We start from the raw sequence: 72,089 nt of genomic DNA, 5'->3' as shown, positions 1-72,089 counted from the left end.
AAAAATACATAAAAGGCAACAAAAAGAAAAGGAGCCCCTTAAACCATTTTCGGAGTTTTATTTGGAAACAATGCTTTTGTGGTATAGATAAAACTCGCAATGTTGAATTGAGCCACTGACCGTTAGTGACAAGCTTACAGCAGAAAAACAATGGTTGAAGTATAGAGATGGGACACAAATGTGTCCTGATTCTAAGGCCTGTGTCACATTGGCAGGGCTGGCTCAAGAAACGTAAGTCCCCATGATACTGCGCATATCTGTAACCTTCCCAACTCTCCCTTCCTCTTAAGTCATGGCTCAGTTCCTATATTTTTAGGAAGTCCTATGTTTGAAGTCAAACTCTTTCCTGGTGGAGGAGAGTTATCATTGCAACAATGGTATATCTACACGCCCTTTCTACTAAGGAACTTTCAGTTGCATTTTTTGTTTTCACCAGTCGGTCTGGCTCTACCATTAGGCAGAGTGAGGGGGCTGCCTCGAGTAGTGGGTGCCTGATCGGGGGGGGGGGGGAGGATGGATGTAACAAGTTTTGGAGGACAGCTATTGGTGCCAGAGCTGTGGCTTTTCTGAAAATAACTTAATTGGATTTTTTCTATGCAAATTAGGGTAATTTGCATAGTATATTTTACACAGGAAATTATTCTGATAACCTAAAGAGGGATCATTTGGTATGTTTATTTTATTTGTATTTAGTAAAGAACAAAGCTTTAAAAAAAAGAGAGCATGTGATGTTAATTTTTGTATCCAAAACACCAAATCGTATATGAAATATTTGAGGGGGGGAATTAAAGCACACCTAATGTAATTTAAATGTTATATTATGTAGAAATTTTTAATGGAATAGTTATAAAAATTTAAAAAACAATAGCATGTACTTATTTTCCATTGTTTAAATTTAAGAGAACCCCCCGCCCCAAAGTTACTGAATATTCTTGACTAGGGATAGACGAACAAGCAAAATCACCCTTTACTCAGATTATCCAAAACAAGCTTTGCCCAGATTCTCAACTTGACGTACATTTCTCCTTGTTTACCATGTTCATTTGTGAACTCTGTCCGTTTTGTGTGAATGGGAAAATTGTGCAATATGAACAGGAAAAATGGGCAAATTTTTTGCAGTTTACCAAAGATCACACTCTTCTTCACAGACTCCAGTGTGGAAATGCCCCCCCCCCCCCTTTTAAGTGCACTTTTAAAAATGCATTTTTTAAAAATGTGCATTTTTCAAATGTGAACACGTTTGAGAATTTTGGATAACACATTCTTCAGCTCGCATCCATGTTCATGGTTGCAAACTGGGATGTTCAAAGGATTTGTGAGCATACTGTTTTTTTTAACAGCACTACTGTTGACACACTAATACATTTTAGCAACCCAAAGTTCTGTGCATGCTACACTGACAACCATTCATTTATAACCTGAAAATACTAGTTGCCTAATATTGCACTTGCAATTGACACCTATTCATAATTACTAATGAAGTCATGAAATTGAAAAATTTCTATGGAACAATGAAATGCTGGGAAAGTTTACAGGTTGGAAAAATTTCCACCTCACACCACGGGCTCCATAACTTGTCCTGCACCCCCTGAACTATACTCGTCCTTCATGTGCAGTGGAGGATTTTGTTCTCTTGCCACTGTTGAAGATTCAACTGCCAGTCCAGTTTCGTCCCGTATATGGAATTTCCCTTCCTTTCATTGCAGCAGGTGTCTTGGGCAGGCCCTGCTTACTAGGGCAGCTGTGGTAACAGTACCAGATGTGTTTTCCAGTTCCCTTGATTGGAAGGTGTGTGGGGATAGAAATGTGTGTGTGTGGGGAGATTATTCCCTGGCTATTAGGGTGGCCACTTATGAATCAAGAAAAAAAGAGGAAATGTATCACCCCAAAATAGGTGAAATTTGCATATGCTAATTGATATGTATAGATGCCAATTTGGAAATGATTATTGGAATTTAAATAGAAATATAGTAATCCCACCCTAGTGTGGAAGACTGGGGCCAGGTGATCTGTGTGCCTTGCTCAGTTTGCTGCCCAGGTGCTCTTGATGGGCAGCTTCAAGGCCCAGCTCTTCCTTCTGATGGTTCTCTATCTCAGTGGACTTCAACTGGTCCAGATCCGAGACCCACCTTGAACTCCCAACCTGCAACATGGAACCCACTTTCACAATTTCAGAATTGCCCAACATGGCTGTAACAGTTTTGCCGCAACCCATCTGGACTGATCTCAGTTGAAGACCACTGCCCTATCTTATACTGGACTTTATACTGGTCTTGTGTCCACAATTATCCTTTCCTTTATGAGTTCTTCATAGTGACAGTACTAAGCAATGCAGTAGTGATTAAAACTTTTGCTGTTTCTCCTTGCACATGGAACCCCCTATTAAATGTTCTTCCTTCATATAAATAACATTTTGTCTCCATGTGAAATGGATATTAAAAGTTAGTTTCATAGTTTCTATATTGTCTGGCACATCTCTCATGGTTAAAAAAAAATTGAAGAAGCAGCATTTACCAGGTATTGTGTATTAGATGAGAAGTCATCGTTAGACTGCAGTCATATACATTGTCCTATCCCAACCTAGTGTTCTACACATGTTTTGGGCTTCAAGTCCCAACAACCCCAGCCAGCAAGGCCAAAAGTCAGGAATGCCGAGAGTTACAGTTTAAAATATGTGGAGGACACTAAGTAGGACTACTATACTCGTGTTCTTGGGAATTAGCCCAATGAACTTTTTCCACATCACTTTCCTTGGAGTTTTATTTTATTGTGTAAGCAGAATGTGAAACTGATTGGACAATAGGTGGCATAACAGTTATGTGTAAGCATAATGCATAACTGCTTGCACAACTGCACTTGGGCAGATGTAACTTCAGTTCAGAATCTAGTTTCTACTAGCACAACATCATTCACGCTAATGGAATAGCACAGTTGGATACTTCCCCCAAATTTATACAGCTAAATTTTGCTAGTTTGTGGCTTTCAATGATCCCTTTTCCCTCACTAACTTAATTTCCTTTCATCCAGTCTGAGGCTTGCTTTCCCCTTTCTCCTCAGCTTCCACCTCATTTTCTGTAGTCTGTGTCCCCATTCCTTCATCATTCTGGCAGCCTAGTAATCTTTCAACCAAGCTGGTACCCTGCAGATGTTTTGGTGTACAACTCCCACCAGCCCCTTCAAACATGAAGGCACCAGGTTGGGGAAGGTTATTTTATATTAGCTATTCTGCACTTTAAGTTGATGATTCAGCCAGTTCTAACACCATGAATTGTGAAGGAAAGACCAGCACCAGCAGCCATTTTAGAGTAGACATGTGAACTGACCTTCACAGGAAGTCCCTCCTTTATTCCTTGCCCCCACTTCCTGGTTCTCTCTCTAAAAATCAACAACTACAACCAGGAAGAATCAGACCATTGGCCATTCAATGGGGTATTGCACAATAAGGGTGCAATCCTATGCATGTTTAAACAGAAAAAATATTCCTACACCTCCCAGCATTCTCCAGCCAGCATAGGTGACTGGGACATGCTAGGAGTTGTAGGACCTTTTTCTGTTTAAACACGCATAGGATTGTGTCCTAAATGATGTGAGTATTGCTTTATAAATACAGAGTGCTGAACCCATGCGCTTTGCACAAGGGGATAAAACGTCATGAATACAGATATATTTTAAAGGTGGCATTTAGACATCAAATAGCACCTGTGCTTGGAAGATGAAAAGAGTGAGATGTTATGTGTATTATATTCTTTCTGTATTTGTCTTTTGGAAAATTGAGGGAAAAGAAGTATAGTGGATGAAGAAAAGTTATCTTTCAAACTTTTTTTTGACAGCCTTAGGAGTACAGTTGGCACTTGGCTCGCAAACAAAGCAGGCATGTAAATCGTGAACCCACCTATGTTCGTCAAACATAGTGCTGACTTGGTAGTCCTGTCACATGTAAGCTAACATATATTGTTGCTTTAATGTATTCTCTCACTACTTTGATAAAAGTCTTAAGATGTTGTGACAGGTCCTTTGATATTTTCTTCAGATGTTACCGTGTTCCTTTCGTCTTCGTCTTCTTCTTCCTCCAAAATTTCTATTTTGCATAAACATGAGCTGGCGAGACAGTTCTAGTTAAGAGTAAAATCATCATGTTTTATCAGTAAAAAGGGAAAGAGCAAGGACTCCACTCCTCTTTCTCTTTTATAGCTAAACCCATATAAATTCAAGGAAATCTGTCCTGTAACTGTTTGCATTTGATAAACAGAAAATGTCATCCTATTTATAATAATGGTGGATCCTACCTGAACAATTGACAGAATTGTTGAAATGGTTAGGGTATGTCCATTAGAGATAGAAATCTGAAATTTGGTACAAATATAGTTCCAAACATTTTAATTATTAGAAAAGACTGAAAATGAAACTTCTTAATATCTACCATTTGAATCATGGGACATGAAGCCAACACTAGCCTATATACAGTGATACTGTATCTAGAAGGTGTGCCTGTCACATTACAAAAAAGCAGCTCACACAAGAAAAATTGAACAAGGAGAATGGGAAATATGAGAATATGGCTTGGGGCACAACCCTAGCAATTGTGCCATCAATGATCAGAAGCCCCCAAACTTGGAAGCTTCTGATCACCCAGTGCACAGGAGGGGGAGCAGTGGAGGCAATCTTTGCCTCCCTGTCCTCCCACCCTGCTTTTCCCCTCTTTTGCTCGATGGGCTTTTTTTGCCCATCTAGCTATAATGCTTCAGAGGGGGAGGGAAAGAGGTTGGAGAGGCTTCAGGATAGCTTGTATCCCCTCTGATCTCCTCTCCTCCCCACTGAAATTTCCCCTTTTCCCCATCTCGAGGTTACTTGTCTGACCTTGGAGGCTGACTGGTGCAGTTCTTTCCATGTTGGCAAAGAGGGGGAAAATGGGTCACATCTCTAATTCCCCCTTCTGAGGTTGGAGCACTGTCTCAAACAACATCCAGGGGCCATAGCATTGTTCCCTCCTTTTATTAGGCAGGGTGTGGGAGTTGTTTCTTCAAACACACTAAGCATCCTACAAAAAGAAGGGTTTTTCTTAGTGACATGTAAGAGTATCAGCTGAATGGTGGTGGGGGTGAATTATAAGATTTGGAGTATCACCCAGGAGTGAGGAGTGTTCACTGGATCTAGTCTAAATTTTGCCCTGATTTCTTTACACATTCAACTTGTAATTTAGGCCACTCCCAAGGGTGTACCTTGAACTAGTCAGTCTTTAATTTAATTTCTTTTGTTACAAATGAGTAGATTTCCCCCTTTACATTACATTGTTGTTCTTTGAGTTGACTTTGGCCTATATTTCTAAACTTCATTCAGGTTCATTTTACAGCTTTCATTTGCTTCTCTTCACTCACAACTCCCCCAATCCAAATTCCCCATGCGCACTGATGAAACGCTGCAAAAAAGGGCATCTTGATGTGATCATGTGTATCTTGGAATAAAGATTCCTTTTTTCACTGTGTTTCATCAATGCGCCCAAACACATGCGTACATTGATAACCTGGATAGAACTAAAAGATGCACATGAACAGGAGGAATAGAAAGCTGCTGGCAAACTGTGCATGCTCAAGTCTTGACAAATTCTGAAAAATCAATATGGAAAACAAATGGATTTTTAATGCATCAGTCCAGTTCCCCGAACAAGACCAGTAATTTGGAATCCTAAAAGCCCAGGAGAAATTCAGATGTGGGAATACTTCCCTAGTTTTATCCATACATTTTTTTCTTTTAAAATAGCATGAATCTCTAAGTCAAGTTCATGCATACTTATTATTATTATTATTATTATTATTATTATTATTATTGTTTATTTATATAGCACCATCAATGCACATGGTGCTGTACAGAGAGAATCAATGAAATGTAAGTGCACTTAACTGTTCAGGATTGTAGCTTAAATATTCCTATTTACTATGAGTCAAACCTTGCTACTGTTATTTTTTCAAAATGGGTGATCAGGAAAGATTTTCTAGGAGATATGATAATGACAGCTTCACATCTAAGGTGGCGCTGGCATTTCCCATTTATATTGCTCTCCCTTTTTGTTCAAGGTTTATGAAGGTTTTCTCCAGGCAGAAGGTGAAGTGTTTTGGTGTGAGAGTTCATCTTGATCTATTCACTCTCTTGTCAAACACAAATGTCAAATCAGCAGCACTAAAATGGTTTTTTTAAAGAAAAAAGAAAGAAAGAATATCTACTGTAATGTGAATGGAACCTTCGGAAGTGAAAATGAAACTTCAGTAGTTAACATGAAAGTCATGCTTCAGGAATTGGAAATGTAGGTTAAATTTAGCAAGCTTGGAGACTGAAGTGTTAATGTGTAACATGTGAAGGTCTCAATTTCTAACACAGAAGAACCAGACCTGCAACTAACAGCTCATAGTAGTGAGCTTTCTTTATCTTTTGGGATGCATAGCTTTGTACCATATTTCAGAGTACTATGTATTCTTTATCTATCATTTATATCTCATCCTAACTCCAAGGACCCCAGGATGATATTGGGGTTATATTCTTTTGTCCTCAGCTAGGTTGTGTTGAGACCCAGTGATTTGACCCCAGTGATCTGGTGAATTTTGCAGGTGAGGAAAGACTTGAAGCCAGGTCTTCCTGGTTCAACAACATTCTATCCAGGATCCTTACTCCCTGCTATACTATCTCTTTTGGTAGGGAGTAATTTTACACAGGGAGCTTTTAAAATGGCATTTCCTACCTGCACTGAACACTGGAACAGCCCAACCTTCCACCATATTTACCATCTCATTCTGTTGCTTGCATAAACCTGACCCAAGTAGGCTCTGGACTACTTTGATCTTGGGAATTGATGGTGATCACCAAAAACTGAATAATTTGTCTGTCAAACTATTATATGTATTTTCAGGAAGTGGACATGTATATGTTCTCTAATTATTACCTAGAAGTCCCCAAAACTGGTGAAGCTAAAACTAGACCACAGCAAACAAAAATATGCCAGAAATGGATCTGTTTAGAATCTATTTAAACCGTAGATATATTAACTGAATTTTGCAGGTAATTTTCAGAGTATATCCAGGAAGTTAATTCAGTACAGATAACAATATTGTTACAGAAAAGTTGCGTACATTCTTCTGCTATGCACATGTACGAAGTCAGCGATGATGGTGCAATTTAGAAACCAAAGGGTACACCATCACCTTTAGGTGTGCAGATGCTAGGCCATGGATGAGTACTTGTGAGATAAAAAGATGGAGAGAAGGGAAGGAATTATGAGAGATTTAAGTGTGGGAGAGGGTAGCGGAGCATTTGTAATTGCTAGTCTGTGAATCAAGGGTAATTCTGTAAGGAATTAATAAATCTATAAACAGATAATGAAAATAACATGAGTATCACCACCATTATATTCTTCACTTTGGGGTTCACTTCAGTTAGTAACGTGAGACGATTCCCCCCTTGAAAGTGCTTTGTCACTTCTTCTTCTTTATCCAAAATTCCAGCTAGACTTCAGGAAGTACCCAAATGCACCACTTCTGCTTTCTCTCTCTCTCTTTCTCTAGATTTACACAAACTAATTAGCCATACATTATTCATTGTCAAATATTTAATACCCTGTTCCTTGCTCACTTGTCATTAGCAAGCTGCTTTCACTCCAGTAACAGGGGTCCGTGAGATGGTGCTGTTTTATAGGGGTGATTATTTAAATTTCCAAAATCCAATCAATGCTGGTAGGTAACCAAGCTGTCAAGATAATATTTCTTCTGGCTGTCAGTTAACTGAAGTGACCAAACTCTGTTTATGCAATCCCTCTTTATATGGCACGTGTATCTCATTCTGTTGCCCTCTTATTTGAGAAATAATGTTTTGCATGTATCTTTAATGTTCGTGGCTCATAAGGCTGATAAATTCTAATGAATGTATACTAAGTTCATTTTACAATTTACTTGCTTTTATTTGTATTGTGCTTTCCGGCATTTCTCACCGTTTTTGTCTGTAATAGGAAAATTTCATAATATGATGTTTTGCAGTTTATGTACATACAAGTAACAACTATCTATCTATATCTCGGCTATGTAAATGCAGCTACTTGCTCATTTATAGCTAGTTTCATGATATTCATCAACAAAGCTAGCTTTTTCTCAGCAGAATAATTTTTTGTTCCTTTAAAAAAATGTCCTAAAATGTTTAACCAGAGCTTTAGGCAATAATATTGTAATCTTATGCATGTCATGCATTTTTCCCTTACTGAAAACTAACACAAACTTTCCTGTTAGTTTAAGATTTCAGATGCTCTTAATTGTAAGCTCCCAGTCAAGGAATTTGTAGCACCAGCGGTATTGAGACCAAACTGTTCAAACAGGAAATACACTTTAAAGTGTTTCTGCAGTATATATCTATGCTGTGATCCAACAAGAGGATTAATACATGGAATCAGAATTTCCCATTTAGACTTTCTTTCTACCTGTGCACATAGTAGTAGTGTCACTAGGTGGTGGCGGTGGTAAAATTGTCTGGATTCATTTCTATCTGGTTCTATGTCTGGGTTTGACCCTGGAACTGCCTTGGTTATCCTTGGATGACTCATGCTAGGACAACATCAGGCAGGGTGTAATTCTACCAATTCTTCTCGGTAGCTTTTGATACCATCAGCTATGTGGCTGGCTGGGGATGCTAGGAGCTGTAGTCCAACACATCTGGAGGGCACCAGGTTATGGAAGCCTGCCACCCAAAGAAATGTGCATGACATTCTGATAACTCACTCATCTATTTTAACAGAATTGAACTCTCTTCCACTAAGGTTGTCGGGCACCCTCAGTTTTGTTTTCACTACTTATTAGTTCAGCTTGAATAACATCATAAATGCATTGTTTTACATATAAGCTAGGGATAATCACCTGAAAAACATTAATTACAGCTTAGAAATTGTCAAGCTTGCCTAGTATTGTATTTGGGACTGGCATCCATTCCTTGTTACTAATGAATTTATGAAATGGTATATTTCCTCCAAATAAATAAAGTACTGGATTCGCCCCCAGAAAAATTACCACCCCACATCACTGATTAATGGTGGGAAGTTTGTCTTACTTGGTATTCAGCATTGGTTCATAGTCTGGGGTAGTTCTTAGACCCAGTTTTCTTTTTTGAAGCCATGTGTCTTCCGTGGCATGAAGCATATCTCACTAGGTGAGGCTGGGGCACCAGCTACAACCCCACCTAGACCGAGATAACTTCTATACCATATGGGTGTAGAGGGAGGGGGCGACTTTGAAGACTACTAAGGATCTTCAGTTGGTCCAAAACACAACTGCAGGGTAACTGATTGGGACCATTCAAACAGAACACATCTTGCCTGTCTTGAATCAATTGTACCAGCTACAGCTCCATTTTCAATTCAAGTTGCCAGTGCTTATCCTTAAAGCCGACATGGTTTGGGATCTGGGTACTTGAAGAACTGCTCTATTCTGCATGAACCCATGCAAATATGAAAATCCTTCTCTGAGTCCCTCTGCCTTCAGAAGTAAAGCAAATGGTGACCAGTGATAGGCGTTTCCTGTGTCAGAGTGCCTCTCCCCAGGGAATTTTGCCTGGTGCTGATAGCCTTTTGATCTGCCCAGGTCCTTCAGATTTTTAGCCTTTTATTCTTTTGTTTTGTTGAGACACTTTGCTCTTCTGCCATTTTGTTGTTTGTTCAACAGCAACATCACCAGATTTCATTTCCCAAGATTCTTTGGAGGAAACCATGGCAGTTAAAAATGCAACTTATTTGTAGAGTAGGCATTCCCTAAATGTAGAGCTGCAGTCTATAAGCCTTCTATTCCAAAATGGTATAGGACAGGGGTGGGTAACTTGTGCCCTTCCCAATGTTTGGGCCTACAACTCCTATCTTCCTTCATCATAGGCTATGCTGGCTATGCCTGTTGGGAGTTGTAGGCCAAAACACCTGAAAGGCCACAAATTGCCCACCCTTGCTTTAAGAGGGATAATCTGTGGGAAATTAATGGGTGTGAAGTTTTTAATTTTGACAATAATTGCAATGTTTTGATACATCATGTCACTTCTGATAAAAGTTCTGCTTTCAAATCTTTTCTTTGTAACCTCTTGCAGAATGAAGTGATCAGAAGCAGAAATGAAACTTTAAATTGTTGCCGTTTTTTTTTAAACAACACTCTCTGAAAACAAACAGACAGATTCTTTACATTTTTCAGTTAGCTGACTTGCAGTTTAAGCGGACCTGTGGGAAACCACAATTCAAAAATGTATTTTTAACATTAAGATTCTTAGTGTTCCATTATGTGTTAATTCTTGTGGGTTTTCCAGCTGCAGGGAAACTACAGTAAGACAATTGCTGTGTCATTCCTCTGGCCTCTTTACCATAAATCCTATCTCTTCTTTGTCTCATTACCACATAGTTTAGCCTTCCCCAATCTGGTGCCCTACCAGATGTCTGGGACTACAATGCCCATCATCCCAGCCAGCAGGTTTATAGGAACTGTAGTTCAGATTGGGAAAGGCTCATATTGTTAGAAAAAGGCACAAAGTCTTATTGATTGCTTATTGATGCACTTTTGATCTTCAGTTTAGCTCAACAAAACACCTCAATATTTTGACAGAACATAGAAACTATAACCTGACCATTTATATTAGTGAATACCTATTTAAGAATTATTTACTGGCTGAACGTCCTTCAATAAGCCCAAGGTGGCATGCCTGGATCTTCCGTACCCACTTTACCCTCACAACATCCTGTGAGACATGCTAGGCTGAGAGGTAGTAGCTGGCTCATGGTTGCTCAGTGACCTTCACAACTAATTGGGTCTTTGAATCTGGGTCTCCTCAGTCCTAACCCAGCACTCTAACCACTGTACCAAACTGACTCTCAAGTCTTCTACTAGTCTTCTAATAATAGGTTTCCAACTAATTATTAGTATTCCAACATACATTGGGTTCCTTACCCATCAGTCCTAATGTACAGAACCTTTGGCATTATCATCACCATATCCTTCGGCATCCCCATGGCAAGTTTCTTACCTTCTGGCCATAATTTAGTACAACACACCCAGGTGTATTAGGAACATACGAAAATTTCCCTGCCCACCATCCCTATCAATGTTATACACCAGTTGGAATGTGGAAACATGGCCTTGACTCAGGGTTTGTTTGTCCCCATCCCCCCAAATTACCTCTGTGTCATGTGAAGCTCACCTGGATATGTAGAAATGAGTTTGAAGAGAAAGCAAGTACTTAGGTTCATTTGAAATGCACAGATGGCTGAGAGTACATACCTGTCTATGGCAAAGTAGATTTCTCAGAAATAAACAGTAGAGCACTGCTGGTGTACATGGGTGGCGATGTCAGAGTGATCCATTTTAAAGGCTGGAGTTTGATGAGTTTTCCTAGGCTTGCGTATTTTTCAGGAATTTTGCACATTTTTGGCAAGTCCTGTAATTTGCACAAATTATGGCTGAATCTGTGCAGTTTGTGCAAATTATGGCCAAATTTCTGCAAATTATGCAAAGTGCAGCCAAATTGCATAATTTGCACAAATTTGCCTGTGATTCATGCTAATTCAACATAATTCTGACAAATTGTTCAGAAAATGGTGCAAATTGCTGAACCTTCCCCCCTAAAAAATGCACAAAATAATTCCTGGCGTGCGGGAAACAGCCCACAGCTCAGCTCACAGTTGCAAAGCAAGTTGCACACACACACTGCAGAACTAACTCGTTGAGCCAAAAAAGAACCAGATTTCCCAGCAAAAGACATCCCTAGGGGGAAATTGTTAAATATGATCCCATATACCACAGATACATAAATACTTGCCTGTTTCTGGTGGTCATTTGTATGTATTTGTATAAACATTTGTCTGATTGTATAAAAATTTAAAATTAAATTAAAAATTTTAAAATACATATTTTAAAAAATATGTATTACTTTTTTAAAAAGCTCTCTTGCCCTGAAAGGACTAGGTGGCATAGTCAGGAGCAATTCCATTTTATCCTTATAACAATTCTGTGAGGTAGGGTACTCTAAAGGCTATCTGTCTCCATATGGGAATCTACACTGGTGTTATTCTAACGTTTTGAATGGGTTACTGTGATGCACAGCATCACATGACCCTGGGTCTCCAACACTGTAAATGAGTCGTACTTACAGGTTCTATTTCTTAGTTCCAGCGTGGCTAATGATTCATGTGCCTCATCCTACCTCCGCCCACTTCCTGTTCTCCTTCCTTTGCCCCGTTTGCTATCTTAGCAGATAAATCACACCAGCGTTATACTGTGCAATCACTGACAATTGCATGCAAAGGACTCAGAAGTTTTCCACCTTAGAATCTGCTTTTATTGTGAAGTACTCCCATGCATCCTGCCTTAAAATTTGAATCAAATTGGGTCATCGGTTGATTTTTTTATGATTTTTTAAAAACATTTTCCCCCTCTTTGCAAAGGAGCTGAGGAGCGCTCAAAGGATCGCTGTAGCTCCGTGCAGGAAAATTAACATGGGTCTCTTGCTCCCAGTCCAAAACTCATGACCAGCGGGGCTTAAATGCGGCTGCTGCTAAAACTTTTCAATTTGGCCTCCCATCCATACCCTCACCAGACCCAACCCTGCTTAGCATCAGCAAAGTGGCTGGCTCCTATGTACTCAGGCTATTCCCTGGGACCTGCATTAAGGTGTTTTGGGAGGGGGGTTGTGTGTGTGCTTATGACTATTGCCCTGCACTGCTGGCTAGGAATGAGGCAGGCAGTGGGCGGAGCAAACCCAGCAGCTCTCAGAGAAGAGGGAGGGAGAACAACGAAAGGATTTAACAATGTGCCCTGCAGTAACGTTACAGCTACAGAGAACCGATACAGAGAACCACGTTAGAAAGGGACACTAGCAACGGTATAAGACTAGTGTAGATCCGGCCCCAATGTACTTACCTGTACATTATAGTATTCAATGAAGGGTCTTCTTTGGGTGCCTGCTCCATCTGAATTAAGGGAGGTGGCTGACAGGGAGAGGGCTTTCTTGGTGGAGGCACCACAATTGTGCAATGCTCTCTACAGAGAGGTTTGGCTGGTGCCTTCATTGCCCTTTAGGTGTTTCGCCTTCCCCTTGTTATTTAGATACGATTTTAATGTTGCTGACAGTTTTATGTTGCTTTTTGCAGCCTTTTAGTTTATTCGATTTTGTTTGCATTTATCCTTGATTTGTTTTATTCTTTCTTGTAAACTATCCTGGGAATATGATGGAAGGGCAGTCTAAAAATGCCATAAAGAAATAAGTAAATAATGGGTTATGCTTAGAAGCAAAGGCAGGCCCAAGTTCTTCTACTGAATAACATTCTTACTCTGGGATTTGAACCCAGATTTCCTCAGTCCAAGTCCAACACTTCATCCAGCTTACCACCCTGGCTTTTGTACAGGCTTAATAGCTCCCTGTGCTGGAGCTGCAGCATTGTACAGATTTCGATGTCAAAAGATAGCTTCTCTTAAGCTACAATACAAGAAGGTTTAATAATGCCTGACAGCTCTGACAGAGAAAGAATCTCAATCTCTCTCTCTCTCTCTCTCTCTCTCTCTCTCTCTCTCTCTCTCTCTCTCTCTCTCTCTCTCTCACACACACACACACACACACACACACACACACACACTATTTTAGGATGTTGGCACTAAAATAGACAGCTCAATAATACATTTTGAGTGGCCTATGCAGTAAAGGGGGCGGATGGGCAGGGGTGGGGAGGGCAGGCAGAGATGAAAATAGTTATTTCTTGAGTCTGACCTTCATTCAAAATTTCTTGAAGAGTATGATGTCAAAAGGTTAACGTAAAAGTCTATATTTAATGTCATATGAGTGTTTTGTTTTAACTTCAAAGCTTCTACACACAGTAACATTTCTTCTGGACAAGACATATTCAATTGTAACGGCTCTTCAAATACAAAGGAAGTTCTATATTCAGCGTAAAATACAAGAACAAAGCATCAAGATTTTTTTTAAAAAAAATCAGCTATAATATTTACAGTCTGGTTGTGAAAGCATGTGATAAGGTAGCAGCTTCTAGCATTAGGTATACAATTCATTCTCATATTGGGCAGGGACAGATACAAAACCTTCAGCCATCAAGTAAAAGCTCCACCTTACTAGTGTAATCTAAGAAGGGATATTTAACCATTAATGAGCAAAGTGGTTGGAAGTGCCTTACAATCCACATTCAAAATCCAAATATGAACTAAGATATCAATAGCTACTAAGACTGCTCCTATGATTGACATTTACTGTGAAATTACCTCTCTTCATTTGCTCACTTTGTACAAGGCAGATATGCATATTTCAAGCAATGTCCTTCCCATGGTTCCCCCTTTAGATTCCATTTCTGAAAACCTGAAACATGGAGTTGCTCTACATTCGAAAGCATAAATCATCCTTAGTTTGGGGCCATGCAATGGCCCATATAGATCTCTGTAGCCATTTCCTGTCTCTCTAGTCTGTCCCTGTTCTCTAGGAATCAAGTAGCCCTTCCCTTTGAAAAGGCCATTGACTTTAGATCCATTTCTTTACATTTGTCCCTAAAGCCACCAGGTCCCTAGTCAGGATTGGGACTGCAGCAAGCGGTGTGTCTTAACCCATTCCTGGCCATACCATGGACCTGTTGAAAATCACCTCCACCATGTGATTATTTATTTATTTATTGGTTTCTAGTACGCCTCTGTCCTTAGAGTTTGGTCAGGAATACACCTCAAAGCTTTTGATTAGAAAACCAGATTTTTAATACAAGTTGAACAAGATACTGGAAAACAGCAAGACGGTAAATAAAGGAAGCACTAAAACAAAACAACCTATGAACTTACTGACCTACCATAACCTTGGAACAGACAACTCCCTTATAAGGATACCAACCTCTGAGTCTTATCTGGAGAGCTGGCCTTGATTTTAACCACCCCCACTCCATCTATTTAACCTGGGCCAAGGAGAAACAAAGCACTAGTTAATAGAAGGTCCATTGGCACATGGCACCAGTTGTCCTCTTGAATGAAGTTAGATATTTCTTAAAGGGGAATAATAACCAAAACCCACTCAAATGGCCAAGAAACTGCTCAATGTTTAATGATACAGATATCTGTCCAGGAGCTTTGGCTTCCTTGCAGGAGAAAAAAAAAGCTGTGATATAAATGTCATAAATAAATAACATAAATGATAAATAGTGGCTGAAAATAAACTCGGCATCACACCTCCCCATTTAAAAGTGGGATATTTTCTTCCCAGACTCACTTCTAGAAAAATAAACAAACATAAACCCAGCAAACACCCACTGAATTTAGCTCTAGTAAATTGAGCTAAAATGTACCAAATTATATAATGCTAGCTGACATAACAAATACAGACATATATAAAATACATTGACAAAAGAGCAGGAGAAATTACAAGAACCCGGCTTTTCCTAAGGTCTCATGCCAGGTTCTAATAAAAGAATAGCAAAACTCATTAGGGACTGGGGAAAGAAGTGATTACTTCTAATTTTCTTTTTCTTGTGGAAGGTTCACAAAATAAGGATTTCCTTATGTAGAACCCCAAAGGCATTTCAGATGCCAACAAGTTGACTTTGTCTATAGCAACTTTATTAATTTAACATTTAGTAATAATAACCTATAAGGGATGGCAACTGAAAGAACAGCAAAGTGGACAAAGTACAGGAGATACTGTAGTAACAGCAATGGCATCGCAGCTATGGATATCTGAATGGCTGGATATCTGAGCTGCCTTCCAGTTGAACTTGCTTGAAAAATCATTCCATTTCAATAACTTAGATTAACTTAGAATGGTGTGAAATCGTATACTGCAATTGATATTAAAACATTACATGTATCAAAATGTGGGTAAAGTAAGTACATATGTTTTGGTCCAACAGAGTGGAGTAGAATTAATAATAATAATAATAATAATAATAACAATCTAAGCAAAAGCTTCACTATTGTTTAAATCTTAATGACCATGTGAAGAAAACCTATTAAAAGAAATTTGTCATTAGTCATACTATTAGATTGCAGGGAAGCCAGAGGCTGAATGTGACAGTACATATTTGTGTACCCAGTATCCCTGTGGTGGATAAATTGAAGGAATGTGGCAAGGATCTGAGATGGGAGTTGTTTGAAGTAGTGGCGGTCAGTCTGTGCAATCAAAGGATGCTCCCAGTCTTACACAATTAGCTGTGTTGGGCATGACCACATAATTTATAAAGTCTTTGGCTGCTTGTGAGTTTTATCAGTCCTTCGCAGCAGCACCACGAATACTGCATTGCTTGAGTTCGGTTAGTAATAATCTAGCAACATTTCCTGGATCATTTGATTGTGCTGATTCTCAAAATGCGTCATTTGACAGATTGCTCTTACTATCAGGTGAGTTAACAAAAGCTAGTGTCAGTTTGGGTGCTGAATAAACATCCATTTCTTCTTTATCTATTTAAGGGCAATCATATCATTTTTATGTCAAGGATGTCTGTGTTGCTAGAAGAATATTTTATGTTGTGATGTTTATTGTCAGTACATATGTAGGTTTCGGATATAGGTTTTCGGCTCCCAGCAAGGTTTTAAAATGATGTTTAAAGATGCATGGAGACAACTTTATATTCTAGATAATGTATATGAATTGTATTCCTTCCCAAAATAGTTATTTCTATGGGTAGAAAATTAACTGCAAAACATCATTAATTAACTTGCAGACATGAGAAGGAGAAATGGTTTGGAATTCTAAAAGGCTGAGATTCTGTATTTGTTTATGAAAGTAGTGGCATTAATTTAGATAGAGCTAACAGTGATATTTACATTGGGCTGGTTTCCATAATTTCTGCAGCCCACCATGGGTTATTTAAACCATAGTGAGTTGTGGCATGTGCTGGTGCTCCTTTTGAATATTCAGGCCATGGCAGGCAGTGGCTGTCACTTATGATGTAATACAAACACAGTGAAGATGGCTTATGTAAGGGAAAAGCAACCCTTGCATAACCCTAAAACAGCCCATTGTTTAACCCTCATGTAAGCCACCCTTGGCAGGTTTGCATGACATGATACGCTATGGTGGCCACCTACTTGGGGTGTGCAGAGCATGTCTGCTCCTCACCGAAATTCAGAGGTGATTCCCTGACCTGATTTTCAGGTTGGCTCTGTCTCCCAGTGGAAAACTCCTCTGTTTTCAGACAACTGCTCTATTAGTGTCAATGGAAATGAGCAAAAATGGGAATTAACATCTCCATCATTTGTAAAGATAAATAGATGAAACTTAGCACCCTGGTAGCTCTTAAGTAGGGGTTTAGCTATGCCAAGTTTAAAACAGTTCCCTTCATCCCTTGATTTTTAGGAATGTTTAAGATTCCCCCCTCAACCCCCCCATATACATCCACACAACTGTGCAGGACCTTTTATCCTTTACTTTGCTGATGCACAGTTGTGCATCTTCAATTTATAAAAATAGAGATCTGCTTCAGTTTATAAAAATAGAGATCTGTTCCCTGACCATTTGCTCTAATGGGGTGAAATGGGGGAGGGGTGCTTTCCCTAAGAGAGGTCAGACAAGAACAAACATAAATTTAATACCTTTATTTTTAAAAAAAATATTTTTCAAAGCATATAAACTTGAGTCTTGTCTTCAAAACAGGAGATATACCAATACTAGCAAACTTTTCTCTCGCCGCCCCTTCTTCTCTTGACTTTATGCACAACCGAGTTGCGTCCATACTTGCAGAACAGAGATCAGCCTTTGGCACTAGATTCTTTTCTGTATCCTAATATTGGCTTGTATGGATCTACACTGCCTGCCAGTCACTTCCTGAGAGAACTCTTTTACATGGAATGGCTTTCATTATTTTCATAATGTGAGCCATTTTTCTGAAATCCTTCCTTTCAGCCAACATGGGGAATGGAACTTGGACTCTTTCTTGTTCCATGAGCTAGCAAACAAATGAGATACAAGGCAGGGGAAAATGGGTTATATCATTTGCAATCCCTCCCCCTAAATACTGTGATTGGAGAGGAGGGACAGGGAGGAGACTGTGACTATTGGTTAGCCACAGATGTCAATTTCAAAACTCCCCCCTTCACCCCTTGACATCTTCCTAATATGGAAGTGTGTTCAGTTAGCTGTCCATCAACATGAAACATGTGTTCAGTTAGCTGTCCATCAACATGAAATGCCGTCTAAAAAACCTTTAGACCTATGGATCCATTTGGGGCTCTGAACGATCTTCTAACTGCACTGTGGGCACTGTTTAACAGTTTTAAAACTGCCCCCTAACCACACCATGATTTTGGAGGTTTGTTGGAGGTCTGCCAGTCCCCTGGATTTTCGGTGTGAAGTGCACACCCCTACCACCCACCATGCCTTAAATATTCAAAATGGCTGCTGGCGTGCACCACAGCCCACCATGGCAATCATGTGAACTTGAACATTCAGTATCCAGTTGAACTAACTTGCTTGTATTTAAATAATGTCACACAGTGGGTATAGGTTTTAACTGGAAGTATAGGATGTGCGTCACACTGTAATCCATGCTCATATCAAAAAGCATCAAGTCCACCTAAGAGAAATAGCAGCTCATAATTTTTTTCTCTCATAGGTCCAGACTCACTTGGAAAATCCAACAAGGTATCACATCCAGCAAACTCAAAGGCATCAAGTCAAGCAGTTCCTGACACTGGATACCAAGTTGTCTAGCCAAACTCTGTCACTGTCTCACTCCCAGTCAATCCATTCTTCAGGAGCTGCACCCATATTAAGGAGTGGGCATATGCCTCCCACCAGTGATACCAGCACTTCTGGAAATCCAGTGACCAAACTACTAACACTTGGAGGAGAACATGAAAATGCGGTATGGCATATAGCTACGGGAAAAGCTAAGACCTTATGAATACTGGCTGCCAATTGGAATTGACCAGCTGGAGAAAAGCTCCTCACTTTGTTCAGCATCGTCTTGTGCTATATAAAAAATGCAGATGGGGTTAACTAAGGGCTACTTCAGAGGATAATTTTATTGAGTGGGATTTTGAGGCTTGGGCATGAAAATCCATGTTGTAATTGTTCATTTTGATCATCACAACACATTAATCATTGTTAACAGGGTTTTTTGGTGACTGGATAATCATAGAGCACCGCTGTGTTTTCTATATGTTGTCTTAAGGAGTGATTATTACATATAGACAGGCATAAGGTCTATTTTTGATGAGAGGCCTCTGTGGAAGAAAAAGGCAGTGAAATACTTTTATTGGACTTTAGTGATAGGAACCTCTTGTTCCAACAAAATAAGAACTGTACAGTGGATATTATATAACAGTAAAAGAGTGTGTATTCTGCAAGCATAGATACATTCTGGCTGCCACTAGAAACCCTCCCTTTCTCAGTCTAAGGCCTTAGCTAGACCTAAGGTTTATTCCGGGATCGTCCCAGGGTCATCCCTGTTCATGTAAATGATACACAGGATATCCCGGGAGCAGGCAGGGACGACCCCAGGACGACCCCGGGATAAACCTTAGGTCTAGCTAAGGCCTCTGTATAATTACAGAACATAAAGGGAAAGTGTGTTCTTCGCCATTTTCTGACTTACATCCCTGTCCATCATTGAAAATTTCCGTTGTGCCAATTTGAGACTGCTTCAGTTGTAGGGGTGAAATAAATATTCTCATGTTTCAGTTCCTGAGTCAAAAATACTACTTTTGAAGAGAGATAAATATTTTCCCCAAATGCTTTGATCATTGGGATATTCAGTTTTCAATATTGTTCAAAGCTATTGTTTCTCTTATCTGCTTCTACACCATTTTTCTCATAGTTCCCATTTCTTTCCTGAGTTAGTCACATGGATGATCCCAGCCCATCAAAGATCTTATAGTAAATGAGATGTTGTTTTGGTGCTATGTAGCCAGAGAGTTATGGCTATGTGATGTCTGTAAGGGCAAACAAAGCCAATTGAGAGAGAGGGAAATAATTTCTGGATTAGTCGTGTGGACGAGCCCAGCTAATCAAGCATCACCAGTGATAGGATAAAGTCACAACACTACCGAACCAATCAGTTTTGGCTGATAACTAATTAAATTAACTGAGAGAGGGAGCAAGAGAGGGTAATATTAACTAGTTTTCACAAGCATTCCCCCAAAACTATCAAAGAGGGGGCATTTTTGTCATCTGAACACAGTCCCCCAAATCACTAGGTGTTGTTTTTTTTAGCTCAACTCTATTCAAGTGTTATATAACAAGTACATACTATTCTTCCTCCAAAGAACTTGGAGTGGCTTACATATAGCTGACAGGTGCTCTTCTATATAAGTAGATTCAAGGACCCGTTCCACTTGGCTTCAAGAAGATAACTACATCTTGTGCATTCAGACCATCCTCTGAAAGCGACTCTCTTTGGAAAGTATTAGTGGCTTGTTTCTGATTTAATGTTGTTGACAAGTCATTAGTTTGAGGTTGCAATCCTATTCCAAATATCTGGGAGTATCCTCCATTGGACTCCATTAGGCTTACTTTTGAGTGGACGTGTAAAGGATTGCTCTGTAAGCTCCTATGTTAGTATCCATCTGCATTCATCAACAACTCTTGTTTTACTAGATGGAGGAAGTTATTGATGACATAATCAACATGGAATCAAGTTTTAATGATGAAGGGATAGGTTGCTCTGAAGCACCACTACTCATGCAAAGAACTGTAAGTAATTATTAGTATTGACTTTTATAAACTGTGATACAGTATTGCAAACAGGCAAAATTTGTCCCTACTTTCTTCTCTAATATGAAACTAACAGAGAAAATTGTACTTTGCACTGGCAAATTACAGGACGATGGAATGAGCTATGGAAATCTGTATTGTTTCAAAGTTGTGTATATCTCTCTGTTAACTGAAGATGATCAGCTCTGAAATTATGAATTCATCTTCTCTTGTTACAGTGTACAGTTTTTATACCATTAAGTATCTTGATTTCCTTGCCAATTTGTAATCACATTTTTAGTACTCAACAAACTCAGAGAAATCATGTCTAACTTTTGTCAGGATGTAGAGTGGCATGACCCAAATTCTGCATTAAAAAAGAATTGCCCACATTCTTTTTTATTTTCATGAATAGTGGGCGATGACAACCTTTTGTCTAAATAAGAATCTAAACAAGGGGTGGGCAACCTCCACCCCTCGGCTTGATTTCATGTGGCCCTCAGACGAATTTCAAAAACCTTCAGCGTGCAATCAGTTCTGACATCTGGCAGGAGTGATCTGCCCTCTCCCTTGCAGCCCACTGAGTGGAAAGGAAGAGGGAGAGGGAGAGAGACAGAGAAAGGGAGCTTGAAGAATGGGGGAAAGGGGTGTGTGCAAGAAAAAGTAAAATAAAAGAGATCAGCCACCTAATTTGGGTTTTGGCCCTACCTATTGTGGGCTTGGGCCTTGTCCACTGCCAACATACGGCTCTCAGTAGTTTACCCACAAGGGAATGTGGTCCCTGACTGAAAAAAATTGCCCAATCCCAATCTAAATCCATTTATACAACATGCCAAATTAATAAATGCCTTACAATTGTGATAACCAGCAATTGATTTAAATTGTCATTTTTTCTGCAAGCGTGGAAAAACATTTTGAGGTCAGATGAAATAGGCTGTGTCTATGCATTTAAAGAACAAAGTCTGGTTTCAAAGTTACCTGTTGTCAAACATAAAAATAATGGAATGCATTTGTGTGTGTGTGTGTGTGTGTGTTACCATTTTAATTTATTATTTTCTATTAAAACTTTGACATACCCCTCCCATAGTTCTTAGGGCCTTGTAAAAACAGATCCAACATACAGAAGGTATCAATTGATAAAATTATAAAATATCTGTAATCAATCAACTTCATAAACAATAACAATTAATAAAACCAATGTCACAATTGTCTCTCCTTCCCATGTAGATATACTGAGATCTAAACAATTGTCCTCCTAGGCGCAAGCATCTTCTCATGACACCTTAGCTAGTGTTATTTGTACAAGCAATTTCTAGTCAGTAATAATTACCATGACCATCAAAGTTTAGTACATCTTTGCTGGGAAAGGACCAGACTAAATATTAACAATCCTTTTTGCTTATCTTTGGTAACTGGAAAAGGCTGTGCAAGACAACATCAAGGTAAATGTCTTTGTCAAGCACATTTTACACTAAATAAGACTCAAAGTCCAAGGAAGACTCAAAGGTCACCTTGATATACGAGATTCAGCACTGCATTACTAGGTTCTGTTTACAAGGCTTGCAAAAAAAGAAGAAGAGAGAAATGGACAAGAAAAGAAAAGCATGTTTCTGTTGTGGAAAGTATGCCTTCTTAAAAATGGGAGCCAATCTTCTATATGACTATGCATATCCATATCTCTCTCTCTCTCTATATAGGGAATGTTTCTCTTTAATGTAAAACCTGTGGCTAACATCGTAATCCTCTACATATCTTGTCAGAGGGAAGTCCTATTCAGTGGAGCCTGGTGGCTCCGATTTCAGTGGGTCTGTGAATCCATTCTCAATTTTAGACAGGACTCTAAAGGAGATATCCAAGGTGCTGAAGCCGATCCCTAAAATAAGTTCAGTACCTTGGACAATTCCTTTAGTGTTCTGACTGGTTCTGACTAAAATGGATTCCCATCCCCATCAAAATCGAAGCCACCAGCCTCCACCGGTCCTATTAAATCAACCGGGCTTACTTCCAGGTAAACGTGTATACAATTGCAGCCAAAATCACCCAGGATCTAAAGTATAGCTGGCAATCCATGGCAGCAGGACTTTGTGACACTCCTACATGGCCGTAGGGAGGATGGAAGACCTGACCACAGCATTGCATCAAGTGTGCTCCTGGGTTCATTATGCTCAAGGCAAACCTCCTCAAGCATAATGAACTCGGGAGGGGAGCTGCATACACACCCTATGCAATGCTCATTAGTCAGGAACAATCTCATACTTTGGACTTGACTTGTGGCATGTTTGCCACAAAAACAAATAAATAGATAAATAAAAGTGGCTGCAAATACTATAATGCGCTATACTGGAAATCGTAGCGCATTTGGAGCCACCCCGCTTTCTTCAGTAGGTTGGGTGATGTTCTGTGCACTCAGGGGATCTGACTGCTGGCACAGGGCTGCACAACCTCTTTCAGCCCAAGGGCTAGAGTTCATTTTGGAGAAGGTCTTGGGGACTGCATTCCAGCAATGGGCGGGGTCAAAGGAAAAAGAGGAGGGGCCAAAATCCCAGCATATTTGAGCTTAAGACTCTTATTGCCAGTAGCTAAACCTATGGCAGGAACTACACTACTGCTTTATAGTTGTACTGAAATACACTGACAACTGTTGAGGACCATGAAACATCTACACCAAGCAGGATATAACACTATGAAAGTGGTATGAAAGCAGTATATGTTATGCATCATGGGCCCCAACAGTTGTCATTACATTTCAATACTGCTATAAAGCAGGCGTGTAAATCCATATACCGTTTTCATGCCACTTTCATAGTGCTTTATCCTGCTTTGTGTAGATCTGGTCTTAGAGAGTGATTTCAACTTTTGAGAATGGGGTGAAAAACTGCACCCGGTCCTAGAGGCATAGTGCACCCTGTGTATCACTGTGCCAGTTTCCTTGTCAGCCAGCAGTGCACAGCAAGACTTTTAGACCAGTTCTGCTTCTAGTTGCACATGACTGTTCGAGGCAAAATGTGCACGGGGATTGTGTTTCGATTCTGCCCCCAACGAGTCAACTAGGCATGATTGCATTTGGAGGGGGGCAACTGGGCATGTGATTTGTCTTCCACAACACTCTCCAACTTGCAAACAGTTACTCACTTTTACAAAGGGCTGCCATCTCTTTTCTACATCAGCATTAATGTACACATTGAACTAAATGTGGACGGCGACTGCAAACATGCCACTATCCACTGTTAATCCGTGATATGAGAAGTAGTTCTAACTAAATTCTATTATTTAACTTTATGTAAACTACTTAAACATTGATTGATATCAAAAGGTCTCTAAACGGTTTATATCAGAAATACATAAATGCAATCCAAAAGTCAATGTAAAAGCCAATATAAAATAATAAATGTGATACAAACTTTACAGAAACAATCAAACAGAACAGTGCAGTTCATGTCAGGGAAAGACAGCTTCAAGAGGCATCTAAGGTTTGCCAGTTTCTGCTCCTCAGACCACACATGGAAGAGTGTTTCAGTAGGTGGGAGCCACTACCGAGAAGGTCAGCTTTTATGCCATTAATTGACAACTTATAGTGGGTCATGCGAAAACCAATGAGGAATGGACCAAATCGCCAGAATTTTGGTTGCCACCAGGAATGTAATTCCTAATGAGTGCCACAAGCAAACAGGCCATAGCAGGGGATCTTTTAAGTATCCTGGTCCTGACTTTTTTTATTGTGAATATCAACAAACAGAACAGAAAATACATCATGAGAATGCAGGAGGGGGGAAGCGGGAACCCATACATTGTGTATCCTGGTCCTGACTTGTATATGAAAGAGAGAGTCCAAGGACTAACCACACACACACACACACGCACACGAACGTTCTGCAGGTATTTTTGTGTTGTAAAATTTAGTCTACTCTTAAGTTTCATAAAACTCAGATCAAACCATCAACAGTATTGATGTTTTAATGCACTACCTGGTGAGTTACTGATGAGTAGTGAATTGTTAATTTCCCCATTTGTTTGTCTGGGGGATGATTCTACAGCACTCACAGGTGCCGTTGTAAGCCGTACATTCCACATTTGTCCTTGAGTTGGCCCATTTCCCTAGCTCCTGTGTAAATGCCATCTGAAGTGTCTGGTGAATATATGCAGTTGAAGTGTATTCCATGGTAATTTAGAAGGAACTGAAGGAAGGCTGTTCCTTTCCTTCCTGTTGAGCTTTCTGCCTTTGAAAGGTAGGTGAAAGCTGTGAAGGGAAGCATTCCTCGCTAAAGTGCTCAGGTTTTATTCTGGAGCTGCCAGTCACTTATAAATAGAAATGTGATGGGACTAACCAATTCACACTCTACATTAAAAAAAGAAGAAGAAGGACAGTGGATAGAGAAGAGAGGAAAGGAGTTTGTTAATCTTTTAAAAGAGGAGAATATATTCCTCACAAAATACTCCACATATTAAGTGTGCGCTGCTAACTCACTGTCATGTTATGCCATACCTCCTTAAGGCATTTCTTTTGCTATCCCAAAGAGGTGGTCAGCAATTTGAGAACTTTGAATGTTGAGTTATCTCCATAAAGGTCTTTGTAAAGAAGAGTCTTTACCACTGTAGCTGAATGCTTCTCCTTTAACCTGCTTTATGAAATAACCACCCCCTTCTGAAGGACAGGAGTAGCAGACAGTTCCCTCAGATTCCTTGTTGGAAGGGGCTTTTCCCCATATAACACAGAAGGTTGCCCCCTTTCGTCTTTGGCCTCACCCACACTGGAATGAGAGTTTCTCCAAGATTGAATTCAGCTCTTGGATTGAAAGAGGTTTGACAGCCTTGCTCTATATCCAGCCATGGAATCAGCCAAAAATTAACCACAAAATGCAGCTTGTTGAGAAGCTACCCTGAAGAACTGGCTTATGAGAAAGTGTCTGTATTATGCACCAAGAAGGCCAGTCCTGCCTGCAAGATGAATTATGCTGGAAATGAGATGCATATACGTCAATAGACACCTAGCATTAAGATGCCACACTCCAGTCTGGATTCTATGGAGAGGAGTGAAGCACATGGTGAACCAAGCTGCTGACCTATATAAATCATTATGGGTTTTATAATGAAAATATGGCAATGGCCTTAGTCCATTTAGCTTGAACCGTGGCCTCCTGAAAGTTCTGGTTTTCAGACATTGTTTGCCTCCTCCATCTGCCTACTATGTCATCAGGTTCATCAGTTCTGTTTTCTCAGTACAAAGAAAAGTGTTATCTTGAAGATAAAAGATCTTTTAAGATGGGCAGTTAAGTCACAGAGAATTGAAAGTCAACCATTAAGGTTTCCTGAAGGTCATTGGTGAAGCATGCTGCAAATGATTAGATATAGACTCTCAGCCTTTCTGTTTGTGAGTGGTTTTTTTATATGTTAGGCCAAATGGCAAGGTACCCATGAAATAGTGCAGTTTCTCCTTCAATTTAGAAAACGAAATATCTTTTGATAGCTCTGATATCAGTGTATAAGTAGCTGCTTGAGTGGCAATGGACGAGCGTGTATTAAAAAGGCAAAAGTCAATGCATATTTTCTAGTTCATCTACGAGCTTCAAAGATTAAACCAATCCATGTTGGCTAGTTATACTGAATAAACCAAAAAGTAAATGATAAGAAAATGAAACAAACATTGAGCAAATTGTATTTTAGTTAATATAGGAAATGAATGAGAACATGCTTCTAATTTCAGCTATCCGCTTGACAGATGAAAATAGTGCAAGTCTTAAACTTTATTAAGTCACCGTCAATGACTGTTGCAGTTAAAAACGAATCAAAATGGTTGATGTTTGAACTGAAGATTGTTCCTCTTGGTCTTGGAGAGTTGTCGCCTAATCAAGTACTTTCTGTCTTTTGGGGTAAAACTGGGCTCTGAGAACACCTCTACTGAATGAACTGTATCTGATTTTAACCATGGTGAGCCACTTAACTTAGAAGATTTAGATTAACTGGATGCAAAGACATGCAGAAAGTTCTCAGTCAATGTGTGTTCAACCCTAACCCACTGGTGACTCAGGAAATCTCAAGTCTTAGGGTGGATGTCACACAAGAATGCATATCCTTGATGCCTCTATCACTCAATGAATTACAACCAAATGTGTGACCTGATATCAGGCAATACAGTGCATGTCTGCTATTTGATCTCAACAAGCAATTATCACTTGATATACCTGCATGTGTGGACTTGCTTTAAGAGTGACTACAGCAGGAAACCAAGGAGGTGAAGAATGGGAGATGCTCAAAAGGTTGGATGAAACCAAGCTGCAACACTGATCAACAACTTTCAGATTTTGGCATAAAGAAGGAAAGGATGAGGCAGATGTTGCTGCCAGACTGACTGTTGACAGGACAATCCAGGGATGCAGTAAAATGCCTTCCCAGCTACATTTATAAGCATCCAACAAATGTCCATAGCAAGTTTCAGCAATGGTATTATTGTGGTATTCCACAACAACAACAACAACAACAACAACAACCCAAAAATCTGGCAGGTTGAAGAATGAATTGGGCATTTTCTGGAGACAGTCTGCTGGGGGACAGACCAGCGAGAAGCAGTAACATTTCTGGTCAACTCATAGTATGCAAAATCCTAGCCACATGGCCAAAGGCAAAAGTGCAAAGAGAATTACCAGCAGCCATGCTGGTCTCCAAACCTCCCATCTGTCCCTCACTCAGGGCCAGGCACAAACTGACTGCTGTGATAAAAATATGTATTTCTTCATGCAGTTCATAATTAAACTATGGAATTCCCTAATGCAAAAAGTGGTAAAAGCCACCATCGTGGACAGCTTTAAAAGGGGATTAGACAAATTCATGGAGCATATGGCTACCAAGGGTTACTAGTCATGGTGGCTACATGTTTCCTCCTGTGCCAGAGGCACCATGCCTCTGAATATCATTTGCTGGGGAACAAGAGCAGGAAGATGCTACTGTGGTCATGTCTTTCTTGGGAGTTTTCCAAAGGCATCTGGCTATGGAAAGCCAGATGCCACTGTGGGAACAGAACACTGGGCTAGATAGGCCTTTGGTCAGATCCAGCACAGCATTTCTGATGTTTTTAGATGAGATAAGACAAACATACATAAGAAGAGAAAGTCACAGGGCGTAATCCTTGAAGTTCACTAGATAGCCTTGGACCAGTCACAATTTCTCATACTAACCTACCTGACAGGGCTCCTTGGAAGAAATGTGTGGTAATGATATTCCAGGTTATCATCATCATCATCATCATCATCATCATCATCATCATCATCATTGTCTTCATCATCATCAAAGGTGTAGTGATGATATTCCAGGTTATCATCATCATCACCATCACCACCACCATCATCATCACCAACTCCAAGTACTTCCATTTAATTGGTACATAAATGGATGCCGGCAGAATTCATGTAAAGAGAATCTCCATATTCCATTCAAATGGAATACTGAAGTAGTTCTCTCCTGTGATTTTTAAGACTTTGTAATAAATGTTTCACAAATTCTTTCTGGAATCTAACTTGGTTAGTTACATCCTGCTTTCCTTGGCCCTTCAATACTACATGGAATTGTATTGTCTAATTATGTCTGGTTAACCATTTGCTGTGTTAATCATTTAGTGTAGTTCTCAGCACTGAGTGAAATGTTCTCTAATTTGTGAGAAGGGAGGGAGAAGAAAGAGAGAGAGAGAGAGAGAGAGAGGTGTATATTGATTTGTGGTCACTGGCACTACGAGGACAGCACAATGCATTAAATTGAAAGGTACCATTTCTCTCAATATATTTGTCTGCATGTATTCCGTGGTTCAAAGTACTTGACAATCATGTTGTGATGTGAAGAATTTTTGTTGTCCTTGTTATATATCGTGTCCATTTTTTGTTCGATGGAGGCTTGCTTGGCTCAATTTGTCAGCACTGATCTGCCTTTGATGAATTTAAAGGTATTGACATTCCTGAATTTATGTTAGCTTTGATCCTTAAAGTAAGAGAAGCAGTAGAAACTCATTGTATGACATGGATTTGTTTGTCTTCTATTTTTTTAAAATTTAATTTTAAATTTCCTTTAATCTGTTTACCTCCTAAATCTTCTAAGGAGCTGGAGTATTTATTGCGTATTGGGAATAACATTCTGTTGAGGAAGGTAGCATATTACTATAGTTAAATCTATACAGTACAACTAAGTTCATATAGCTCTTCCAATGACTGCCATTTTACGTGCATATCGTCTCTTTAAATCTTTCACAGATGTTGGCCCTTTATCCTGTAAGCCAGTGGACAGGATTGTGTTTCACTTCAGAAGTAGATAATATAAAGAAAGGAATATGGCGTAGGCATGTTCCAGTGTTTGCCTTATTATAACTGACACAGGGATTTCCTACAGCTGTGCTTAGTTTGAGATTAGGCTCAGCACCAGGGCTCAGCCCCAGAACCTGTTTTCAATGTCAAGGAATGGGGTCAGCCTTGGAACTTAAGAAGTAACAGCAAAGAAGACGGTGTTTAAAAAGTTATGTGAGGAGTCCACTTGTCTGCCCCTCAAGAGTTTTAAGAGGCATGTACACATCTTTATGAGAGGGAAATAGTCCCACTCATAAAGAGATCTGGGCATTCTTTTGGGGGGAAATATGCAAATAAGTCATTGTAGTCATCAGCATTGTAAATGTGTATCCTACTCTTCCTCTGAGAAGCTTGAGGCTTCTCTATATAAATAGAAATACATTATTTTATCCTCACAACAACCCTGTGTGGTAGGTTAAGCTGTGAGACAGCGGCTGACCCAAGCTCACCCAGGGACTTCATTGCTGAGTCAGGATTTGAATGGAGGGCTCTTTATGTACTATGTCTCATTGACCCAAAGTAACAGATAGCACTACTGTAACGTCTGTTACGGTAGATGTGCAGTCTATCTTGGTGTATTTGATGTTTCTCTCTTTGTAGTCACAACACTGGAGTCCACTTCATCAGATGCATGAAGCACAATCCTAAATTGGCAGTCATATATATGCATGATGGGGGCCGGGGGATTAAAAAGAGGAGTGAGATCAGAGGAAATAAAATGCAAAAAGAAGAAGTCAGTAACAACTGCATAAAAACAAAATTGTTACAGTGGCCATTAATGAATTAGTTTACCAATGCCGGGATGCTTGTGTTTTCAACAATACTGCTTCGTTAGAGGTCATGGTAATTACTACATTTTCATGTAATTTTCTGCCCTTTTTGCATTCCATTTCCCTTGAACATCAGTCCTCTTCCTACACACATGCCTCCCATCTATAATATGCATTTAATTTAGGAGTAGACATCATTCGTCTGATGAAATGGACTCTAGTCATGAAAGCTTATACCGTAACAAATTTGTTAGTTTCTGAGATTCCACAAGTCTCTTTGTTGTTCTAATTGAAGTGTGGCACACATTTGACTTGAGCAAGAATGACCTGTTCACTCCTTCCTCCTTCCCATGTATAGCGAATGTGTGAAAGAGAATGTAGTACTAAGAAGGAGTTAGAAATTAATTTTTTAATGCAAATTTAGCAAATGTTCATATTCATAACCAATATGCAAGCTTGCCAGTTCACCTAGTCAGGAAAACAAGGCGCACCAAACACATGCATATTAGTGAAAAGTAGCACAATATATGTATGCTTGAGAAAAATGTGCATACAACTGCAATACATCGGTGAAAAGTACTTGCAAAATGCACACACCCAATGCATACTTTTGTGGAAATGTGCAAACAAAAGGTGCAAATACCAGTGCTGACTTCTTTTTTTTAAGCTTGCACACTTATCTAGAAATTGGACAGTAAGAGCTTAATCCTGAAAATCCAACAATCTTCGTAAGAATGAGATGGTCAGATCTGTTTGTCCTTAAGTAGTACTGCACTCACTGGCCCCACCTCTGATGCCACTGTGCCTACTAGGGACCTCCTGGTGTGCATGCATTTGCATAGTATCTGACAGTAGAGGCTTCATGTGTACAACTGCATGCACATAGACTCTGTATGTGATCAGGAATCCTGATTGCACAGGCTTCCTGGCATTATGGAGCACCTATACTGGTGCATGCAGAGGCTCCTCTTTCAGAAGTGTGGATGTCAGGGCTGCAGCTGGCAGGTGCAGTGCTCCTTCTCCTTTTATGCATTCACTATACACATCGGCCTGGTTCAGACAACACACTAAACCATGTGGTTAAGCAGCATGGTTTAGCGTGTTGTCTGAACCAGGCCATAGAGTGGGAATGAATGAATATCCACAGTGTCATAAGAAGAGCCATGCTGGATAAGACCAAGGGTCAATTTAGTCCATCACTCTGCTCACACAGTGGCCAACCAGCTGTCAACCAGGGACCTACAAAGTAGGACATGGTGGTGCAACCTCACCCTCCCTCCCATGTCCCCCAGCAACTGGTGTACACAGGCTTACTGCCTTGGATACTAGAGGTAGCACATAACCATCAGGGCTAGTAGCCATTGATAGCCTTCTTTATCTATGTAAATGTATGTTTTGGGATCTCCTTTACTTATATACAAAATTCCTTTTATTAATTGCTAACATTTCCTCCTCCCCCTCCCCTAAAAACATGGAATGATTCACTTGTATAAAGACTTGTATAAGATTCTGATTAATCTCAGAGGCATGAAGTGAGCAGTCTAAAGGCATAATCTTATGCATGTTTAGGCAGAAAAAGTCCTCCCATGTCCAGTGGTGACTGGGGAATGCTTGGAATTGTATGATTTCCCACCCTCCATCTAAATCTGTATAGGATTGCGCCCTGAAAACTAAAAAAGATTGTCAATCTTGTGTATTTTTCAGGATTCTGGATTTACTCTCATTTCACACAAATATCAACCAGACCTTCTCCCATGTACATGTCCATTCAATTGTGATTGTATAGTTAAGGGATGATTGGAAAGGAGACAGAATTAATACTTTAAAAAAAAAAGAAAAGAAAGAAAATTATAATCACAAGCATACATTTTGTCTTATTATTCAGGAATAAAATGAAGGTGGTTTTGCTGAAAATGTGCTTCGCTTTCAAATCCTACATATTAAACGTAGCTTGTTCTTGAGTGATATTCAACTGAATTTTGGACGTACTTTAAAATCTATCTCCATGAACAGATATAAAGTTATAGGAATTTTCTGAAACGGACTTGGCCTAAAGACTCACAAGGTTCCCAATTAGCTCTTGCTGCTTTCAGTTTAAATGACAGTAGTTGCTAAAGTGTTTGAGTGGCCAGTGAATTTTATTCTAACTTGCATTGTTAAGAATAGTTGAACAAAATTCCCAGTGTTTCTTCCTAAAATCCTGCAGTGATGGGGCCTGGTGCATGCTTAATAGGCACTTATTCGAGAACTGTGAGGCCACTGTGGAAAAGGCCCTCTCTCATGTCCTCTCACCAACTAACTGCCCTCAAAGGTGGGCCAGTGAGAAAGATGGGTCTCTGTTGGTGATCTTGAACCGATATCAGTGCAGGCAGGCTGATATGGGTTCAAGTAATTTGGTCCTAAACCATTTCAGGCTTTAGGGCATGTATAGACAAACAATTGCTGGTTGGAGGGTGCTGGTAGTTGTTGGACATTTTTCTGTCTCAAAACATATCAAAACCAATGCAGCTGGCACTGTGTTATATTATTTGACTGCCTCAAATGGATTCAGATGAGTGGTTTTGTGGCTTTGAGACTCAGACCCCACCTCTGCCTCATATTTAGGTTCTTGGGCAAGTTACTTTTCCTTTAGTCTCACCAGTTTGCCTTCTTGGAAATGCATGCTTTCTGATCATGGCAGCCATGTTATGAATGGGCAAGCAACTCCCATGGTAGCCATTTTGTGAAAGCACCCACAATACTCACTTAAAATTCCAAGCATGTCCACTGAGGTTGGGGGCCCTTGACATACTGCATTTTGATCTGGAAATGAGTAAGGAGCATGTCCCATAGGTACTTCCCAATAGGTGCTTCTTCTTACGCCCAAACTATATCAAAGAGTAAGTATAATGTCAGGACAGGTGGTGGTTAATGGAGGGTTCAGGGCATTTGCCAATCAAATGTATGATATCCCTAATAAGTTCAACACCCTAGACAGAAGCACACTCTTTTCCGTTGGCAGACAAAATACTGCTGAACTGTGGAATACATCTGTGGGAGGAGGAATTACAGACATTAAAACTGTTGTTATTTCTGAAAGTTTATACGAGCCAAGTTTTCATTTTGTGTCATTTTATATCAGGCAAGGGCATTACAAATGTGAAAGTTATTTAGAAAACCCAGAAGAATACCTGCACATTTAACTCTGTTTTGAGGGATTTCACATTACGCATTAGAAATGAATGGACAACTATACGTCACGTTGTAACATTTAGGCATATAGAGCAGATGTAGAACGAATTTTCTAATCTATCCCAGTGCCCTTGTGAAGAAATTGCCCACAACTGGGTCTCTAGTGCTGTGTCCAGTCCCATTTCAAGATGTTTTGCATTGCTTCATCTCTTCCTTTATATGCTGTATGAAGCATAAACAATTTGAGAAATGCATTTTTTGTTCAGGGAGATAGTTAAGAATTCACTTGGGTCTCAGGTAAGATCAGCAAGGTTATTTTCCCTTTCAACTTAACTCATATTTGAAGTGTAGTTGCAGTAATTCTGTTATTGGAAAATACACTACGGCATTAATTCAAAATCAGACATTGGGGGCCATAACCAGGCGCCATTCTGCATATAAAACCCACATCAGACTCACTCAAGTTACTGCATATGGAACAATGGCAGTCTTTGACCCTTAACATTTAATTTTATTTTATACAAGATAAGGGCAAAGTCTGTCTTTTGATGCATATTTGCAGCTCCCGCTGCGATTAAGACATGAATACGCATCTCAAAAGGAATTTTGTTCTTAAGTGTCTACATATGCTTTCACCTTACAAATCATGAATTTATTCTGATTTGTTCGCCCATAACTTTTTCTGTCTTTTTCTCTCTCTCTCCACCCCTCTCCCAATCCTCCCAAAGCTTTCAAGTAGCATTCTGGATATATACAACAGTGACCAAGGAATGCCGTCTGCTAATATGGGACTTACCAATAATTCCTGCCCATCTACTTTGCCTGTTAAAAGGGAAATCTCAGGTAATATAACTCAAAAGATATTGGCATGGCATTATAATTCTGAAAATAATAGTATCTGCTTTGGGGGAACAGTACAACTGAAGCATTTGTGATGTACAGAGGGTGAAGGCAGGCAGACAGGCATGAAGTGTGGTGAAAGTGGTTTGAACCCGTATTCTTTCTTGTGAAAATCAGCAACCGTAAATGCGTGTTTGGACCAAAAGTTTGATTTTTCAGAAATGTAGCCCAAATTGGAGAGGGTTTGGGAGGCACCACCCCTCTAAAATCTCAAGAAATCTTACCCCTTTTATTTTTCTTTACTTCATTTTGGGGTGTATTGGTGGCAGTGATCCTCCAGTAAGGGGCTGCTGAAAAAGGAAATGGTGTCCACCACTGTTGGATGGTGGATACTATTTCCCTTAGCATTCCCCCTGTGTGCAAAAGGATTCCACCCCCCTCCGTTTGCACAGAGAGGGATTTCGGGGGGAAATGTTGTCCACCACCCAGCAGCACGTGGGAGAAGCTGTGGTGCCAATTACGAAAAATATAACACACAATTCACCAGCTTTTGGCTTAGCACTCCTATAAACCACTTCCACCAGGCTTTAGAATGTCCGTCTTTCTCAACTCTTGGTCTAATAATCTATAAATGCAGTGTTTGCAGAATACATAAATTATTCAGCTCGAATATCCTACACATTATGGGGCATCCACGTTTTGACTTATATGATTTGCTTTGAGATTTGGTGTGGGATGTTGGAAATTGGAGTTCAGCAACAGCTGGAAGGCCAGACATTCCCCACACTTGGTTAAAACATTAATATGACTGGACAATGTATCCTGCCATGCTCCTCTAGGATCTGACTTTATTCATGGCTCACCAATTGGGTGCTTTGGCTGATTTTGCCACTGCTTTGCATTGCTTCCCCGTCATCCCTATTTCACATGTTTCTGATTTACAAGGGCTACTCTTTCAGTCCCTTGCCTTGAATCCCTTCTTTAGACTGAGGAAGGCAGAAAGATGTTAGAATTAGAACATAAGAAGACCCCTGCTGGAACAGACCAAGTATCAGTCTAGTCCAGCATTCTATTCACACAATGGCTAACCATCTGCCCACAGGAAACCCATAAGCAGGGCATGAATGCAACAGCGTCCTCCTCCCCATGTTCCTCAGCAACCGCTGTACACAGGTATACAGCCTCTGATACTAGATGTAGCACATAGACATCAGGATATGGTAGCCTTCTCCTCAAGAAATTTATCCAACCCCCTTTAAAGTTGGTAGCGAACTCTTGTGGTAGCAAATTCCATAGTTTAACTATGCAGTGCGTGAAAAAGTACTTTCTTTAATCTATCCTGAATCTCCCACCAATCAGCTTCATGGGATAACCCTGGCTTCTGGTATTATGGCCACAGCTAGACCTAAGGTTTATCCTGGGATCATCCAGGGTTCGCCCCTGCCTGAGCACTGGATCCCCTGTGTGTCACCTAGATGAACAGGTTTGACCCCCGGACGATCCAGGGATAAACCTTAGGTCTAGCTATGGCCTATGAGAGAATGGTAATAATAGTATTATAAGGAATGGTAAAAGGATTTCCAAGCAAAAAAAAAAAGGAATTGACAATCATAGCCAGTTGTCAGGGAGAGGACTGCATTTACGCTGGAATGATGAGAGCCATTGCTCACATCACTCCTATTTTGAGTGGATTTAGTCTAGGTGACTCCTCTTTTATGCCCCATTGAAGTCATCAGGTGCTTAGCCCTTGCTTGTTTGGTTTTTGTTTACTAAATTGAAAGTAAGGCATGGCTCTTGGAACTACAGTGATAGCAAATGATGAAATCCTGATCTGGATCATACCCTCTTGTATAGCTGCTATTTAGAATATGAAAACCAAGAAGATAAGATTCTATTGTGCCTAACACTGTGACTGGGTTCAGTGGTTGAGTGTGGGTTGTTGTTGAATCGTGGGTTGTTTGTTGAACTGTTGTCTGAACCCAGAATATTTTCCACAGCTTGGGTTGTTAACCATGCAGTGTGGCTTATTTTTCTCAAGTAAGCCACCTTGAGAACTCATGGTTTGTTGTTGGGTTGTTCATGCTTAACAAGCCACCCTGCAGAAAATGCCCTCAATTCAGGCAACACACTAACCCACAGTTCAACAAACAACCTACAGTTCAATAACAGCCTGCTCTCAGCCACTGAGTGTGGGTTAGCATATTGTGTGAACAGCCCCTATGTCTAAAGTGGCGCTTTCAGACCATGCTGGGAGCCCTTTGAAATACATCTTGCTTTCAAGGAGTAAAGCAGGGGAAAATAAGTAAACATTTAAACCTCATTTTGTTTTTCAGAGCTGCCCTGAATTTAAAATTTCCTCGCTGACTTTGCAAAGTTTTATTTAAAACGTCTTGCCCTACTTACTTAGGACAGAATGTCCTCTACAATGAGTGATGTGGTGGGTGATGTGATAGTAGTGTCTATCTGGGCAACTAATAACACACAAGCTTTCTGGACATCGTGCTGCTAATAAACCTAATTACTATAGGAAACATACCAGATTTGAACACATTTTGGCTTCTGACCAATGATATAAATAAATTATCACCCATTAAATTTGTTCCAGGTTGCCACAAATGACTCTCTCAAAGTTCACAATACATCTATTCACGGGAAATCCGTATTAATGGATTAACAACTTTAAAAGTTACATTCAATTAATCCAAAGAATGCTAACAATCATGTACAGTTTATCAGTGCAAGGCAAAGGGAACAAAGAGGGGTTTTTCTCCCCACCTCTCCCGATATGAGCATAGTAGAAATCTGATTATCTCTTGCATGATGGGAAGGGGAACTCAAATTCACTTTAGATTGTTGTAAAAAAAAAATCCCCTCTCCAATGTAAAGTACATCAAATTAGAAAATTGCTAAATGCTGCATTCTTCTTTTTTCAGTTTTTAAAAATTAAAAATGCATGACATTTTTTTAAAACGGCCTGCATATGCCATAAACAGCACAGAGGGAAAGCAGGAAGTGGCAAAATCATCTTTAACAATACTGGGAGTGCGTAAAGTCGCTTAAAGGCTTGCTTGAAAAGTTGTGTAATTAAAAGGGCCCATTGTAACACTGAGCAATTTCTGGAGTTATGACCCAAAGACTGCGTACATAATTCTTGCTTTCTGTCAGAAACAGATACACGAGCAATGGCAAAGGAGAGGCAAAAAAAGGATAACCATAATCTCAGTGAGTACATTTAAACACTTTCTTAACATCAGTTGTTTGTTTTATAGGTATCACAAAAAATTAGCTGTCTATTACTGTTGAACATTAGTTGGATCGACCTTTTTTTGTGGAGGAGGCCACCAGAGGAATCCACATGCATGATGGGAGACCAACCCCAATCCCGCAACACACCCAGAATATTTCCTTACATGATATATAATGAGTTGGATGCAGAAAAAGGGTATTTCCCAATTGAGGGTTCCTAGCACTAACAATCAAAAAGCATTGCAGCTATTTCGTCTTTCCCTCCTTAATGCATTTGATGTGCTAAGAGCAGGGATAGAAAGAAGTGGCATGAAAACATTTAAGGGGTACACGTGGAAGACAACATCTTTCCCCTACCATAAACACCTATGAATGAGGCAGGACAATCGCATAATAAATGCCTCATCTGGAAGTACCCTTAATCATGCTTAGCATAGATGTATTGACATTAGTGGGACTTCAGTTGGTCAAGTCAAGTCCCATCAATGAGGATTTAGTTGGTCAAGATTCAATTCCTAACATTTCCAGTTGAAAATGTCATTGGTAGCAGGGCTGGGGAAAGAACTCTTGAGATCCAAGAGCAACTTTTTTGGGTCAAACTGTTGGTAGTTTGAAACAACTCTGTTTATTTAGGAGCAAAGTATGCTGTCCTGTAGATTATGTCTTCCTACACATGTTATTAAAAACGTCCCAGAAAAGTGTCATGTCGTCTGCAAAAGCCAGACCTTTGCTTTTCCCCCCCCTCTCTTTCCCTCGCAATCCTAGAAGTTTCAGCTTCCCATTTAAAGGGGCAACGCAAAGCATAGGAGCTGAGAATGTAAAAGGGTCCATGCTTTGTGTTGCCCCTTTAAATGGGACTAATATAGGAAAAAAAAGATTTTCAATATTATATGCATATTATTTGGAATGCACCTTTTGAGTTAGATCTTGGAAAGGGGGGAATTATATTCTGAACAATGGTGAAAGGGGGGAATGGAGCAAAAGAGGTTGAGAACCACTGTCCTAGAGGGATGAACATACAGCTTTCATAGACTTCAGTGGCATGGGTTGCCAGGAGGTGGTGTCCACTTGGCCTGTCTTGCTTGCAGATCTATGGAGTTGGGCAGCCTTAAACATGCTCCTTTAAGGAGTGGGTTATGAGGAGAAGGAACAGAATACTGAATAAGGACCTTTCTACCAAAGGATTATCCCAGGAAAACGGAGGGATCGTCCCTGCCTGTTCCCGGGATCCCCTGTGTGTCATTTGCATGCACAGGGACGATCCTGGTACGATCCCTGGAAAAAAGGCAGGTGAAGAAACAGCCTAAGGAATATTTTATACAGAATATTTAATTTCCTCTCATAATTATTAATTAGAGCCAGGTGAAAACTGCTCAAATGTAGAGGTTGGGTATATGTGGTCAGCATCCTCTGGCTCTTAAGAAATTGAGTAAGGCCTGCACTATTAGCTTAGGTATCCAGATGAATGGGGGTTACATTCTTGTTCCCAGCCATAGCCTCAAAGTTATGACCTTTGTTTAAATGTATATCTCCTATCTTCCTTCTGGGGTGAGTAGGCCATGGGGGGCCAGGTGCATCCCACCTCAGTTAAAGCCAACATATTGGGACAAATCATGAACTGAAGCTCAGCTATTAGTTACACAACGTCTCTCACTGATCTTAATGGGACTAAGGCCCAATTCATACCTGCACCAAGTGGCATAAGCCTATTAACACAAGCACAGCTACATATGGCAAGCAAGTTGTTTCTATGGCTCAGATAATTTAGAGTACACTATAGTAAACTTGATGGAACTTAATTCTAAATAGCCATATTTGTGACAATAGTGTGTACTTTCAGTTGAAGTCTATCTTTCTAATCATGAAGAGGGCATTGTAATGGTTAGATTCAGCCAGGACAAACAGTTATTAAACGTGGAGATTTTACAGCACAAGCAAAAATAATAATAATAATAATAATAATAATAATAATAATAATAAATATTGTAATATATTGATTCCTAAATTAAAGCAACAACAGTATGTGCATGACTCACACTGTGAAATAATTTGATTTAGTTGATTTTCAGCTGCTTTTTAATAGATCTGGTAACAATCCACACTAAATAGACATTTATAATAAAAGCCAAGGTTTATAATGTGGAACTTAAAATGTTTTAGTCCAAATGATAGCAAACGGATAATAGTTTTTTCATTGCCTCGTTGTTGCCTCCCAGAATTATTTGCCTGATGTAGTAAAAAATAAATAAACACTCCATAGTAACTGATCCATGATTTTAGTTTATACTGTTAACTCATGAGAATTATTATGTGAATTTACACAATCACAATGCTGGAGTGGAAAAGTAAAATCTTTGCACTGTCCCATTTGATATACTGTATGTAGATTTTTAAATAGCTAATGGCTTTGTTAGATGCCACAATTTTAGTCCAAGAGTTAGCAGTCTCTTCATTAAAAAAATACCTTCTGGAGGATCAATCTATTTCTACCTGGGGGGAAAAAGTCTAAAAAAACCTGCTTGATTGGACCTGCCCTGTCCTGTACAGTTCAAATAGCCATTTTGTTGTTATCAGGAATTAAATATTTTCAGCTGTTACCAAGCAGGGCCATTATGATGTTTTGAAACAGGGATAGGGTTTTGCCAGAACATAACCATTTCACTGTCTACTAATAAATTATATCCTACTATTATTACAATCTCTTGTTTTCATAGTTGAAAGAAGAAGACGGTACAACATTAATTACCGGATCAAGGAGCTTGGCACGCTTATCCCAAAGTCTAATGATCCGTGAGTTCAGCTGTCATTTCTGTCATTGTTTCTACAGCTCAAATACAAAGAAAGGGGCAAAGGATAAAATGGATTTGTGAGATGTCAGGGTTAACCTGGACGGTTTGGGTGTCATATCATTTTTCTCCTGGTAGTCGTCCAGAGCAGGTGTGGGGAAACGCTTTGAGCCTGAAGGCCGAATTAAATGTTGGGGAAGCTCTCAGAGGCCACATTCCAGTTGTGGGTAGGGTCTAGGGGGTGGAGCCAAAGGCAAAGGGGGTGTGGCCAAAGACAAAAGAGCAAAAATGCAAAACATTCCAATATATTGTAGGTTAAAGCTGTCACTGCCCGTAGATTAGCTTTAGGGGAGGCATTTTAACCTTTTAGATTGGGGGAAAGTGCACAAAAGCTGTGAAACCACTAAATGTCTTCTGGTTGGCAAAGGGGTAAGGCCACAGGAAGGGAGCATGGCCACCTGGGGGAACCCTGGAGGGCCAGAGTGAGATCCCAGGAGCGGGGGATTTGGTCCCTGGGCCTGAGGTTCCCCACCCCTATTTCTGGCCTAGAGCCTAATGTCTGTGGGTTTGTGGGTTTGATATTTGGTGAATCCAGATCCCCATTCTACTGGTAATCTACCCATAAGCTACTAGTCCACATGGTATAATATTCTAAACATTGTAGCTGAGGGGTGTTGAGCATGCTGTAATAATGCTGTTTGGGGCAGGATGTCCTTGGGCAGAGAGATGTATGGTGTAACCTTAGGTGATCCAGTATGAGCCTGGCCAGTCAGTTTATAAGAACAAGTAACTTCATGTAATGAGGAGCTTTCATGATAAATGGTCCCCATCCCCAGTTATTATACGTTTTCTATTAAAACCATTTTTTAATGCAGGGGTGTCAACCCACTTTCTGCCCAAGAGCCAAATTCCATTTAGGAGAACCTCTCGGGGACCACATTCCAGTGATGGGCGGGACCAGAGGCTAAGTGGGTGGGGCCAAGAATAGCAGCATCCTTTAGCTTAAATCCAGTGTGGTGTAGTGGCTAAGGTGTCAGACTAGGAGTCGGGAGATCTGGGTTCTAGTCCCCACTCAGCCATGGAAGCTGACTGGGTGACTTTGGGCCACACACAGACTCTCAGCCCAACGTACCTCACAGGTTTGTTGTTGTGAGAATAAAATGGAGAGGAAGAGGATTATGTATTCCACCTTGGGTTCCTTGGAGGAAAAATGGTGGGATATAAATGCAATGCAATCAATCAATCAATCAATCAATCAATCTTTTACTGTCATTAACTAAGCCTTAGGAGAAGCATTTTGGTCTTTCAGAATGGGGAAAACCTTCACAATAGCTGAGGAAACCACCAAAGGATTTGGAGGAACCCTATTTGCGAAACCCTGTAGGCCAGATGTAGGCCTGATGTTTTACATGACATCCTTTTATATATGGAGCATGTGCTACTCATAATCAATAGGTACTAGTGAAAATCTTTCTTCAGGCCAGATCTTTGGCATTGCTATAACAGCAAACAATAACAACAAGAACAACAACAACAAATGGTTGGCAGATAGAAAAGTTGGTTTTTTTGCAGTTCCAGTGCAACGTCACAACCTATGCTGTTCTGCCACAGTGTAAAGCAATTCTCTTGAGCAGCTTCAGTGTGAAGCAGCATATTGGTGAACTTCCATATTCAGCTGCAACACAGTGACAGCATGAAGAGGTGTAGTGGGGAACAATGGGAAAGCTAAATGGGATGAGGTGATGAGCCAAAGTCAGGACAGGTGGACTGTTGCTCAGTGTCAAGTGCCCATTTTCGGGTCTCGTGTGATTAATCAGAGAAGTCAACGTGCAAAATAATTGCTTTTATTTTGCAAACTACAGTCAGATCAGTAGTGCCTCTGGGTACAATTTGAATCCGCAAACAGCAGTGAAGTACCATGTCTCTACCTTTGCATGGATACTGTTGTTTTTATACTGTTGTTTTTATGTTTCTGATGTTTTTTAAATTTTGTATACTTTTTAATGGTTACCATTTTTAACTGTTGTAAACCGCCCAGAGAGCTTCGGCTATGGGACGGTATATAAATATAATAAATAAATAAATAAATAATACAGGACAACTTAGGCTGCTAGCAACCCCCTTTGGTCAATTCACTATGTTAGATAGTTGCAACAAAACTGGTGCCAGCCATCTCTTCGTGAAACGGAGTGGCTGGTTAAGCCCACTCCAACTTGATTTTGTTCTGACTTTATACTGTTAGTTTTACCCTACCCAGTGCCTGTTTACCCTACCCTGTGCCTGTTTGCATTCTTTTCCCCTCCTTATTGTTTTATTATGATTTTATTAGAATGTAAGCCTATGCAGCAGGGTCTTGCTATTTACTGTTTTACTCTGTACAGCACCATGTACATTGATGGTGCTATATAAATAAATAAATAAATAAATAAATAAATAATAATAATAATAATAATAATAATAATAATAATAATAACCCCAGTGGGACCTTTCCTGCACTTCCAGCCTTTTGGAATGCCTCACGAGTTGACATTGCTCTTCTTTCCTAGCCTGACATCTCACCCTGGGATCTCATATTTTTAATTACTCCTCCTCTTACTTCCTCTCTGGCATTCCCACTAGGGATGGCCTTCTTGGGGAATTCTGGCTCTTTTTGGGATGTGTAATCACCATTTACACAAATTGTGGTTGCAATTTGCATAATCTATACAAATTTCAGCCATAATTTGTGCAAATTGTCGTAATATGAGCACATTAAGCATATGATGGCTGCAATTTGTTCAAATGGTGATTTTTTAAAAAAACAACACACACAATCCATTGAAATTGATACAGATTGAGTAAAGTCAGCTCACACGTAAGTCTGGGGTGCCAAGCTGCTAAAAAGTTGATGAACTTCACCACTTGGACAGATTCCTCTGACATCCCTAATTGCCACAGCTGTAGAGAGCCTGGGCTGGCTACTTCCCAACTGATTAGTTTGCACCTAGACAAACTCCACTCTGGCCAGAAGCGTGCAAAGGGGGTGTGCCAGGTGTGCCCAGCCAAACCCTAATGTCTCAGCAGGAAGCAGGCACAGCAGGCTGCATGGGCTACTCTCTCCCTCCCACCACCGCTGCTGCTACTACTGCATCCCTTCCTAGCTGCCTGCTTGCTTGGCAAGCTGGCCAACAGCTTGTGGCTGCCCAGTGGTGGCAGCTCCTCTTCCCAATCCCAGCCAGCACCTATAGTGAGACCTTTGGCAGAGTCTCCCAGCCGTCTGATGAATGGAGGAAGAACCACCGCCCTGCGAGAGCAGGGAGCCACAAGCCAGGAATCCTGCCATGGTGTGATAGCAGAGAAGACCGAGCTACTTGCTGGGGGAGGAGGGAGCCAGGAGCTGGAAGCTGCCATCGCCATGCGCAGGTGGCAGCTCACTTGAGGTGGCAAAAGGCCCGGCCCAACCAATGGAGAGGGAAAGAGTGAGAGACACCAGGGAAAGGGGTGGGAGCAAGATTGTGGCTCATTCAAGATGACCCAAGCCATGGTTTGGAGAATAATCTCAACTGAGCTACAAGCCCCAAGCCAAATCCAATATCTACTCATTAGGAAAAAGATGTGGGGAAAGCCATAGTAAGAGTGCAATTTTTAAATCTATTTTTCTCCCCCAAGTGGTATACTTTTCACATAGTTAGAATTAAAATAGACAGCAGATGCATGTCTCATTGCAAATGGGGAATCTGGTGCTATGCCAGCATATGGAATCATTTCACATACTTATTTCCTAACATCTGACAGCAATGCTTCCCATAATTTTGAATCCAAACTTAAAACTGTAGAACTAAACCCACAGAAATCAAGGTTAGTAAAAATGAAAACAGAATGAACCATCTTAAAAAATGACAACACCATTTTAAACAACAGGCTCACGTGCTGTAACACAAATAACAATACTATGGGATGCTTCACCCAGGATATTTTTCAGATGTATGCCAAGTAGGGGTGTGCACGGACCCCCCACTCCGCTTCACTTTAAGATCTGCCATTTTCGGATCAGCCCGCTCCGCCCCGCCCCCACTCCGCCTGTGCCCACTCCGCTCCGCTCGGAGCTCCGGATCGGAGCTCCGGTCCCCCCCCATAGGGGGGGTTACCGGGCCCTGCCGCCATCGCTGCCCATGCAGTGACGGCGGCAGAGCCCGTAAGGGACCAAGGGGGAGGGGGCCTTACCTGCCTCCGTCCGCGGTCCGTCGCTGTCTTCAATTGAGCCCGCGGTTCCACCAGGAAGTCTGGGCCGCAAGTGCGGCCCAGACTTCCTGCTGGAACCACGGGCTCAATTGGAGACGCTGACGGACCGCGGACGGAGGCAGGTAAGGGAGAGGAGGGCGGGGGGGGGGGTTTACCGGGCCCTGCCGCTATCGCCGCCCATGCGGCGACGGCAGCAGAGCCCGGTAAACCCCACTTACCTTTCCAGCGGAGCTCCGGATCGAGGCGAAGGATCTGCCTTCACCTCGATCCTCTTCGCCACGCTCCGCCGGCCCCCCAATCCTCTTCGCCTCCGCCTTAAGGGCAGACGAAGCCCCCCGCTCCGCTACTGCTTCTCCAGTCCGATTAGAAGCGGAGCACATCCCTAATGCCAAGTATGTTGTAAATGGACACCTCAAAATGTAACGTGACTTCAACAAATGAATACTTGTTACTTTCTTATTAAGCTGCTCTGGGAGAGCTTTGCTCTGACAGATGTTGTAGAAATACCAGAAATAAATAATAACTAAAGATGTTTGAAAACATGTATCATAAAGGTACACTCACTAGGCAGTCAGGATGGGCTGCACTTCTTGCTGTGTAATGTGTGAAGTACTCCTAAGGCTGAGCTATAATCTTTAAATGGCACATCTCTACCATAAACTATACTCACATTGTTTGAAATTAAAGAGCCAAAGGTTTACAGATCTGTAGGGCCTTAGTAGTGGGGTTGATGCCAAAAGTCAGGTGATCTGGGCAGCCAACACTGCCCCCCTCTGGGTCATTGTCAGTCTGTTTGGCATGACACTTGTTTGAAGAGCAGGGGGCAATTTGGGAAAGCATGTAGGAGGTTGCTAAGCAACAACTGAAATTGGGGAGAGCATTTTATTTATTTATTTATTGCATTTATATCCCGCCTTTTTTCCTCCAAAGAACCCAAGGCGGCATACATAATCCTCCTCCTCTCCATGTTATCCTCACAACAACAACCCTGTGAGGTAGGTTGGGCTGAGAGTCTGTGACTGGCCCAAAGTCACCCAGTGGGTTTCCATGGCCAAGTGGAAACTAGAACCCGGATCTCTTGACTCCCAGTCCAACACTTTAGCCACTACACCACACTGGTTGATATGCATGTAATGGGTAATTCCAATCAAAGACCCAGTTTGGTAGTGTGATTATTATTCAAATTAAAAACAGCTGCTTCTGCAGTAACTAGGATTTTTAAAAAATGTTGCAAATGAAGACGTATTTTTAGCACTGCTTAGAAAATTTGGTGTTTTGTGTCTCATTTTCTAAGTTTGTATTGTGGGACGGACGCAAGAAATAAGAGACGACACAAGTGCTGGAATTAAACTGGGCCACATTTATTCAAGATCTGCAAAAGGTTCCCATCGGGCATCCAGCCAGGCCTGCGTCAGGCCTTACTAAGCGACAGGGCGAGCTTTCCAGGACCAGCGGGTGGCGCTCAGTATCGCCGCCCTGCTGTCCATCCCCTCCGTGGGTAGGGAGACCTTCCCTTGTCACCCCCAACCCCATGCCTCCCAGGCTCAAGGTGGGTGAGAGAGGTTGGCCTCAAAGGTGGTCCTTATCCCCCAGCCTGGCCACAAGGCTCAACACTGAGAGCCCTCGGGAGTCACCTATCACTGTAACAGTGCCTTGAAAGCTCACCATTATATTCTCTCTGGATGCCCTTCCCTACCTGCCACAGGGGGCGGCAAGCCACTTGCTTAGTCGCTCCCCCCCATCTACCTAAAACGACACGTAGGCCCCTTTGCAGATCATTTAAAAATAAGTCATTTCCAATATCAGACAGGTGCACACCATCCTGTCGATAAAGCTCCCTCCGGGTCAGTGTAATGGTGGGATGCATGATGCTGAAGTCCCTATGTTTGCTTAGTTCGCGGAAGATTTCGCCGTTGACCCGCCGCCGAGCCCTCTCCATTGGCTTAATATCGCCGGATCGCCATTCAAACCTGGGTAGTATGCAGGACCAAATTATAATTACTCCGGGCCAACGCTGCCGAATGATCCTGAAATCGGCAATAGCTTGCAATATTAGTGCCTTGCCCTTGAGTAACCCCAGGTCGTTTCCTCCAAGATGGATGATGAGAACCTGGGGTGGCGCAGCCGCAGATGTGTCCTGAAATAAAGTGGGGAGCAAGTGTTCCCACCGCATTCTGCGTCTACCCAACCACTGAATGTTGGCGCGCTGGCTGAAGTGCAGATGGGATCCAAATGAAGAGGTAGCTGCTCTTCTGCCAGCCCAGAAGACCATGCTGTGGCCGCATATGACGACGCGAACAGGCGCCCATCGTGCCCCACGATCTAAAATAGACATGCTAGTTAGGCACTTGAAATATTGTTATGGTAATGGCATTTTCCTGACGTACGACTGGAACGCTACCGATTTCCACCGCCCTATGTTTTGAATCGTTCGCGGGGGTAGCCGTAGACTAGCTGCCGTGGAAGCTGCCCCGATTCTGAACGAGAGTGTGCCATAGGATGCCCCCTTCAGGCCTAACGCTTGCAATGCTATTTTGGTAATGGTCCAGAATTGGTACTTTGTTAGTGGTAATAAGTTGCTATGGCAGAAGAGGTAGCCATCCCCGTTGCCACGCAAATTAATGAAAGTTTGTAAAGCACTGACCGGGCAGATGTCAGTAACTGGGGCACGGTTAAAGGATATTTTAACACCTTTACCCTCCTGGTCAGTCTTAGACCTCCGCAGCCGTATTGTGACCCCCTGGTCGGAGAGTGATAGGTCACTATATTGTAAAGCGTTATGTGAGAGGTCAGTTTTTGAGCACGCTAGTAACTCGGATATCCGAAAAGTTTGTGGTGGTGTCGCTATCAGTAATTACCCCACTGCCTTGTGGGCCTTGCCAGACCGTAGTGCAAGCAGTGGTAATTGTGGATGGGCCAGCGTCAGGTAAGTCAGTTTGCGAGTGTTGTGTGCTGCCCTCCCTTGTGTTGGAAGGTGCAGGTTGACCAACATTAATCCCTGCGCCCCCGCTGCTGGCCGCAGTAGAGCTGGTGGCTGGAATACCAGGTATAATGGCTCGCCCCATGTCCTGGGCAATAGGTGGGGCGGGCATGTGCATTTGTGGCCAGGGCATGTTGGCTAACCAGGGGAACCAACCCCATGGGTTCATAGACTGTGACATAGGCATTGCAGGGTGCATACTTGTGTTTTGTAGCGCAGGAACGATGGCATTATGCTGAATGCCATCCGGCAGTGCTTGTGTATGCTGGCGCGTTAGGTCAGGCTCAGTGTTGCTCATCACGGTCTCCTGTTCAGAGGTATAGTGCTGCTCCATAGGCTGGGCAGCCTGAGGCTCGATGGCTTCAATCCTAGCAGCGAGGGATTGAAGTAAATCAGCCTGGGTTTGATTACGTGTTTGGCGGGTCCTTGTATTCCGTGGCTGAGGGTTCACTGCAGGTGTAGGATCCACCCCCCTGCTCCTTTCTAATGCTTGCACTTTCGCTAGTAAGGCGGCAACCTGAGGATCTAATTCCTCATTGGGGGAATCGTTGCGATGCCTAACTCTTTTAGGCTGCGTACGGGGGGCTTTTCCTTTTCCCTTGGCGCCACCTAATCCCTTTTGGGGGGGGCATCGTACTTATACCAGTAGGTTATAATCCGGGCGCAAGCCTCAGCCCGTATAGTTTGCTGAATATTTCTACACCGCCGAAGCTCAATGCAAGGCAAAGGCAACCGCTGGAGCTTGGAGAGGGCACGTACGCATGCACACACACACACCGCAAGCCAGGAACAAACGTGTGGCACTGGCCAGGAGGGCACGCGGCCTGCAAGCAGCCAGCGAGCTCTTCCACTAGCTCAGCACCCACTGCTCCTCGCGACCAAAGTGAGAGCAGGCCTCGTCTACCACGAGAAGACACCCAACGGGTGATCCCAGCGACAAACAAGCCCACGCGGAGGAGGCAGCAGGCCTCCGTGGCTCAAGTGGCTAGCTTTGAGAACGCCTCCCTGAGCACGTGGCTCCTACAGCCCCCAACATGCCGCTACAACACCTGCTCATGGGAGGGTCCTGTCCGAAGCGCGGGTGAGGTTCACTGCCAAGCGAGTCCACCCACACGGCACCAACACAGTTCCCAAATGCCCTTGAATTAAGCGACCCTGGCACTACAAAAGGGAGGGGCCTCCACTCATGGCGCTGCTCGGGGGAGCGCCCCGTCGATGTAGGTGGGGGAGAGGCTGAACAAACAGGGGTCCACTCACACGCCCGCCTGAGAAAAGCAGGTGAGAATGGCGGCCACACTAACCCCTGGAAGCGACTGCGCCTGGGCAGTAAAATTAGGCAGGGGCAGCGGCTAAGCCTGGCCAAGCAGGGGCAGTGTCAGCGGAGCCGCAGGCGAGGCCAGTCAGCGCTGCAAAAGTGGGCAAAAGTGGAACCGAAAGTATCGGCTCCGAAAGGGCAGAGCGCGGCCGCTCAAGCCAGGCAGAACAAAAAGAATGGTGAGGAGCCGGCTTGGGCCGCTCGCGTTGCACGGCCGGGGCCCCGGCCTGGCGATGCGAGGCCGGGGTCAGCGGTGCAGGTTCCCTGAGGGCCGATTCAAGGAGCAGTGGCAAGGCCTGGCCAGGCAAGGGCCGCTAAGATGAATAGGCCGGTAGGCCCGTCCGCATGGCAAAACCGAAACCGAAAGTATCGGCTCCGAAAGAGCTGCACGCGGCCGCACAAAAGAAGGCGAAACTCGAGAAGGGGAAGCTGAAAGGGAGTAAGAGGTGTGAGGCTGGGGTCAGCGGCATGGCCTGACCAGGCAAGGGCTGCTCGGTTGAAGTGCACGTTAGGGCTGTGCACACGGCAAAACCGAAAGCGAAAGTATCGGCTCTGACTTCATATCAGTTCCCATGTCTTTTTGGAGTGCCTCTGCAAAAGTGATGGGCCTAGAACACACATTTTGTATGCGGAAGGTCCCAGGTTCAATCCCCGGTATTTTCAGGTAGAGCTGGAAAAATACTGCTTGAAACCATGGAGAGCCTCTGCCAGTCAGTGTCGACAATACTGGGCTAGATGGACCAATGATCTGACTCAGTATAAGGCAGCTTCCTATGTCCCTATGATTGGGAATAGCTTATCTGTGAACCATTTTACAGTAATTTCAGCAAGCGTTAGCCAACCATTTCAGTACAATGCTTTGAATCAGATCTGAAATTATACACTTTTTAAAAATGGAATTGTGACTTACAAGTTGTGCCCCCATCACTTTGCAAAGGATGCCACAGAAGCTCTCTCTCTCTCTCTCTCTCTGTGTGTGTGTGTGTGTTTGTGAGAGAGAGAGAGAGAGAGAGAGAGAGAGAGAGAGAGAGAGAGAGAGAGAAAATCTCATCCTGTGCTCTTTCACAACTGTGTAGATCTTAAGGATTGAGACTGACAGCTGGAACTGAAGGAACGAACAATATGTTTCTGTCTCCTACAAGGGGTTTGACAAAGCATTGCTGTAAATATGTGTGATTTGAAAGCCTAAAGCAGCATTAGCGTTATCTGCTCAGTTTATTATTTACTGCCTCTGCTTTCATCTGTGGATTTATAATGCCACTCAGCTGAGCCTAAATGGTATGCAGCATTATGGTTGTGATGCCGCTGCATACACAAACATTATGCCTTTCATTTACTCATCTGTACAACCCTGCATGATACTTTGGATGAAATATCTGTTGACACTTATACCCCCTTTTTCCACCTCCATGAGCTAAGAAATATTTGATTAAATTATGGATTTCTATAACAATATAAAGCTGTGTGATACTAACATAAGTACAAGCTTGGCATAACAAGCCATTTTGAATGAACTCAGCAGTGAGAAACTAAATACAATCATAGGCCCTTCTAAGGAATCCCTTCCCCCACAGCACTCGAACCCAACTCAACTTTTTTGACTGTATCAGTCTAAGACGAGTGAATCGGTGTATTGTTAACGATATACCTGATATTGCCTCAGGAATTGCTGTTTCTTCATATAATAAAAGAATCATCTCTAAATCCTGAAGAAGCTTTTGTCTGATTGTTTTACATAGCCTGGAAAGTAATTCCATGTTTCATATAAAATATACTGGGTTTCTCTTGGTTGCAATCCAGATATAAGTATGGGCCCAGTTTGGAGCTCTTGAACTGCTTTAAGGTGGATTGAGCAGGGGGTTGGACTCGATAGCCTTATAGGCCCCTTCCAACTCTACTATTCTATGATTCTAAGGTGGGCTGTTGGGGGAGGGGGATATCAAAATTCTGCTGAACCAGGTTGTTGATCATGGACAGGAGCTAACTGAGCTAATTTTGCCTCAGATTCAAATCTTCAGACCTCTTGATTAAACCCACTTGGAGATATGGATGACCTCAGCAACCAGCATGACAAGTTTATAGTTTATTCAGTCCCAATTGTATTGAAAGGAAGGGAATTGGCACCAGTAAGGAGGCAGAAGAAAGAGAGGCGAGCTCTGGTGCTGTGTGTAAATAAACAATGCATGTTTTATTTTTGTAACGATATAAAAAAGCTCTATAAACAATGAACGTTTACACACAGCACCAGAGCTCGCCTCTCTTTCTTCTACTAATTGTATTGGCATCTTAATCCTGGGATACATTGTTGTGAACGTGTATAGGGTGGCATTTTGTTTAATTATTTGTTTACAACATTTATATACCGCTCCACATCTAGACAGATTCCTGAGAGGTGAACAATAAAAGAATAAAGCAGCATACTAAGTTTGTTTTTAAAACCAAGTACTAATTTAAAACCATGGCTGGTTAATCAAGGAAGACTTCTTGAAATAAAGATGTTTTCAGGAGGCATCAAAAACAGCACAATGTTGGTGCCTGCCTGACCTCCGGAGGCAGGGAGTACTGTAGAAGGCCACCACACTGAAGGCTCTTCTCTGGGTGGACTCCAGTTGGGCCATAGGTCAACATGGAACCACCAGGAGCATGCCCTCTAACTACTTCAGTGACCGGCCAAGTTGATAAGGAACAAAGTGCACTTTCAGGTGTCTTGGTCCCAAGTTGTTTAGGGCTTTATACACTAGTTTTATTTTGGTTGTACTTTTATACTGTAGTTTTAATCTTTTATATTTTATTTTGTTTATGCTCTACCTTCAGGTCTTAATTTTTGTGAACCACCCAGAGAACTTTGGCTATGGGGCGGTACAGAAATGTAATAAATAAATGTACCAAAACCTTAAACCTGTCCTGGTGGTGAATAGACAGCCTGTGTAGTTCCCTCAGCAAAGGACTTGCATGCTGAAAAGGGCAGCGCCCGACAACAGCTGAGATGCAGCATTCTGCACTAGCTGCAGCTTCTGGAGAGGCTTTAAGGGCAGCCCCAGATAGAGTGCATTGCAGTAAACCAGCCTTAAGGTTACTAGTGCTTGTACCAATGAGTCCAATTATCCTTGTCCAGGAGAGGCCATAGCTGGCCAACCAAACAAAGCTGGTAAAAGGCAGTCAGAGCCACCATGGCCTCTTGTGCCTCCAGTGACAGTGAGGGATCTGGGAGCGCCCCAAACTACAAACGGAGTAGTTTGATCTTTCGAACGGAGTGCAACCCCATCTAGAACAGGCAAGTGCAAACTCAGGAACCATACACCTGGAGGACTTCGGTCTTGCCAGGAATCAGCTTCAGTTTATTGGCCTTCATCCAGCCCATTCAGTCTAGGCACTGATCCAGGACTTGCACAGCCTCACCTGATTCAGATGTCACATTGTCACAGGAAGATAGAGCTATGTATACCAACTTCCTGTGGCCCCTTGTGAAGGGATGGAGCGAAGGTGATTCCATGATACTCCTCCTTGATACTTTCCATTGTCTTTTGATGTTTTTCTGGTGTTCATTCAACTTTATTTAGCTGCTACCTTTCTTTAAGCCATCACTTTGAATATACATCCAGGGCTGGACCAAAATTTTTGCTGTCTGGAGCAAAGTACAAGATGGTCCGTTCCCACATTCCTTATTCAAAAACCAACTGGACTAGTAGTTGAATCTTATTTCAGTGTGGTGAAGGGAGGGCATCCTCCACTGCACCTGAGAGCAGCAGGCAAGCTGAGTAGAAACATGGAGGCAGGCTGCATGGCATATACAACTCTGCTTTCCTACACCTTGCTGCTGTTCCATAGCATTTGCTGCTAGAGATGGTTGCACCCCTCTGCCTAATGGTAGGGCTGGTCTTTGAAACAGTGCATCTCTCCGTGACAAAACTTCGTTTGCTGCAGTTTTGTAACTCTGATGTGGTGCAACTTTTGGTACATCCCATTGACAAAGCTCTTAGGAACTGCTTCACTATGAATGTACAATGCATACAGAGCAATTGGCTTCTACACAGCATATAGAGAAGTTTGTTTTTATTTGCACTGTCACACTAGTTTTGTAAAATGACATCGGACGTTTTCTGTATATCATCGTCTATGACAATCAAATTTAGGTGAGAAATTCTGCCCAAATAAGCAAAAAGCATCCTCATTTGAAATGATCTTCAAAAATTTCGGCTTAAATTCTCAGTAATGTATGTTTCCTAGTTCATTAATGCAGAAATACTGCACATAGATTTTAATCTTAGAGTTAATAATAAAAGCAATTTTCACTAAAAATATAAAAACTGTAATGGTAGAATCATGATATTGCATTTAGCTCTCCCACAAAAAAAGTCACTTTATTACTTTCTTTTGACACTTATTTTCATTCTGGGATTAATTTTACTATATAAGGGCTTCTTAACTATTCTATTAAAATTTCCATTCAGAAGCAATAATATCTAAGAGTGAATAATGGTCATGTAAATCATTATTTCATATTAATGTAAAAGATTTTGTACGTTCTTATGAATTTTGCTGACATGCACAATTGTGAAAAGGTTATCTCTACTTTCCGCAGTGATATGCGCTGGAACAAAGGAACTATTTTAAAAGCATCAGTGGAGTATATCAAGTGGTTACAAAAAGAACAACAAAGAGCCAGAGAATTAGATCATAGACAGAAGAAATTAGAACAGGCTAACAGGAGACTTTTGCTTCGAATTCAGGTTTGTATAGGAATGTACCTATTTGGGGCCAAGCTGTTTTTTCTTTTTCTTCCCCCCGTCCCCCACTCCTTCTCTAAATTGTATCTACCAACATCTTTGCCCTCATCGTGAATACTTTATGTAGTAAAAGGACAACATTACAAAATTCATAGGTATTACAATCTTGGGCCTCTAATTTTGCAGGGCAGGCTGTTGCCAGCAACACCGTCTATCACAATGCATGTTAGAAAGAAAACAATACAATGACATGCTGCATTCATGCGCATGTTCTTATATTCAATCCACAGTGGGAGAAAACAAACAAACAAAAACATTCATTGGTTTGTTGAAAATAGTATTTGAAAATTCAAGAGTCCAATATACCACTTTTACTCTTTGAAAAATGTCCGTGACATTGTCTTACCTTGGGGTACATTGTGCCACATTAAATAAAGCCACACATCATCTTTCTGTGACTTTCTATAGCAGAGAGCACATGATTTACAACATACTTAATTGGGTAAGGTATCTGGTCTGCTTCTAGATAGCATTCCTGAATTTTGGTAGGTAATTAGCAGGTAGAAATGCTAGCAGGATTTTCTCATCACTTTTAAGTACTTAATGCAAGGCGCAATCTAGCCAAAGTTAAGCCCTTTGGAGTGGACTTGCTTCTGTGTATCTGTGTATAGGACTGGACAGTAATTAGGTGCTTAGCAGTACAAGCTTATACATGTCTATTCAGAAGTAAGCCCCACCATTGAGTTCAATAGGACATACTCATGGGGTAACTGCATATAGGATTGCACTGTAAATCTTTCACTGAAATAATAGGATTTGAGAGTGCTTAACTTTGTTAAATCATACAACAATGTAAACAGATATTTATTGTATGTGCCCATGTTTCTCCATACAAAAACAAATTTGAATACTAAATGTTCCAGACTCTAATAGCTTGCTTTAGACTTTGAAAAATGTCCATAATAGTGGCTGCATTCAAACATAATGATAAATGGTAGTTTATCATTATGTAAATAAGCCTTGGAGTTGTGCACTTCTCCTTCTGTCCTCTGCTGCAGCTGGAAAGAGAAAATCAGAAGTGTTTGCTTCTATTTTCAATTAATCACAATTTAGCATTATGTCCAAACTGTAAACTGGAGTGCATAGTTGAACTATGGAATTCATTTCCACAACATTGAGTGGTAGCCACCAATTTGGGATTGGACAAATTCATGGACAATAAGGCTATAAATGGCTAGTAGCCCTGGTAGCCATACCTCCAGTATTAGAGGCAGTACACCAGTTACTGGGGAACATGGATGGGAGGGTGCTGTTGCACTCATGCCCTGCTTGTGTGTTCCCCTTGGGCAGCTAGTTTGCCACTATGTGAACAGAATGTTGGACTAGATGGACCCATGGTATGATCCAGCATGACTCTTTTTACATTCAGTTAACTATGGTTTATTGAAACAAGACAGCAGCCATGTTCAGATGACATGCTAAACCATGGTGGTTAAGCATTTTGAGCTAAATATTATGACTTAGTGTGTCATATCAACCAGGACTTAGTATGCCATGTGAGCCATTCCTAACCATGATGGCTACATAACCATGGTTTAAACACGCTCGCTATTTATTGCAAAAGGCTTAGCAGCCTAACCATGTCTTAGAGTACTATCTGAACAGACCTAGCTTCATCAACAAAAGTCTGAAGCTGGCTTGTTTTAGTAAGCCATAGTTAAGACTAACCACAGTTTATGTAGGTTTGTATGTAACACTGAACTATTTTAATTAAAAAGAGAAGGAAAAGCTTCCAATCTTTTCCTTGCAACTGTTCCAGATAAGGAGAGAGAAGCAGGGAAAGAACATGAACCCAAGACTTGCTCATGCTCATTCACCTAATGATTTTGTTCTGACTTTATACTGTTAGTTTTACCCTACCCAGTGCCTGTTTACCCTACCCTGTGCCTGTTTGCTTTCTCTTCCCCTCCTTATTGTTTTATCATGGTTTTATTAGAATATAAGCCTATGCGGCAGGGTCTCGCTATTTACTGTTTTACTCTGTACAGCACCATGTACATTGATGGTGCTATATAAATAAATTAATAATAATAATAATAATAATAATAATAATAATAATAAACCATAGCTTATGTTATATCTGAATACAGCCAGTGTGTTGCTTTAAAATATAATTTAAAAAATGTGTGAATAGTATCAATTTTAAGTATACTATCAAAATAAATTTCAAAATTATATTAGCTTTAGTTTTCAATTTATCATAGTTTGGGATGGGCAGGTCTTTCAAGCTTGAGTTTATTGAGATCCACATTGTTTTGTAGTGAAGTCATTTCCATCCTTATTCTGTAAGTGTATTTTGTTTGTTTGTTTTACCACACAGAAATTAACACTTTTATGCACATTTTTCAAATGTGTTTTTTTTTGTATGCATGCACCCATAGAATGAAATGCGTTTGTGCACACCTTATAATGTACGCCATTTTGTTTGCACATTTTTCAAATATGCACATATTAATGAATACATTTTTGTTTAGTTTTGCGGATCGCATCACAAGTGCAGAAATGTATGGATTTCTGACTTGAAATTATGTTTGGGTCCATGTTTGGTTGAAAAAGGTGTGGATTTAGTAAGTCTGTTAAAAAACAAGCCTTCAATGGAGTGAAATTCTCAACCTTCCTGAATCATTGGATCAAATAAGTTACAGGGGGAAATCTTATCTTTTAGAGTGATTTTCTAAATATTTTTGTCTCAAACCACAGGAATTAGAAATACAAGCACGAGCCCATGGCCTGCCAATCATGTCTTCAATTGGCACTGTAGACTTAGTGTCCCATGTCATGAAACAACCAGCATATCCAGAAGAGAATTCAGTAGACTATTCTCAACATCTTGCAGTGGTCCAGGAGCCGCATTCTGACCTCAGTGACACATCTGCAGCTTTTTCTGATCCACTCTCCCACTTTACCGATTTGTCTTTTAGTGCAGCTTTGAAGGAACAAAGATTGGACGAAATATTACTGGATGATACAATCTCACCATTTGGGTCAGATCCACTTTTATCTTCTGTGTCTCCTGCTGTGTCCAAAGGGAGCAGCCGAAGAAGCAGCTTTAGTTCAGATGATGGAGATGATGTATAACATGGAAAAGACTCGCTGGTTATGGCGTTATTTTGTTGCTTTTACTTCAGTGGTGCTGTATTTATATTGCTGCTCACTTCATCTAAAAGAAGAAGTCAGTATTGGTTGTCAATAGAAACTGTTTTGGAATTTGTGGTTTAGGTGGGTGTGAACATCTCAGAAAAATGAGCAATAGAATGAAAAGTATGTTTTTGCTTGGAAGTGATCATATCCAAACTTCACAGATGATATTTTACATTGATTGTTATTTACTAGGAATGCTAAGATAGTACTTTTTCATTGTTTTCAAACACAAAACTAGACTGCTTTCAGGGCTATGTTGTGGCCCAGGACAGACAGCCATGCATGAATCTAGACCAGGAGGGTATGCTTTCCATTTCAAGGCATCTGAAGTACTGAGATGGAGAAGCTGGTACTTTTCTGTGACCAGGCAAAAGCCAAACAGCAGGCTCCTACTATTTATACCAGCATTGACCAAGCCAAAAAATTCTTGTTGCCTGTCAATTGCAGGGGCTGATGTTCACACCATATTATTCACAGACCACCATACCTCAATGAACTATGGCTCAGAATCAGAGGCACCAAGTTCAAGCTGGAGTACCCAACACCATGTTAAAATACATACTAGGGGTGTGTTGAATCCTCTTACTGTTCACCCTTTCCAGAGCAAAGGAAAGTTCAGATAATTTTATTTACTTATTAGGGCTGAGCCAGGAAAGATCTCCAACTTCAAAGGGTGTAAAATAAGAGTGAAGGGGGAGAGGGCTTTTCCACTGTTTTTGTGATGGGCGCCGAAACTTACCGTAATCACTATGTGCAATTTCCTCTGTTGCCACAGAACAACACATACCATTGTTCAGAATTGTATTTTTAATGGACATGTTTGAACTACAGTTTCCCTTAAAGTATTTGTAAAGTCTATGTGAAGATGCAGCATCGTTCCAGCATTGTTCTATCACCAGTCTGATAGAACCACTGCCACAAAACCAGCAGTGGTTGTAATGTATTTGTTATGGTGATTGATTGATTGGCTGCGCCTGTTTTGATTGAGTTGCTCCTGTTTTGATTATTCGGGGCTTCCAGCCAGCAGTTTCCAGGTAAGCCCCTTTTTAGTGTTTGTTCAGTTTGGTCCAAGAAGCTTCCAAAAAAAGAAGTATAGTCGAAGCTCCAAGCCTGACTCCTGGTCCTTATCTTAAAAATAATTAAGGACACAACAATGGTGGTGAAAGGAAAGGAAAGGAAAGGAAGAGAAGTAATCCTGTTTCACCCCAGAAATCGCTGCCCAATTTGAACAGTTCACTGGCCTGGTTCAGATAACACACTAACAATTAACCATTTTGTGGTTAAACGGCATGGTTTAGTGTGTTGTCTGAACCAGGCCACTATTGGCTCAGCCTAATACATAATGATTTTAAAAAGACATGCTAACTCTGAGGAATACAAATATTATCTTACCAGAAAGGTTGTATTACAGACATGTTCCTGGAAAGTATGTTGTTTGTCCTGCAGGACAGCAGGAATTTCATGGAATTTATTGTGAATGTTCTTTGAAGTGAAACTGCAATGCTAAAAACATTGTTTTGCAGTTCACTGAAAATCTGTTACATCAAAATTTCAATTATTTTAGTAAAAACAACAGAGTGTCTTAAGCATCTTAAAGACTAACAAATTTGTTCTGGCATAAGCTTTCATGGACTATGGTCTGCTTCATTGTATATATACACATGGTGTGGGATGGGGAGATGGAACAGAGGAAATATTTTAGTATTAGGAATGTATGAAAGAGATAGACATTAGGGTGACCATATTTTGGAAACCAAAAAGGAGGACAACATGGTCGCCCCCAAAGGGGCATGTCCCGTACCAAGGGGGCATGCCGACCCGAACATAGCCTTGGTCACATGTCTGATTTTACAGCACACATTTAAGACAAATCTGTTCTACATAACATCTTAATGTTAAAATCACTGAAATAAAGAACAAGTGAGAGATTCAATGTATCTGAAATTAACTTCACTCACTCCTACTTTTGTAGGTTTTGCTGTACTTTGAAGCTTTTGCTATACTCTGTGTGTTACATTCTCCCTTTCCCTCAAATATATTTTCTGACTGTATCTTCACTCATTGCAAGCTGTTGTTGTTGTTAACAGGGTTTGCTACTGTCCCCAGATTTATTTAAAATTTGGTATGGCTAAAGCTCTACCTAAAAGCTATCATGGTGCCAACTTTCAGCTCTTTATCTTTAAAAATAACAGTTTAAAAAATAATAATTTTAAAACCTCATATTTTAAAAAATTCCTAACAAATCAATGGATGAACAGATCTGTTTCAAATTTGGTGTGGCTAAAGCTCTACCTAAATCCTATCATGGTACAAAGTTTCTTTAACTTTAAAAATGACGATTTTAAAAATAATAATTTTAAAACCTCAATTTTTAAAAATTTCCTAAAAAAATCAATGGATGAACGGATCTGTTTCAAATTTGGTGTGGCTAAAGCTCTACCTAAATCCTTTCATGGTGCAAAGTTTCATCTCTTTATCTTTAAAAATGACGATTTTAAAAATAATAATTTTAAAACCTCAATTTTTAAAAAATTACTAAAATATCGATGGATGAACGGATCTGTTTCAAATTGGGTTGACTAAAGCCCTTCCTAAGAGCTACCATTGTGCCAAGTTTCATGTCTTTATCTTAAAAAATGACAAGAGTTATAACCATTTTTGTTAATTCCCATTAGAGCTGCTCTTTGGGGGGAAAATCCAATTTCCCCTCCCCCCTCCCAGATTTGTCATCAAAAACCTGGACAAATCCGGGCAAATCTGGTCATATGGTCACCCTAATAGACATAGATCTGGAGGTCAAACAGACCAGAAGAAAAAGTGAGTGAGTGAGTGAGTGAGTGATAGAGAGATGCAGAATTCCTGCAATTGCAGTGTTACATGTTATACCCATTTTGATGGTGCAAAAAGCAGATTTAAGCAGAGCCCCTTGTCCTTCTCACTGGAGACAGTAATCCTGAGTATAATATCTTCCCTCTCCAGCTGTCATAATTTCAGCTAAATACAATATAATAAGCATAGCTTGTTAACTTTGCTATTCTGTACTACTCTCCAAATATTTTGAATTTTACATGCGGTGGTGTAGCTAGGGCAAGATCTTTCAGGCCAAAGTCTGGAGAAGAGAAATGTGGAGGAGTGTGTGTTTCACAACTAAAGTAATACACATGGCAGTCTAAAGGGGGTCTTTCTAGGATCATTATGTCCAGAGTTTAAAATTACCTAGCTGTACCACTGGGTACACCATCTTGTTACCCTTGCTATGATTGCATGTTATACCTTCAATGCAGAAGAATCCTGGGCGGGGTTTGAGAGGGGGAGAAATTAACAATTCCATTGTACGAGAGAGCGAGAGAGCGCTAGCTTCCTTTTGATACTTTATTAATTTGGATTTACTATCCAAAAGGTGACGTCAGTTGACCTTAGAATCACAGTGGATTATTAGGGTAACTATATGCTTTATGGTGGTAATACACTTGTAATGGACTTTTGGAAAACATCTAGATTGATGATGTAATAGAGGTTTAGCAGTAAGAGGGCATGGGTTACTAACATCATTTTCGTATCTAGTGAGATCCTTGAAAGCAGCATGGGTTCTTGAAGTGCATAAATAGAATAATTCTGTATCAAATATTATAATATATCAGGAAATAAGCTGGCACTCATCCTTCCCAACTTTGTTCTCAGAAAAGTTAAGTGATGTTTCAGAAGAGGAAAGAGAGAGAGAGAGAGATCTAGACAGTTTCAAATTGGCTTTTCACAGAATTTTCTATTATATTAAGTCACAGGTGGACAAGTCCTTAATGGAGATAAGGAAATTAAATATGAATAGGCAACACGGTTTTCTCATTCACTTTCTGTGCAGGTGCTTGGACCCTCCTTTGAACCCTCATGTTTTTAGAAGGTCTTGAAATGTCTTGCTTATCTGAAAAATATATATTACAACATAGACACATCAATGTTTAAAATATTCGTTTGCATCTTTTTTAAAAATAAAAACCCTCCATTATGAAACACTAACAGACTAATCCACTGACTATTGGATTCTACACCAATCTTTGGGTGAGCAGCAACTCAGTGCAGATTGAAACCCCTAGTATATTTGGTCAGACTCAAGTTGTGCACCAATCTCAAAAATAATTGCCGTGCAAATTGTGTTAAGTTTCTGCATAGTGCCTTTGGCTTTGGGATTTGTGCCTTTGTTATTTCACAGACACTCAGCACCTAGCAAGATCAAGCCTTGGGAAATCTCATATTGAGCTCTTTATAGAAAGGAGATGGAGCTTTCCATCTTAGTTCATGCAATGTTTCCATGAATGAGAGAGGACCGTACTAATATTTGAGTATATGCTACAAATGTAGTTTATAGGAAATATGTCCAAAAGGCTTCCAATGCAGCTTTAATCAAGTCTTAGTAATGGGTATGTGCTCTTCGTAGGGTGCAGGCCCTAGGAACTTACCACTAGAATATTCATTGGAGCAGGAGGGCTGGATATTTCCTCCCTCCCCCACCCACAATAACAGTTATTCAAGACTCATCTTTTTCCTTCAGTATATATGAACCAGTAAACTCATCATTATGCAAAAAGAAGAGGAATTGAATTATTGCTGTCTTGTTTAATTTATGAAATGGATATTGATACTCATTGGACCAAAAAAAAAAAAAAAAGGCCCAAAACCTAAAGTATTTTATGGCCTACAGTGAAAATATGAAATGCTAAAATATGTGAAAACATTAAAAAAGAATAATAATAATACTGTTGCTTTATAGTATAAAGGACTGAGAATAATTCAGTCACTTAATCTTAATAAGAACATTGTTATTATAATACATTTGACTGTTATAGGGTTGTATATAAAATGGAGAATGTAAAATTATTGTAATTTAAAATTATGTTAAGTCCTTTAGATCAGTTAAGACATTTACATTGCTATTATGAGGCTGTAGAGTTATTTTTTATAGTAATTGCTATTTTTCACTGTTAATACAATCACTTGTTTTCTAAGTAACTATATGCAACAGAATATGCTTTATTACACACCTTTTATGCAATCTTTATTAAAATACTTTTCATATGGATTGGTATTTATGTTTATTTTAGGTATGTAAAGAATTAGGTCTTTACATGACCCGCAAGAAGTTGTTTTGTTCAGATTGACACTAAACATCACATCCAATGAGACAATACAATAACATCACAACATAATAAGCACACCTGAGAGGATACGAAGCAGAGATGAAGCTGCACAACAGCTACACATTGAATCCATTATTAGACACACTGATCCAGTAGTGTCCCATTATATAGTTAATACAATATTTAATATATTTCCTCCTTTCTGTTTATTCCTGCTTCTAAGGCTTTGGTTTATGAGAAACGTTTTCAAAATGTTGCAAAACCGCTAGCAGGCGAGATTATATCAGTTAATTCATGAACAAAGCTCTACAACCCTTTTTAATATACTAGATGTTCTCCAGACAATCTAGGATAAACAGAATGTTATACTTTAGGATGTCAAACATTTTAGAAATTTGATAACTTGACAACATTTTTGTCACTCAGAAGATACCCATGTTTAATGAATTAAAGTAAGGATTTGAGCTTTAGCATTCAAAATTCCCAATGCTAAGTGCTATTAGAATATATTTGCTAGTTTATGTATGTGAAGGAATGGTATGCAGTGATTAAATGGGAATACAATTTAGCAAGAGCTTTGTAATCTTTATGCATACTTTAAACACTGCTTTTAAAAATGACAATTAGTTATATATCAGATTTATTTGCTTTGCGATTATTTAATTATAACTCTTTTAATTATTGTGTTGCCAACAGTGGAAGCTAATTAGAATTCTTGCGGTTCATTTAGAATTTGATGAACTAGCAAAGGAAATTTGACTTTTGCATGTGGCAACACACTTGGGTTCTGAATCTGCAAAGGTTTCAGGGTGTTGGAAGCCAAAGAATGATCAGCGTAATGCAGTATTGGGTCTGTAAAGGTTAAATAGCACAAGGAAATTGAATCACAATATACAAATTGAGAAAGCATTGTCTGCTGGTTACTTGATTACAGACAATGACATTAGTCAAAGGCTTCCAATCAAATTCAATGTCAGCATCATTTTTATTGACAGACAATGTCGATTACAGGCGAACCTGTGAAGTTTTGACACTAATCAGTGTCAAGCCCACAAATCTAATCTAGGATGCTCCAGTAGTACAGGATGCCAACTGGTATGGGTTAAATCATAGATACCCATCAACTTAAATCTATATCAGTTTCATTAATTGGCAACTACAAGACAAGTGTAGAATGCTCAGGATGGCGATGATTCTGATATAATCCACCACATTGTGGTTAAGTATATGATTCATGTAATAAGAAAAAGGTGCCTGCAGGCTATTGTTCCTAGCATGGATTAAAATTTGCATATTGCTTCTCCTTATGTCAAAACATCTGGTGTCTGCAAATGCTAACATTTCGTTAAAAAGTTGCATGAACAAGGAAAAGTGGACTGGAGATATTGCATGTGACTCATTCGAGCATTATAATTGAATAAGAGGCTAGGTTAGGGAGAGAAAGAGTGCCGAAAAACAATTGCATTGTGAACATTATGGATTCATGGGGAGGGACATTCCTCATATTGTGCAGGAACTAGCTTTTCCTTCCAGATTTCATTAAAAATGACAATTGTTCTTATTGAGGTCATATGCGACCCTGGTGTGTCATTATTAAGATAATATAAAGTTATTAATTTATGTCGGAAATTTAAGGAGAATATTTTCCCCAACTGACATTATTAATTCACATGCAGAATGTCCAGCAACATTATTCTAACCGCCCACTGGAAATCTTTCTAAACACACATCACACCTCTCCTTATAACTCAGGATGCATTCATTTCAGATCCTGGGCTGGGATAATTTGAACATCTTCTTCCCTCTTATTGGTTCACGTGGCCCAGGGGCTGTGCTGGGTATTAGAAATAAAAACTGTTCATCTCAATTTCTTAATGGTAGGGGTGGTAAAGGCTTTGTGGCCATGGGAATTCAAGAAATTGGACCTCTACAGTGAGGGCACTGAGACACAAGACTTGTCAATGTGGAGATGGTATATCAAGCAGCGTAGTCACATATTCTATAAAGACCCCAATAAGGGCTCCTTTTGAGGCATAATTATTTAGCATCATAGTCACATAGAATATTCAATGTGACTATGATACTAAATAATTGTGCCCCCAAATGATCCCTTATTGGGGGACTTTATCTATGGCATATTTAAGATCATGGTTAATCTAGACCAAGACTTCCATACTGTGGAGCCATATGTAACATTCTAAGAGACAAACTACACATTACACTCAGGGTTATCTTTTTATTTGCTCTAGTGTAGGCATGCATGACAAGATGGAATAATGTTGAATATTTATTTATTTATTATAATGCTGGATTCTTGATTGTCTCTACTGAATCATAATTTCAAAAATGCGGAGCTCATACAAGTTCATTGAAGGCTTAACATACCTCCCCCATTTACCTCTAGACCTGTCAAAAGCATATAGCATTTTAAAGGACCATACTGACCATCAAAACAAAGTTCTTAATGCTAAAACACTATAGTACTATATTCTATATATATCAATGCCTGCTTAACACCTAGGCCATCAGAATTTTAGGAGATTAGTACACACACAGAGAGAGGGCATGTCTGCACCTAGAGAGGGGAGGGGGAGGATCTCCTCCCCTTCAGTCCACACACAGCACGCGATGTCCCGGGAGGAAGGAGGACATCGTGCCCGCCATTTTGGTTGGTTTTTTTTATTATTGAAGAAGAGCACATGTACGCTTCATCGAAAAGGTTGGTGTTGTGTTGTTTTTTAAAAAAATCCTGCTCCTCCCTCTCACCCCTGATGGGCACGGAGCTCCTGTATGCCTCTTTGGAGGAAAGGCAGGATATAAGACTATAAAAACATAAGACGTGCCATGCTGGATCAGACAGAGGGTCCATCTAATCCAGCACTCTGTTCACAAACCAGCTGTTGTCCAAGGACCAACCGAGCAGGACACGGTGCAACAGCACCCTCCTGCCCATGTCCCCCAGCAACTGGTGTATATCGACTTACTGCCTCTGATACTGGAGGTAGCACATAGCTATCAGGGCTAGTAGCCATTGATAGCCCTCTCCTCCAGGAATGTATCCAACCCCCTTTTAAAGCCATCCAAATTGATGGCCATCACTATCTTTTGTGGTACTGAATTCCATAATTTAACTATGCGCTTTGTGAAGAAGTACTTCCTTTTATTTGTCCTGAATCTCCCACCAATCAGCTTCATGGGATGACCCTGGGTTATAGTATTATGGGAGAAGGAGAAAAATGTCTCCCTATCCACATTCTCCACACCATGCATGATTTTGTACACCTCTATCATGTCTCCCCTTACCTTCCTTTTTTTCAAAGCTAAACAATCCCAGCTGTTGTAACCTTCCTTCATAGTGGAGATGGTCCAGCCCCTTGATCACTGTAGTTGCCTTTTTCTGAACTTTTTTTCAGCTCTGTAGTATGTTTTCTTTTAGGTGTGGTGACCAGAACTGTACACAGTATCCTATGTATGGTAATAAACTGTAATAAATAAATATTTATTTTTATTTGAAATCATTTTTATAGTGCCACCTCAACATTTCTGAAGAGAAAGGGAAAGAATCCACCAACACTCTTGAAGTTGAGTGCACAATATATAGGGAGCCTAATGTGTTGTGCATATACAAAAAGCCTCAATGCGATTTAACCAAGCCAGCAGTCATATATTAAGTGTCAATGGACATTTAGCAAACATTTAATAAACATTTAGCAAAGTTATAGGTGATTAATAAGGACAAACACATGTCATAAACATGAAAGTATACAAACAAGGGAAAACGTATAAATGTAATATTAAACGATGACTCCGGATTGTATGCACCGTTTCCAACTTCGTCAGTAATACACGTTTTCAATTTTCAAAACAATTACTCCGGATTGTATGAACCATTTCCAACTTCGTAAGTAATACATGTTTTCAATTTTCAAAAGTTAAGCATTCACCATAACATAAAAACTTTCACCATAACATAAAAGCTTGGCATGTTGGCTGCAGGTTCTAACCCCCGTGGTAGACTGTTTGCTAAAATACAGACAAATAAATGGACGTTGGTAAACATTAAGCTCCACTGTAATTTCCTGAGAGTGAGTATGCCAATGGTGGGACACAGGGATGTATGAGACATTTGAATGGGACAAGGGATGTATGAGAAATTCATTTAAGTTCAATTTTTATCAGGATTTATCTAGTTTGCACCTTCTGGACCAAACCTGGATTCAGGCACAATTTGTGGTCCATACGTTTCTGATCCTGCAATGTGACTTGAGGACCAAAAAAATTGTGTTTGAGAGCATGAAAGAATGCATACCCTTGAAAAATGTGTACAAATACGCTTTAATCAATGGGAGAAGAATGTGTACATTCTTGGGATGAGCTTCAAGATGGAATCTGGAGAAAGATGTGCACAGCTGATGCATGCATTTGAAAAAGGAACGCATAAAATACACAGATTTTCATGGAACAAGTTGAAATGAGCTTCAAGATGGAATTTGGAGAACTTCAGTGACCCCAAGTTTTGCTGATTAACACATCTCTGAAATACTTTTGAGTAGACGTATATAGGATGGCACTATTAATTTGTATGATCAGTCTGGGGTGCAGGAACATGAGAGCAGGGGAAAGTTATGGAAGTTGGAAGTCATGACCCTTTAGCTTGCTCTGTTTGTAGGAATATAACCTAATTCAATTCTTATGCTAATAACTCAATTACATTGAATAAATGCTACAGAATAGACCCTAACTAAAACTACTGACAAGCTATCAAGCAGACTTGAATTTCATATTTATATAGGCATTTAAAAGACCTGAGTCAAAGCGCAGCAAAACTGGAATTTCTCATGCTGACTAATTGTTAGGCCCTTTCTACACCTAAGGATAGGAAAATGGAGGGATCGTCCCTGCCTGCTCCCGGAATCCCCTGTGTCATTTGCATGCACAGGTCTTTTCCCGGGACGATCCCGGGAAAAGAGGCAGGTGTAGAAATGGCCTTAGTGAACTAACTAGTATCTATTTTGGATAAAATTACATGTCATATGACAGGAATGCTGCTTAAACAATTTCCTTTTATTTCATGCCTTATGCATCGCTGGGTTTCCACATGCACCCCTCCCCAGGTATTCTTCTGTTGCTTGTTTCAATTTGCAAAGTTTCCTTTTTAGCAACCCCGTGTTTTTCTTCAAGAAAAGAAATGAACATGTTTACAAAAGAAAACCAGTCAAGCCATACATGTTTTGATTAGGCAACAGAAAGTATTACAATTCCTTTTCAACACTCTTGGCATTTAATATTTACCTGTAGGCATGTATGAAATACTTCTGATAAAATGGCAGCTACTTATAATTTACGGAACAACTCTAATGCGGGCAGTCCATCCTAAACTGACAAAACCCAGATATTCTCTTAATTTTACTCCAAGGAATTTTAAACTGACTCTGTTAAAGCCAAGGTTATTTGCCTTGGGGATGCCTAATGGAAGGATTATTATAGCAGTGTCCACAAATAGGTATCTTGAGAGATCCGAGGCCAGGGTACTTCATTGACAGTTAATAGATTGCGCTATTGCTGTATCGCAGTGATCTTTGAGGGCAAGGGTCATGCCTTTCCCTTAATATTTAAATAAAGATACTTGACTAGAGCAGAAAACAGCTTATTGCCAGTTATGGCTGCTGCTCAATTTACAAGAACCTTTACAAAGTCATGCTAATTCCCGGCCTCCTTAGAATGCACGGTAACCTTTCATAAATCCATCTTTTCCAGATGTCCTTGGAAATGACAGTTATAAAACTACAAATGATTTGTAATGCAAAATGGGGCTGGCAGACTTGAAGATTACTTCTCTCCATGTACTAAAATGACTGAAGACTATAGCTAACAAAAGGTTTAAAATGCATCAATAAGTATGTGCCAAAACAGTTCACGAGGCTCTTAAATATGTTTAATAACTACTGTTGTGAGGGAGACAGAGAGAGAAGGGGGACGAATTGAAGTAATTTTGTATCCTATGACAAGCAAGCATCCCTATCCTGGAGCAGAACTACTAGTTATCCTGCTAAACATTTATACACAACAAATGGCATTTCAGGTGTCTCTGTTTGTAAAGTTTTTTTTAAAAAAAGAGATTTACATCAGCATCTCCCAATCTGGTGTCCTCCAAATGTTTTGGACTTCAACCCCCATGATCCCCAGTCAGCATGGCCAATGGTCAGGAATGCTGGGAGATGTGGTTCAAAACAACTGTTAAGCACCAGGTTGACAGGTTGGGGAAGGATGGATTACATGGTTAAGATCTCCAAGTTTTCTTCTTTATATATAGCAAAGATGTCCTTCTTCTGTATTCTTATGGGCCATTCTATTCTCCAGATAGAAAGTGGGGGCTGGAATATTTTTTTGTTTTCTTTTGGCCACAGAAACTGAGTGGAGTAATATGGCATCGTAACTGGAGTGGAGCTGGAGCTCAGTGGTAGAACATATGCTTTGGGTTTCAATTCACCACATCTCTGTTTAAAAGGATGGTGCTGCCAGAGTAGGTGAAACCCCCCTAAACTCAACGGTTTAGCCCAGTTGGGCTGGACTCATCATTCAGGAGAGAGCAATGAGCAAAATAGCTGGTTATTCAGGGGTTCTTATCATCATGTATAAAGCAAGTTGACGTGATATGTGCATATGATTGATAAGCAAGGGGGTTGGGAAATCCATTTTTGTATCCCTGGTATTTGCGATAGTTGCTGCAGAACTATGACCTTCATGTTGTAATTAAAAACTTGCTATTTGCTGCTGTTGTTCGGTTGCTTTGGGACTAAACTTATCTACAGAGGAGTGGTGAAGTGTCCAGTACCCTGGTGAACCACAAGAACATTGGAGTGGCTAACTGTAATATTTTGCAAGCAGGATTTATATTTCACTCTGGCCAGACTAAAAGTTATCCTAATTATGTACAGCAGAGCTGTGTATGCTTGGGATATTTAGTGTAAGCACATGTGGGCCTGATTCGGATGAGGATCATACTCATTTGGGAGGGAAGGATTTAAATTTCCTCCTCCCATTTTTAGCCTGAAATCCACCCTCCTGGGGGAAGGGGTGTTAAAAAAAGAAAGAAAAAGGGTCCCTATTGGAATCTTTATAATTTTTCATCTTTCTTATTCTTTTTCTAAGCTGGCCTGGGAACATGTTAAAAAGAAATCATTATGTTTGCTGCACTGAACAATCTGCTTTGAAATGGAAAGGCTGGATAAACATGTCAAAATAAATAACGCAACAGTCCTATACATATATACATGGGAGTATATCCCATTGAATCCAGCGGGACTTACTTCTGAGTAGACATGCGTTGAATTGCACTGCCAATAAATAAAGTCTATTATAGGTGCTACATGACTGGATCAGAGTTTCCAGAAGTTTTAAAGCACTGGATCTAAGATTCCAGTATTGATTTTAGTTTACAAGTAAGGGCACTCTGTGCAGACTGCTTTAAATTGTTTCCTGAGGTCACTATTTTTTTTTTAAAAGGGACAGAACTGGAGTGCTTTTGTGCTCCAGAAAAAAATAAAAGGTAAAAAAAAAGCCCTGACCCCGCTCCCCACCCCACCCCCGATGGTCCTAGACTCCCCCCGTCCCAGCTCCTTCCCTCTGATGACCCCCACTACTCACAGGGAAGAGGGAAGAAGCTGGGACGGGATTGTCCTGGGACCACATGTAAAACCAGGATTACTGATCCTGGGATCCCCTGTGTGTCATTTGGACACACATGGATGATCCTGGGATGATCCCTTCAAAAAATGATGGTGCATATTGATCAGATCAATGTCACCATTCCATTCCCAGCTTTTCTTCTTTAGGATGTCTCCCTTCGAGTAGTGAAAAACTCCCATCCCATTCAGTGAGCTATTTCTCTGGATGTGAATGTCATGTGGTAACAATGGACACTTGGGGCGTTGCTAGACGTACCGGGTGTTCCGTCGTTGAGGAGCGGTGAAAGCGGCTTTTCCCGTTCAGCCGTGACGCCTCATCATCCACACCTGCCTTCGATTTGTGGCGGAAGTTTGCGCCGGTTGTGCTGCTGCCGCCGCGAGAACGGTTGCGCAGCCACACCGGCCTGATTGCCGCGGCTTTTTTTTCCGCTCGCTGCACGGTTTGCGCACGTCCGAAAGACCGCAAACTTGCGCAGCCGTCAGCGATGCCGCCGCCGGCCCTGGCGGCGGCAGCGGCGGCAGTGCCAGTGCCAGCCGAAGTGCTGCTGGTGCTGTTGAGGGTCAACATTGATGCGCTCACTTCCTGATGGGGGTCGTGGCGGGTGTCATATGACCCGAGGTCAATCGTCTGCATGGCCACTCTGTGCCTACATCTCCCATCATGCCTCTGAGGTGTCGGCGGCGATGATCGCCTCTGTGCCCTCTGCCCCATCCCAAGGAGCCAACCCACATCTGGCAGAAACAGCTGCGCCAGCGGAAGCGCATTGTCCGGATGCAGCATATCAGGGCAGCAGAGGTGGCTGTGTGTGCGCGTCTGTGCGGGAAACGATAGCCAACCCGAGAGGGCAACTATGCTCCCTGACGAGGACCGTGACGATCTTTGCGCGGCCATAGCCATGCTGATCTTGCTTCTGTCGGAGTATCAGCGCCTCCGTGCACAGGTGGCTGCCAGGCGGCGGCAGTTGCGGGAACAACTGGGGAGGTGGCTACTCCGCCGCAGCAAGCTGCGGGCCGCCCTCTGCCGAACGAGGCTAGCCATGCTGGCCGCGTATGGCGACTACGTCCGCGAGACACGCCGCCGCTTCTGGGCCCGGCCGAGGAGCAAGGACTGGTGGGAGAACTTTGTCCTGAAGGAGTGGGACGATGAGCAATGGCTGAGCCATTTCCGCATGAGCAGGGGCACCTTTTTTGAAATCGTGGAGGAGTTGCGGCCGCATCTGGACAGGAGGTTGACTGTCATGCGTAGACCTATCCCAGTGGAGAAACGCCTAGCCATCACCCTATGGAGGCTGGCTACCCCTTGCGTCTACAGGACCACAGCAGAGCAGTTCGGGGTAGGCTGCTCTACGGCGGCACAAATAGTCCTGGAGGTGTGCTTTGCCATGGAAGTGACCCTCCTAGCTCGTACAGTCAAGATTGGGAACGTGGCAGAGGTGAGTGGGGGATGGGGGATGGGGTGGGGGAATGCGCTGGGAACAGGCACTCACTTTTGCGGAGGTCCGCAACTTCGGAACAATGGCGCTGTCACTAATATGCCCTTTGTGTTTTCTGCCCCACAGATCATGCATGGTTTTGGGGAGCTGGGGTTCCCTCATTGTGTGGGCGCGGTGGATGGCAGCCATATTCCTCTCCAATCTCCGATACACCAAGCCTCAGAATACATAAACAGGAAGGATGAGTACTCCATGATTCTGCAGGGGACCTGCGACCACAAGGGGCGGTTCATCAATGTGGAAATAGGATGGAGCGGCAAGAACCATGATGCCTATGTCTTTGCCAACTCAGGCCTCTGTGAGACGATGGATGCAGGTGTCTTCGTGCCTACCCATCCAACAATCAGATTGCACGGCCAGCAGATTCCACCCCTCATTATTGCGGATGGCGCGTACCCTTTGCGTGAGTGGTTGATGAAACCCTATGGTGGGGCACTCACTCCACAGCAAGCCCACTTCAACCGCTGTCTTAGGCGAGCACGCCTTGTGGTGGAGCAGGCGTTCGGCCGCCTCAAGGGGAGGTGGCGGAGCATAGGCGTGCGCCTGGAGCTGGCCGAAGAAAACATCCCTTCGGTCATCAGTGCTTGCGTCATCCTGCACAACATCTGCGAAACCAAGGGGCACGCCATGCTCGTGGAGGCGGCGGAGCACAATTCTGTTGAGCTGGCTACTCTGGGCGAGCCCTACGTCAATGAGGCCAATCGCCACACCCGGGAAGGGCACAAGGTGCGGGATGCTGTCAGAGAGTTCCTGTGGGCTAACCGCCGCTGACAGCCTGCCTCATAAAATTGGACTGTGCTTCTTCCCCTGTGCAGTCCTTCCAGTCCTTTACCCCAGAGTAACAGCCGTATGCCCACTTGTGTGCAATCAACTCTAGGCTATGTACGCCCACATGTATGCAATAATATATATGCTATGTACGCCCACATGTATGCAATAATATATATGCTATGTACGCCCACATGTATGCAATAATATATATGCTATGTACGCCCACATGTATGCAATAATATATATGCTATGTACGCCCACATGCATGTTATTTACTGTTTACTCTGTACAGCACCATCTACAGTGATGGTGCTATATAAATTAGTAATAATAATAAACTCCAGTCAAACTGCGCAACGTGAAATCATCCTAAATGTAGCCCGAAGGGCAAACCGTGCTTATCACCATCGTCCGCTTATTTGCGGACGTCCGCAATCTCGGAAAACGTCAACAGGGGGAGCGTATGTCTCCGAAGGGCAAACCGTGCTTATTGGCATCGGCCGCTTCTTTGCGCATGTACGCAGTTCCGAAAAACGTCAACAGGGGGCGCGTACGTCAGGCCTACCCCGGTCAAGATGGAGCCTCGGAGGGTCGCCTACTGGCAGGAGCCCGAGATGGAGATGCTCCTTGAGCTCCTCCTGCAGTCTGGAAGGTCGGAGCGCCTCATGAGGAGCTCCAGCCTCCAGACTATTGATATTTTCAGGAGGGCTGCAAGGAGCCTCTCCATCGCGGGCTACTCCCGCACTGCTGAGCAGTGCAGGAGCAA

General features: G+C 41.3%; 2 protein-coding genes across 3 annotated transcripts in view; both read left to right on the top strand.

The window, feature by feature from the left end:
* The first annotated feature begins 16,309 nt into the window (after window positions 1–16,309).
* Window positions 16,310–56,263, top strand: TFEC (transcription factor EC). The gene is made up of 8 exons (XM_063134834.1): window positions 16,310–16,367; window positions 18,581–18,832; window positions 20,566–20,661; window positions 33,652–33,766; window positions 36,929–36,985; window positions 39,724–39,799; window positions 52,894–53,041; window positions 55,799–56,263. The coding sequence occupies exons 1-8, from the start codon at window positions 16,335–16,337 to the stop codon at window positions 56,174–56,176; spliced, it is 1,155 nt and encodes a 384-aa protein (XP_062990904.1). The 5' UTR covers window positions 16,310–16,334; the 3' UTR covers window positions 56,177–56,263.
* Window positions 56,264–69,904: 13,641 nt separating this feature from the next.
* The window catches only part of LOC134404183 (uncharacterized), a 3,101-nt gene continuing 916 nt past the window's right edge, over window positions 69,905–72,089 (top strand). Inside the window, exons 1-2 of one of the 2 annotated variants that reach the window (XM_063134832.1) lie at window positions 69,905–70,492; window positions 70,619–71,278. In XM_063134832.1, coding sequence (XP_062990902.1) covers window positions 69,911–70,492; window positions 70,619–71,278 — 1,242 coding nt within the window. In that variant the 5' untranslated portion in view covers window positions 69,905–69,910. Of the gene's footprint in view, window positions 70,493–70,618; window positions 71,681–72,089 lie in introns of those variants that run through there. The other variant, XM_063134833.1, reaches the window with a different exon arrangement.

This window comes from Elgaria multicarinata, chromosome 9 (assembly GCF_023053635.1).
Source record: "Elgaria multicarinata webbii isolate HBS135686 ecotype San Diego chromosome 9, rElgMul1.1.pri, whole genome shotgun sequence".
Classification (NCBI taxonomy): domain Eukaryota; kingdom Metazoa; phylum Chordata; class Lepidosauria; order Squamata; family Anguidae; genus Elgaria; species Elgaria multicarinata.
This window is presented reverse-complemented; position numbering and strand designations above follow the sequence as displayed.

What these genes read in the sequence shown, in the direction of transcription:
- TFEC (XM_063134834.1), top strand. Translation starts at nt 16,335, where the DNA reads ATGCGTCATTTGACAGATTGCTCTTACTATCAG. An exon ending in CAGATTGCTCTTACTATCAG is followed by an intron (nt 16,368 to 18,580) that starts GTGAGTTAACAA and finishes TTTCTCTCATAG; the next exon opens with GTCCAGACTCACTTGGAAAA. An exon ending in TGTTAAAAGGGAAATCTCAG is followed by an intron (nt 33,767 to 36,928) that starts GTAATATAACTC and finishes GCTTTCTGTCAG; the next exon opens with AAACAGATACACGAGCAATG.